Here is a 72,089-nt window from a genome sequence, read left to right on the forward strand (position 1 = left end):
AGTTGAACTCATCCTCTGTTCCTCTCCAGTAGCATTTTGACCATCTTCTGACCTGGGGGTCTCACCTTCCGATGGTATACCGACATATCTCTGGTTGTACTGAACCATTTAGTTTTCACGGCAAGAATACTGGGGTGGGTTCCCCAGGGATCACATTTAGTCTGACCTCTCTGTTATGACCTTCTCGTCTTGGGTGGCCCTTCACGGTTTAGCTCATGGCATCATTGAGGTGCTCAAGCTCCAGCACCACAACAAGGTAACAATCCTTTGCTGAAGACATCTTTATGACCCTCCTACAAGTTCTAGGCATGCAATGCCTTGGGATGGAAAGTCATGCCCATCTTTGGTTCTCACCTACTAAACATTGTATGGGGAAAGCCTGAGGGTCTTATCAGGGCCCCCCAGCACACGCACGCATGCACGCACACCTATACATACACCAATATCTAGAGAACTGCAACATATGCAGTTCAGTCTGAGATGGGATATTTAGGCTTGGGAAAAGAAGGATTTAGTTTTCCATTTCTGTCACAATTTGACATAGAAGGGTGCTATAAAATTAACTGACATAAGAAAAACCTAAATATCTAAGAAGTGTGATCTGAACAGTAACATTCTATTTATTTGTTTTATTAGATTTGTATGACAGCTTTTGTTCAGGAGGTGACAGCAGTTTTTGTAGGGCTCGCTCTTATTTTCCCCACTGCTACAATTTGTGAGGTAGGTCTGGCTGAAACTGACTGGTCGAGAGTCATCCGATAAGTTGGATAAACATATTTAAAAATGGGAGGGGCATTGGAAGAACATCGACTCTTATTTAACTCATCCATTTTCAGTGTCGTTTATTTATTTATCTTTCGAATTTCATCACTGCTCATCTCACTCAAAGACTGTCCAGTAATTGAAAAAATATATAATTTCTAAAAAAAAAAATCTGTATTTTATTTTTTTAAAATGACATGGTAACAGCTTCGCCTCTGGTCCTGCTGACAAAGTGGTTCTGCAACATTATACGTTGTAGTCAGCTCTGTGTACTCTGTAATTTTCTCAAAACTAAGGGATATTTTTAAAACATCCTGATGATAACTTTTTCAAGTACTTGAGGGAACTCTGAAAACCACAAAAGTCCAAGATTGCTTAATGGTGTCTTTATGTGGGCTGAATCTTTAAAGTCTGTTGAAACAAACATGGTCTCAGAAATGCTTGCTTTTAAACAGACATAAAAGGATTTGCTAAACATCCTCTAATCAATATTTCGTATTTCAGTTCATGCACTTGTTTATATGAGATTCAAACAGATATTTCAGAGGAGGCCACTTTGTTCTCAGCAGTGATAAAGGTTTCATACATGGTGGTAAAGAAATACAAACATTCTTCAGGGTACAGTACTAGAAACACAGATAAGCTGGAAGTGTTGTTCTATCTACATGAATTAGGTAGTTTTTAGAAATCAGACTGTGTTACTATGTATTCTCTAAAACCTGGGTAATTTTTATTCATCTAACAATGGTTGTCAATTCCTAACCTACTGTAAAACAAATGTATGGTCTCTAAGGAAGCAGAGATAATTGCATTTTTCTGATGTTTTCAAATGCCTGCAATTGTTTGCAATATTTGTCAACTAAAACAATAATATTAAGCTATTTCAATTAATGTATTTAAAAATGAGAGATATGGCAACACAAACTAAGCAAATTGTTTTGAAGGTCCACTTCATTTGCTGCTGAAGTAAATGGAAAAATGAATTCCCATTTATTAAGCACAGGTGCTGAAATAATCTTTTAAGCACCTTTTTCAAGTCCTCCTTTGCATTCAAAATGTTGGTTCAAAGCTTGGCTCAGGTGACTGGGGTGGGGTGTAAAGATGAACAGGATTTCTTTCTTTTGCTTTAAATAAAAAGAGTCTGTGCATCTTGGTACCTTGCTGTTTTTAAAAAAAGTTCAGTGAGAGAAATTAACATTGGAAAAGTGCAGGAACAGTGTGGTAAGCGTACAGCAAGCAAAAACCAACTCAAACCTATTTGTTAAACTTGTAGAAGGCAGCTTAGATTTACAGGTAGCCCTTGTTTAGCAACTACCTCAGACAGCGACCATTCACAGTTACAACAGTGATGAAAAAGTAACTTTGCAACCAGTCCTCGCATTTATAACCTTCACAGGTCTGTAAAGCAAAGGAAAGCTGAAGCAAGATCATAAGCAGAGTCATGGTTTCACTTAGTGACAGCTTTGCTTAATGACCAGTTGCTAGTCCCAACTGTGGTTGCTAAACTAGGACTACCTGTACTTTGATGAAAAACTTCGTGATACTGAGGCAATGTGATTCTTATCATGGGGTGAAGAGGCAACATGCTTTGTAACAATGAGGATTTTCTTTTATCTCACAGAGACAGCCTGGCAATAGCCAGTTGAAACAACCAGATCAGGCAAAATAATCAGCCTGGCCATTTGGCTTTTACAAGTGAAAGGGCCAGGTTATTTTGCAAAGCCCCTTGGAGAAGTTGCTTCTCTCAAGGGTTTCTTAAAGCCTAGCCCAAGATTTGCACAGCTCAAATACTTGAACAGTAAGTTATACAGTAGGTATTTTGAGTCTTTAACAATTGCATTAATTTCAAAACCTGGATTCCTTAAAGCATCATCATCTTATTTTTCAGGCTCACATAGAAACTGAGGTGTTGCTGCATTTGGACCACTTCCAAAACATTTATTCCAAAGAGTGCACAGCCCCAGTAACATTTTACCAGCAAAAGGGAACCTGTTGCCATCAAGATATTGACCATAACTCCCAGCATGCCTCAGTAGTGGCTAGACTGGATGTGGCTCTGGGAATTGTAGTTGTTCAGCATCTGGAAGTCTGGAAGTCCATATCCCTGATAAAATGTAATGGGGAAGAGGAGCTGAAGAAGCAGAATAGCCACCTGAGGCTATAGATTGGGCCAAAGAGAATGTTTGCCAAAGGAAAAAGTTGTAGAAGATGCTTTGCCAGCCAGACTTGAAGAAGCACTGAGGTAGGCCTACACACAGGGACAATTTTGTGATCTCCATATCTTGGCTACAAAAATGCTGTCATCCATGTGATGGCAGCAAAGACTCCAAGCTTTCTGTACCTCTTTGCTGCTATCTAATTGTCATCCATATTTTTGCAACCAAGATCTGAGAGCCTTTGTCAAGTCTGAAGCAATTATTAACTTAATAATTTTACAATTGTATCAAATAAATACTTTTTTAACAACAACAACAAAAATGAACAGTTTTATTTCAGCTGTTAGCAAAAGATTTCTTTTTCTTTTTCTTTATATTTCAAATTTCATCACCGCCCATCTCTCTCAAAAGAGGGAGTTTATTTGCTTCCATTAAAGTGTGTTTTTTACAAGTAAAGGCATTAGATTGGGTTGAAAACCTTGATATCTGCTAGAGGGCAGCAATGTGACATACAAAAGAATTTCTCTTTGTTGCCATCTCAGGGTAATCCAGATTTTTGCAGCCCAGATACAGAAGTCCTGAAAAATAAGGAGATATATGATTATGTAGTGATAAAATGAAACAGGATGTGTTTATATCACGGAAAAAGGAGGCTTGCTTTGTAAAAGATAATGTTAGTCTTAAGAAAACAACTCTAATGATAAATACATCCAAACTTGAAGTGCTCTCTTAATATAAGAATCACGCCCCACTTCCAGCAAGGAAGACCGTAGCCTTTCCCGTTTCTGTTGATGTACAGCTGTACAAGCAAACCCCATAAATTCCTAGTAGGATGTAATAATGTGACACATGCATGGGAGTAAAAACATTAATACTTGGAGAAATACTAATTTCATCTTCAAAAAATAAACATGCAAATTATGGTAATTGTCCTCTAGAAGTTTATGGGTGGCAGGAAAGTATCAGATACATGCTATTGCACCAAGGAGACCATCTACCTGTGCAGAAGACAGGATTGACTCTAACTCTGCATCTACCATTCTCTCCCACCAGCCCCCACAAATCTTAATGAGTATAGAAAATACTATTTTCAGAAACTGAAGTTTCAAACATAGATAAAGTAGCAAAAGTCTGAGGGACAAAATCCAGATGTAGGGCCAAATGACATCAAATAACTCTAAATCCACATGTACATATTTATAGCTGATTCTTCTGGAATCATTCAGTGGGTAAATTATCCCAGCTTGATTTATTATCAAATTAATATTTATAATTCTCAGCAAGAATGCTTCCAGGTAAGACCTCATTCAAGGAATTTCCACACTACTAATGTTATCAGTTTCTGCCATTCCCACCTCTTCTTCTCTTCCTTCTCCTCATTTTATTTTAAATTTAAGTACCTAGTACAATTAGCTAATTTTGTTACAATAATTACAATAATTATTGCAATTAATTACATAGAACTTCCTATTACATTAAATATAATACACATTAGCACAGAATAATACATTCTCCAGTTGTTTTTTTAAAAACTAATAATTATCTGTCCATTGATTACTATGTGTATTAGGAGTGTATATATGTGTGTATGTATACACACGTGTGTGTGTGTATATATGTGTGTGTGTGTGTGTAAACACACACAGACACCCCACCATGTGCATACTCAATAAAGCTTTATCAAATCTTTAAAAGGTCATCTTCAGCTATACCAGGCCTTTATCTATTTTTCTCTCCCCTTCCAGCTTCTCATTAAGGCAATTTCCTATTACTGTTGCATCCAAACTCACATTGAAATATTACATTAGTTATACATTATCTAGCAGTCACTAATAAAAATATGATCAATTCTTCATGCAGCATTTTTTCATTTGCTTCCTCAAATGCCAATAAGGTTAACTTTGAGTCTATTGCAATACCTTGATTAGTTTTTGCCAAAATCTTTGACTTTTTGAACAATCTTAAACTTTTTACACAAGGGATCTGTCTTGGGTTCAGTATTTTTCAACTTTTTATTAATGACCTGAGTAACAGCACTGATGGGCTGCTTATCCGATTTGCAGATGACACAAAATTGGGAGGCCTGGCTAACATCCAGGATGACAGAATGAAACTGCAATTTGATTTGGACAGGTTGGAAGATTGGGCTAAGAGGTGCAAGTCGTCCTTTAACAGGGAGAAATATACATTATTCCATTTAGGGAAGATAAATATAGAGCCCATACACAAGATGGAGAATTTGTGGTTCAGAAGCACTAGGAGAAGACCTTGAGTATGATAACTGACAACAAGGTGAACGTGAGCCAGCATTGTGACCCAGCTGCTAGAAGGATTGACAGAGTTCTGTGCTACATCAGAAGAAGCCCTATATCAAAGACATATGAAGTCCTTATTCCTCCTTACTCTACACTGGTGAAACCAGACCTGGAATACTATGTATGATTCTACGGTAGATACATTTCTAGGATATTGTCAGGTTTGAATAGGTTCAAAGGTTGACAAAGATAATTCAAGGACTCGAAAACATGCCATTTGTGAACAGGCTAAAGGAATTTGGAATGTTCAGTTGGATAAAGGAAGATTAGGTATAGATAGGAATTCAGAATTCATATATCTTGCAACAGAAACTAGAACCAGAAATTATGGATGTAAATGTCATAAAAATCACAGAATCATAGAACTGTGGATTTGAAAAGGACCACAAAGATAATATTTTAGTCCAACCCTCTGCAATAAGCTGCTTCATGGAAATCATTTTAAAGAAGTAAATGTGAAATTAATATTAAATAAAATTTAAAAATGCAAGCAACAGCAGTGAATCTATTTTCATCAGTGATATACAAAAGGCAAATGTAGCCCACAACAATGTTCCCTTTGAGAGAATATGCTTCTGCTTTTAATTGAGTCAGCTTCACAGTGAAAGGAACTGTGGCATTCTTATACTATGGGGACTATGCAGCAGGCACGTGTTTCTTCTGCATGATTCTGTATGATCAGCCCTTGGGTAACATTTGAAGGACAGGCATTGAGATAAGAAAGAAAAAAACAAAACACCCCATCAACTTGTGACAGTTTTTGCATATCTTTTTTTTCACTTGGTGACATTTACCCTTCCTGAACAAATAAATGACTTGTATACCTTGCAGTCCTTTGAGGATTATAAATGTATGTTGAATAAGTAAATAAGGCTTCCATTTAGGGTTATGAGCTAAAATATTAAATATAATTATAATTCATTGAATAATTTAACATTAGAAGATAATGATTAAGCAGACAGCCAAGATAGTTTCTTCACTGCAAAATGCATGTCAATAACATAGATCAGTGAAGCTTCCAGTGAAGGCTAGTTACCAATAGCAGCATCCACAAGATCTCACTGCAGAGTTGAAGTGCTGTGCCACAAGCTCTGCCCCTTCTGGCTTGGCATGCAAGTTGCAATACAGGTGGAAAAGGAGGGGGCTCATACTGCAATGCTGTTTAATGGAGCTTTTGCCAAGAGTACAATGGAGGGCAAGTATGCGCAACCCAGAGAGTTGAAGTAGAATTGGGAAATGAATAAAACTGGTATAAGCTGTAGGGGTGTGCCACAGAAAAAAAGGAAGTTAATTGGGTGCTGAGACTTGTTGAGCAGGTATGAAATTAGGAGTCAAAAGTAGAGGAAACAGGATCCTCAAATATTAAGGTAAATAAGAAGAAATGAAGGTGTATGGATCACCAGAAGAGGTGAGGGGCTTCTTAGGAGATTGCATGGAGCCTGCAGGGAAATCTGAACTGGGAACTTCCAGAAGGGAAGGGGCAGGAGATTGCCCTAAAGAACTGAGAGAGAAGAAACAAAACCTCGAATTTGAGGGAAAAGTATAAAAGCTGTGCAGCCTCCGCTAAAAATTGGCAGAGCCACAGGGAGACAAAAGAGAGAAGCAGAAGTTAGCCTGGAAGCAATGCGTGGGAAAAGGAGAGAGGAGGACATGGTTAGCCTATAAGAAGAGGCAATCTGAGCAGATAAAAGGGAATCAGGACTTTCCAGTAGGACAGGCAGAAAAAAAGAGCTAGGGAGATAAGAGGCAAAGGTCAAATTAAGGAAGATACTTCGGAGCAAGAGGCAGCTAATAAAAATAAACGCAGGTAAGAGACAAGGCTTCAAAGTAAAGGAGAGACAAAAAGACTGTACTGTATCTGAGAATAAGAAGTAAAGGAGAGACAGCATGAGGTTCTGGCTAGTTCATTTGGGCAATATGGAGTATGAGGAGCTGACTGTTTCTCCCATGAGGGACATCGACAGGCGTTGGCTAGGGGAGGATAGAAGCCCAGAGGGGTGTCTACTTGTGTCAGCTGCAGGTAGATCGTGGCTGAGAGCAGATGGGCCAAGGGGAATGTTCAAGAATGGCCAAGTGCAAGAGAGAGAGAGACTGTTCCATGAGCCTTTTGCAAGGCAGCTGTGCTTAACAGAGAAGTGTGGGTGGGAAAATTTAATTGCTTGAATATATACCATGCTTTTAAACTGTACTACCCCTTTAACAAGAGAGAAGGAAGCTGTGATCATAGGGCATCCCCTCAGGACTGAGGGATTCATTCTCACTGAGTACACTTGCTACGATTGCTTAGTCTTTTATCTATGGATTTGTAGGTTGGAAGGAGTTATTGGTTCAGAATGCAAATAGTAAAGCAAACATTATTGTCTGTTCATCACTAGAGGCTTATACTGAATTTGATGGAGGTGGAAGGAGTTGCCCCTAGAAGCTGGTACTGGTGAAAGGACTGGTAGCAGACTCAGTTACAATGCTATTTGAAGATAAGCTAAAGGGACTTTGCTTTGGGAAACTCTCAGCGGGATCACCTTCTGGAACTCAGGACTAGCCAAGGTGTCAGAGCCAGGGCTATCTAGAAGTTACACATGCTTCGGAACTAATCCAGAGGCAGTCTTGCAAATCCGCTGGTAGGAATGCTAAAAATGTTACTTTACAACATGGGATTCTTGAACATTCATTTAATGTGTGGTATCACAATTTCTAGTTTGAACTATTTGTTAACTGCACTGATAATAGAATTGCCAGTTTGTGTCATTCCAGAATCTACGTTTAGTAAAATAAGGTAAAATAAAATAAAATAAAGCTAACTGGCAGCATGCATTGGGATTACAATTTATATGTTTGTTGAATTTATATCCTGCTTTGCCTCCAGGTGCTCATAGCAGCCCATATCTTTCTTGTAGCAATTACTCCAGGTCTCACTTTATGTACAAGCAGATCTTTACATCTAAAGACTTGTAGACCAGGCATGGGATCCAGATAATTGGAGCCCACCCTTATTTAACCTGGGTTGTATGAACACCGCTATAGTATAATCAGGTGCTGTTATTACCTTTTGTGTGTGTACCTTTGAGTCTGTGTTGACTCCTGGTGACTGCCTGGACAAGTCATGGCAGTTTTCTTGGCCAGATTTCAGAAGTGGTTTGCATTGCCTGCTTCCAAGGACTGAAGGAGAGTGACTGGCCTGAGGTCACCCAGCTGGCTTTGTGTCTAAGGCAGGACTAGAACTTACAGTCTCCTTAACCTCTACCAAACTGACTCTCTTGCTGTTATAGAGTGTAGTTTATTTTGATGCTTGATTTTATTATAGTTTTTATAAACTGCAGACCCATAGAAGATACAGAACATTTACCTGTACCTGCCAGTTTCCTATTATCCTTTTGCTCATTCCCAGGCAAAAAAGACATTACTTCCTCCAACACACCAGGCATTTGCATCTATGTAAAACTCTTGCATTATAAAAAGGTGGGAGCACTTATCAGGAATTTGTTTACTCACTGAGTACACCAATCTCTGACTACAGTAATTTCTAGCTCTGTATCTCCAAAGGACCTATGTTTGTGTTTCTGAAAAAAAATATGTTTTTTAATTTAAAAAAATCAGAAATGCCAGAAAGTTTAGCCAATTAAATATTTGAAAAATTACCCCCAAAATGACCCCTCTTTTGGGGGAGATGGGCGGTGGCTAAAGTTGATTAATAAATAAATAAAAATAAAATATGTCAATTTTAAGCATACCTGACAGTAATTAAAATACTCTATATTTGGAATTTAGCTGAATAAATTAAATAGCAATCATAGAGCTTTACCATTTTCAATGGCAAACATTTAAAAATAATTGTGTTAAGCAACTAACTTAAAAGGACTCCTTACCAAAATCCAAACAACTGATTTATACAGTTACTTTTCTTAAAAATATGCTTTAACTTTTATTCCACCTTTTAAAAAGCTAATTAAAATCTTGTTATCCTTGTTTATGCCACTTTAGACACTGAATTTCGGCCCCTCCATGAAAACAGATGAATAATTTACAACAACTACTGACATTTTATTGACCGAATGAAAACAATTGTTTCCTTAGTGAGATCTGCTTTCCAAAGTGAATTCTTTATAATTTACTTTACTGGAGTAGAAGAAAAAAAAACAGCATCCAAATTACATACTGTACAAGTAATGAAAAACACCCTACACATATTACACTGTGCACATCTGCTGCCTTTAAATGAGCTTCCTCCCCGGCAAATTGGTTTAAAGCCTACAACTTAAAAGGGTATTTTAAATGAATTTGTCTATGTGTACACATGTTGGGAAGAGCCAGCATTCATGCAGCATTTCTACATTATGTACAGCTATGCATTTATTATTCCTGGATGACTTTATGTTTTTATTTACAAAATGTGAGAAATAAATATTTTCTTTAAAAAAATACATGACATTTCACTGAAAGGCTGCAAGAAACCATACTTCAGTTCATATAGCCATAATCAATCACCTTTATCCTTAGGTAAGAATGATTTTTCTAATGTGTTAATAAATTTTTGTCTCATTTGTGCTTTGAATTGCTGATACCATTCCATAAGCATTTTCCTCCTTTGAATCTTTTGTTGTAGAGTCATATTTTGCTCTTTTTCCAAAACAGCAGGAAGCTCTTTCCAGTTTTTAATAAAGATAAAGGGAGCTCCCATGGTCTTCAGTAATTGCAGTGGTGCTCTGTGGTGTACAGATGAATTTCCACAACTGCCTGGTGTCATTACATCTTCTACCACAGGAACAGAGCCAAATGAACAAGCCTCATAGATTCTATAGCATTCGGTATTTACTCCCACTGGACATAACGTGAGATCACTCTCTAACAAAGCATCTTGATAGATTCGCAAACTCTCATTAGTTTCTTGAGGAATCCACCTAAAACAAGACAACAGAGGCTGAAAATGTATTGTTGTTCATAGGTAAATAAAATGCATAATAAAATATAAACATTCACAATCTATTTTCAGTATAATACTTCAGTGTGGTAGCTGCAGCAGTAGAAATGCCTAAGATTAGGGATTGGACACTGCAAATCACTGCAATCTATTCAAGTATTACTACTATTTTACTTAGTAACTAGATTATATTTTTGTAAGTTACCTTGGATCTAAGTAAAGCAAGTTTCCTTTGACTTGAAATGGACTCCTAGTGATTTCTTGCACATATTTTTGGCACCACAACAGCAAAAGTAATGTGCCATGCCTTATGGATGTCTTTTTGACTTCCGACTCTAGCCTACAGTCCTAGCCTTCCTTGAAGGTCTCAAACTAAGTGCTTATTAAGCCCAGCTTTGTTTAGCTTCTGAGCCCATGCTAACTTGGCCAGATGCTGCCACTTGCTAGGGGATTCTAATGGTAAGTTAAAAGACATTTTCAGAAGGAAATTCATAGAAACAAAGATTCTGATCCTCTTAGACTCTGATCCTCTAGCAAAACTTCATTCTATTCCACACATCTAAATTTCACATGTAAACACAATGCCTACAGCATTTTAAACAGGTATCACAGCTAGAACCCTTAACATCTTTCTTATTCCCAACACTGTTGGCTATTTTCCTCCATTACTATAAAGGAGATTGCATTATATTGCTACTGTAGTCAAGACAAACATCAATACAGTACAGTATTTTAATCTCTTAAAGGCTTTATGGTTACAAATGATATTTCTTACTGTTCTCGGGTTGAAATCCAACAGAGCTTGTGAAGCCCACTTTGCATCAATACCTCCAATACGATTTCTCTACTTGAATTCTTATAAACAGTTCCTAAGAAGTTACACTGATATGATCTTGGTCTTTGGAGCATTGACCAACTTGGTTCAACCACAGGAAAATGTCTATAACTATAAACAAAGGGTTGCATAAGTACACTAATTAAACTGAAAATTATACTTTATTAGGCTGTTAAAGAGTACAATCCTATATATATGATCTGGGAATAACTGAACTCAGTTGCATTTATTTTTTAGTTGGGCAACACAGGATTGCACTGTCTGTCATCTACTTTTTTCTCAGTTTGCATGAGCTCTGTATCCCAAACTTCCTTATTCTTCTCCACTGGTAGGAATCATACCAACTGGGAACGGTGTATTCCACAGGGTAGGGTTCCTACAGAGAATGCCATTTTATGGAAGCCTGTCCCCACTATGGTGGGAACCCATAGTACCCCCTCCTGGCTAGATATCACTGGGTGGGCAGATTTCACCTGCAGCAGAGGGTCTTGAAGGTAATCAACACCTGAGCAATAAGGGGTTTATAGATAATCACCAACACCTTGAATTGGGTCCAGAAGCCTACTGGCAATCAGCAAAACTCCTGCAAGATAGATGCTATTCTATTAAAGTAGTTAGTACCAGTTAATGGAAAGTCACATTCTGTGACAGTTGCAGCTCCCAGGTTTTCAAGGGCACTCCATGGAGAACAAATTGCAGTAGTCTAACTGTGAGATGGCAAGGTATGAATTACTATCTTCAGTGCTCCAGGGAAGTTCATAGTTGGTGGCCAGCCAAAGCTAGTCAAAGGCTCTCCTATCCACATCCTCCACTTGCAGGAACACTGAGTTCAGAATAACCCCAAGCTTGTGTACTTGCTCTATTGGACAGTGCTACTCCACATCTGTGGAGATTAACAGCAATATGTGAACCTCCATAGATCCAGAAGACCTTTGTACCAACAGTTTCTCAGTCTATTCTACTCCATCTTGTCCCTCACAGCAATATTAGTTGAAATAACATGACCTTTAAATGTATCTTATCTCCAGTACATAAGTATATTAACTAGACATGTCAACACACTTATTTCTTAACAGATATTTAGGGGAGCAGCTCCATACATTTAAACTTGTTTCTGGTTCTTAAGTATTCTAATTCTAACACAAAAGTATAGTACTCAATTGTTGTTTATAAAACAGCAATTTTACAAAGATTTAAATATTCAAACTATTTTCATGTTAATTTTATATACATGAATCTGGAGGAAAACTCCAGAAAATCGCACGCAAGTTTTAAAACTGTCCTTTGATTGCATTCAATACTTACGTTGCTACTCCTAGAGGCCACTGAAAAATATCTTCTTCATTCACTATGGGACTGTCATAAACTAGAAATAATTGCTCCACAAACCCTCCATAGGATTTTAAATAAGGATAAATCCATTCATTTTTGCACTCTTCATTCCCAAGCAACACAACAGCAATCTGCTGCAGCTTGTGTGTTTGCACTAATGTTTGTGCATAATGTAGCCACTGAGTGGCGTAGGAGATCTTTCCTTCTTCTCTGCCATTCAGTATTAAGACAACAGTTTCAGCTTCTACAGAGAAGTAACCAGGGACTACAGCTGGGCCTGTGATGAAACTGTGAACAACAAAGCACAAACACAAAAAGTGCACAGGTGTGTGTGTGTGTACACAAATATACACACAAACAGAGACACACAGATAGCCACTTTAAGTAACAGTTGCCACTTGTGTCTCACTGATGCTCAAAGTAATTATACTCTACTCTTTTTATATCATGTATAAAAACACTGTACGACTTCTCCAACAACAAAAGGGAATTACAAGGCTCCCTTTACTCTATCAATGTCAACCTTAATGCAAAGTCTTAAAGCTCCCCATGCTGACAATACAGATGCGAAGTGAAATGCAACTGTGCAGGTATGTTATCACACAAATACTGTGACTACTACATGCTGAGGGCTGCTGAGATTTCTGTTAGAAGAGCAGCGTCTTTTTGCCCTGTTAGGTAGCAGCACTTAGCCAATCTTGGCTGGACCTGATTAGCTGAATGGGAGACTACTAGGAATTTCCAGAGCTATAAGAACAGTTCCTGCACTGAGGAACTGAAGAAATATCCTGCCTTTAATTTCAGTATGCTTTGAACCAAATAGAGATTGAGCATCAACGCTTTCAAAATGAAATGTGGTGATTGTGGTGATAAAAACAATTTAATACATTTAAAATAATAAACAAGGTATGCTGGATTTGCCAATATTCGTATAATGCATTTCAGTTTGCTCAAAATACATTGTATTAGTTTAATCTGAATTCAGTTCTGTGCATCTCTCATGGATCATATTTCTGAAAGCAAACTACTAAGATAGAAACAAAAGAAGTGTTTTGGTTTTAAATTTAAACAATACTACAATTTAAAGAGAATCTAATTAGTGCTATCAAAGCTGAAATAGCCAATGTTTTTCAGGAAGGAGAGCTGACTGATCAAGGGATTGTACCCACCGGCTACCCAGCAGCTCATCTTTCACAGAAACACATCCCTTCCCTTAGAGCTATGGTACTAGATGCTCTAATCCCTAGGTAGGTTCATTTGGTAGAGGCTGAAAAAATTACACTGTTTGAAGGTGGCACCTCATTGACCCTATTATTGAAATCCAGTCTAGATGCAAGTATTATAGGTAAAAAGGCTGCTTTTCCAAATCAAGCAAAGTACAAAAAAAAAAAAAGGCACAGTGACCTTTCCTCCATTGATCGTGCTGAATCCAGAATCCCCAAGCTGCATACCTTATGGTTAAGGGAGTGCAAAACCATTCAACATTCTGTTATGTCGTAACTCCATTTTATCTGGATTAAGCTTTGGTTTATTAGTCCTCATCCAATCCAAATCTATCTCCAGATACCTGTGCAAGATTTCCTGAATCTTCCTAGGATGTGGAAATGCGAAATAAAGCTATATATCAGCCACATACTGATGATACCTTAAAAAGTGTAAGGAAATGCTGGCCTCTTGTGCTGGTTGACATTTTAGTAATCATACGCCTTATGGCTACTATACTCTAATGCAGGGATGGGTAACCCCAGTTTTAAGAAATCCATTTGTTTCCCTCACTGGCAACAGAAAATATTCTTTAGTACTAAATAGGGCAAGAAGGTTAGATATTGTTGAGTAAACATTCATATTGAAAATTTCCATTATTTAATGTGCAGAATTATACTAAGCATTATACTAGGCTATGAAAATACTATCACTACACTGAAAAGACACATCATACATATGGTACCTGAAATATGATCTTCCTATTTTCATGCTTCCTTCTCTCCACTGAGCTGATATATCTGCAGGCTCAAGTAAACCTTCAAAGATATGCTGCCATAAATAAAGGCCTATAAAATACAATTTATAATGTAATGATTAAGGAAATATTCAATCTTCAAAAAAATAGTAAGATAAAAGAAATATGTAGAAAAATAAAACAACAAAGCAGGATAATTTCAAGAAAGCAATACAAATGAGCAAGATAGATTTATGATAAAGCATAGCTATTAAATTAAATCAATGGAATATAAATATAAACATTAAGGAATAAAAATAAGGTGCCTCCAGGCATGCTGGTGGGCAGATAGTAGAGCCTTTACAAGACCAAGGTTTGATTCCAGGAGAATGATGTTTCAAAACAGAAATGGCAGCTTCTTCAGGTAGGAATACTTAATCTGCTCCATCCAAGGTATTTGTCAACAGCTGGAAACTCATATTTATTCAGTCATTATTCTTCCCAACACTAGCTGCATAGGGAGTGGGGGATACCTGAGGTAAAGAATTACCTCATCCATAAATAGAATGGACACATTCAGATTTGCCCAGTTATGCTCTTTCTCTAGCAAATCCTAGAAAGCAGTGCTTTCATATTTTTCTTTGTTACCTTACAATGATCTAAGACATTTTGTAAAACTAACAAAATACAGTTGCCTTTACAGCTTCAGCCTAAGTTGAAAATAAGTGTAGGTAACTGCTTTTGGCTGTATTTATAAGCTATGTATTGCTTCTGAGGGCACTCTCCATCAGTGTATTGCATGGTTTTGGGATTTCTACAATAATGTAGAGACCATTAAGGGATCTGTCAGTGTTGTTAAAAACCAAGGAGATTAGCTAGGTTTAGTAGTATACCAACATGCAAGGTACCACCTCTAATTTGACAGCTACTGGGCAAAACCAGATTGGAAAGGAAGATGTGGATGGTTTCCATATTTCCTATGCATATACCTATTGCACTACAGGTAGTCCTCGAGTTACAAAGGAAATTAGCACTGGAATTTCTGTCACTAAGCTATGTGGTCATAAAGTGCAACCACATCACTTAGTGATGGCAATCCCTGCAGTCCTGTTTGCTGTTGTTAACTGAATTAACAATCCTACGGTTGTTAGGTAAGGCAACTTCCTGCTGGCTCCCCACAATCAAAGTCAGTGGGGAAGCTGGCAGGAAGTTGCAAGTCCCAGGCAGGTAAGTGGCTGCTGCTGAGTGGGGGAGGGAGTGAGGAGGTACGCAGGAGTGTGGAGGAGGGTCAGGGAGGGTGCGCAAGAGGTGCAGTACAGGGAGGGTGGGAGAGGGAACACGAGAGGCGCAGGTCAAGGAGGGTGTGCAAGAGTGTGAGGGGTGCACAAGAGGCATGGTGCAGGTTAGGGATGGTGCGCAAGGGTGTGCACAAGAGGTGTGACGTGGGTCGGTGTCAGTGTGCAAGGGTGCGAGGGGGTATGAGAGGTGCTGCGTGGGTTGGGGAGGGTATAGCGCAGGTCAGCTAGGGCACACAGCGGTGTGCGATGTGAGCACAGAGGGGCTGGGGGAAGGTGTGCGTATGGGGGAGACTTTCCCAGAGACTTTCTGGGGAAGCTGGCAGGGAAGGTTGCAAATGGTGATCACATGATTGTGGGGCACATGACAATCAGTTGTAGCTACAAACAGGTTGCCAAGTGCCCAGACAGCAATCACATGACTGTGGGGATGCTGGGACAGCTGGAGCTCTGAGGACTGGTTGTAACCACCATTCATTCAGCGCCATCGTAACTTGGAACAGTCACTGACTGAATGGTCGTAGGTCAAGGACTACCCGAACTAGCTTCTATGTGAAAATAAGTGAATGAAAAAACTCCTCTGTAAACCCACTTTAAAAGAGCAAATCTATAAAATCCACAGGAAAGTTAGGTTTTCTTATTCATGAAATTTAAAAATGTAGACCATACTAGCTTAGTGTACGTATTAACCAAAACATATATTTCAGTTTTAAATCTGTAACCTGCCTTTTCTGCTCCTAAGAAGTCAAATCTGGAAGGGAATAAAAAAGAAAAGTCTATCAGTAAGGTGATCTTCACTTTTCTCCAGGATGTGCATGGAGATAACTGCTGCTTCTTTCTTGAATATTTGGAGAATGGCAGGTGCACCCCTTTCTTGTGATGCCTTGGAAGGCCTCAGAATCTTTCCAAAGGATTTCTGAAGTAGAGGATGTGCGGGCGTGTTATTTGGAAAACAACATGAACGGCCTTGGGAAGAAGAGCTGGCGTGGCCAACAGCTACCTCGCATAAGGCAGGCTGGGCACATCTCATCAGCAGTGGGAAGAAAATGGTGAAGATGAGCTGGGCGCAGCAGGGCCTGCAAAGTGCAGGATGGTGGGGCGGCTGGGGCTTTTTGCTCTGGCACTGGGGTGGCTGGCCATGGTATGGGGCTTGAGGCGGTACTCCTCAGCAGTTGTGCTGGCTGCATTGGGACTGAAGTAGAGGCCTGGGGGTGATGGTGATTGGCTGAGATAGCTGAAGGCCTGGGGCCTCTAATTCAGCCCCAAAGCTGCCGCTGCCGCCAAGGAATACCGCTATGCAGGGTGGCCAAAAGGGCAGAGATGAGGGGGAGATAGGCAGGTGGGGGAAGTTGAAGCAAAGGTGAGCATGGCAGGGCAGGAGAAACATGAGGTACTCGCCTCTCCTGGCCTAATGACTGCAACTGGGACTACTGGAACTGTTGTAGCTAAGCGGTGTGGTCATGTGATGTTTCGCCTAACGACTGCATTGCTTAGCGACAGAAGTTCCAGTTCCAATTGTGGTAATAAGTTGAGGACTACCTGTATTTTCTAAGGTATATATCCACTGAATATAATAGAAGTTTAAAATATAACCGTTTACAATTAAATTAAAAGAGTAAGTACAGTAATAATATTTAAAAACAGCAGTTATTTTGTTAATTACAAATGCTTACCAACAGCAGCTTTCCCCCAAATTTGTACCCTGAAGTCTGTGGGTTCCTGTGGCAATGACATCTTTTTCAGCAATTGAAGGCTACTTGCAGTTTTCTGCTGCAAATAATTTTTCTCGTCAACTTCCCAAGGATTCCATTCTTCGGCTCCCAAAACAGCATGTTCTAGGAATCAAAAACAAAAAACCATATGAACATCTCATATGAATTGTCTCAAAGAGAGACATTTACTCCAATATGTCCTTGAAATAATACATTGTTAGAAACCCATTTACTACACATACTAAAAATGAAATATCAGAAATGTGTAAATCGTTTTCCAAATCACAAAAGCATCTACATTAACCATTAATGGTTATCTCCAGATAGGGACCTATCTGAAATCTTGAAAAGTTTTGCCATTCAGGGTGAACAGTATAGATGGTCCTCATTTAGCAACCAGAATTGGGACCAGCAATTTGGTTGTTAAGCAAAGTGGTTGCTAAATGAACCTGTGACTGTTCTTATGATCTTACTTCAGCTTTCCTTTCCTTTCCTGACCTGCAAAGGTTGTAAATGCGAGGACTGGTTGCAAAGCTACTTTTTCATCACTGATATAACTGCAAATGGTCACTACACAAGGCAGTCACTAAATGAGGACTACCTGTACTGAACTAGACAGACCAATGGCTTGATTCTGTCCCAAAGTGAAAGCTTCCTTTTGCTCCCCTCTCCCACCTATCAGATATCCTCAATAATTGGGCTGGCTCAGTAGAGTTCATCCAGAATGTAATATATTTCTGACTGATGAATTGTAACTCCCTTCAGCTCCCAACACTGTTTAAATGGTTATTACATTACTACTGATATGCAGTCTACATTCAACCCTCAAGGCACCTCTGCTCTGCTGGGAATGTGTGTTTGCTAAATTAGTAAAAAGACTAACAAGGTCCAGGTTTAAGTCCCACAATATTTATTAAACAAATTTAGTGCAACTTACTCATTTCCCCCTAATTTTTGCCAGTTACAGGTAGTCCTTGACTTACGAACATTTGTTCAGCAACGATGATGCTGAGCAAATGGTGGTTACAACTGGTCCTCGGTGTTCCGGTTGTCCCACCACCCCCACGGTCATGTGATCGTGATCTAGGTGCTTGGCAACCAGCTCGCACTTACGATCAGTTGTGGCACCCTGTGATCACGATTGCCATTTGTGAAAATCAATGGGGAAGCCGGCAGGGAAGGTTGCAAGTCACTGGGGTAAGTCTCCCCCACCCACGAACTCTCCCCCAGCCCCTCTGTGTTCAGGCCACGCTGGCCACTTGTGCACTCCCCCTGAGCCTCACTGTGTCTCCCTCACCACTCATGCACCCCCGCGTACCCTCTCTGAGCCTTGCCATGCCTCCCTTGCACCCTCCCTGAGCATCACTGCGCCTCCCTCGCACACTCCCTCAAACCCTCCCCAACCCTTGCTGCACCTCACTCTCACCAAGCCTCACTGCATCTCCCTCGCACCCTCGCTGTGATGGTTGCCTTATTCAGAAAAAACACAGACTCACCAGCCAGGGCTAAGGATATCTGGTTTATTAAGAATAGAATGCAGACACGGAGAAAGACTGGAATGAGCACATGGTGTGCGAGGTAGCCGGTAAATACCCGCGGTGCGGACCTGGTCCTTCCCCACCCCCCATTGTCCCAAAGTCCTGACCGATGGTGAACCCGGAGTCTCGATGGGCCATCAGGGGGCGATTCCGGAGTTTCAATGGGCGATCAGGGGGATTAGCGCTGATTACCTCTGTCCTCTTCCTGTGTCCGGAGCAGGTGTGTCCCCCGTGGTAACGCAGAGATGTCAGGGAGATAGGATGATGGCTTCCTGGGTCAGGGCAAAGGTATGGCTCCTTTGTCCTTTATCTGTATTGTCTTTCAGCGCTTATGGGATTAGCACTGATTCTTTCCTCCCCGCTCCCCTTCACCGGAAAGGCATGTTCCCTGTTGTGATGTATGTATACATCGCAACGGGGGACATGACACTCGCACAGCCCTGCACACCCTCCCCAATCCTCGCCCTGTCTCCCTCGCACCCTCACTCATCCTCTCGTGCCCTCCCCCACCCGGCAGCCAGCCTGCTTCTGAGCTGCCTGGTACTTGCAACTTCCTGCTAACTTCTCCACTGACTTGGCTGTGGGAAGCTGGCAGGAACTTGCCTCATCTAACAACTGTGGGATTCGGTTAATGACGGCAACTAGGACTACAAGAATTGCTGTTGCTAAGCAATGCGATGCGGTTATGTTTTATGTATTATCACAGAAACCAAATTCAAACTTACCATCAAACAATGTATGTGTATGTGTTTCCCTTTAGCATGCATGAGCTAACATTATACATAGAAACAGTAAACAAAAGAACTGTTATCTCCTCAGCTTTCTAATGTTAAGGCCTACAGACTAAACAATAACTATGTAGGTGCACTTTCAAGAACAGCATTAACCTCGCAGCACATCTCATTACACAACATAAAATATAGTTCAACAAAAAGAACAGATCAGCAAAACATTTAAAGACTGAATGTTGTGAATATTACTCTTTGACATTACCACTTTTTAATGGCAGGTTATTGTGATGTTAATGCCTTTTCTTGACCATATTTGGCTTTTAGGATAAGACGATTTATTTAATTTCTATAGCCACCTATCTCAACCAAGTGACTGAGAAAATAGTTTAACAAAAGTTATTTTTGACCCTTTCAAAGCAAGTGTATGAATGCCCCTGAGTTCTTAGTGCTTGTTTCCAATGCTCAGAAAAAGTGAATTGTTATTACCACTGCCTAGATGAATTCCTTTGCCTGATCCAACTAAACAGAAATACAGTACAGGTACTTCTCAGCTTATGACCATTAGTTTAGCAGCTGTTCAAAGTTACGGCGGTGCTGGAAAAAGTGACTTACGGCCAGTCCTCGCTCTTGCGACCGTTGCAGCATCCCCACAGTCATACAATCAAATTTTGGCCCTTGGCAACCAGCATGTATTTATGAGAGCTGCAGCATCCTGGGGTCATGTGATCACCATTTGCCACTTTCCCAGCCACCTTCTGACAAGCAAAATCAAGGGGGCATCTGAATTTGCTTAACCACCACAGCAAAAAAGACTGAAAAATTGCATGCAGTCATGTGATGCCTCACTTAATGACTGCATTGCTTAGCACCCAAAGTTCCAGTCCCAATTGTGTACTATCTGTACATAAATAGTTTTTTGTCAATAGAAATCTTTGCTGAAGCAGAAGTATAAATCCAAATTGGGTATGACAGATTTCAGTTTATATTTAGACATCCAGATCAAATATCCATTAATTTGTTCCTTCTTTTCTAGTTTTTTTTTAAAATTAGAATTTACTTTTAAATGTTGGGCGGCTTTTCACTTATGCTAGCTTTGTGTCTCTGGATACTGGATATCTGCTTTGCACACAGGCTGAAGTTAGCGCAACAGCATGGAGAAAGTGAAGAAAAGTTTTACTTTAATTTTAAAGCAAAATTTATAAGTAACTTTCAACCGTTCCCACACAATACAAAATAATTATCATTATCCCTTATACGAATTAGGAGATAATTCCATTATTTGGGGTTAGATAACAGATTGGAAGTATACCAGAACACTGAAAGCTGGTGATGATTCAGTATTAAACTGTCAATCAAAGCCTGGTAACTGAAGTTACTCCTGGTATATATTCTGGAGACAGGGGAGAACTGAGGAGAGAGGGGTTTGGGAAAGGTAGGTAAAAAGATGGATCTGATGGAAAGTCAGCATTCTAGCCCTATAAAAAACTCCATCTATCAGAAAGACAGGGTCATAAGAGAGAGAAGGCAAGGACTGACAGCCTGTGGAAATGCTGTAATATTAAGGACACCTGTTTATAACCCATTTCACCTTATTTAATAAAAGTTAATCTGATTCCTTATTTAAACAAAGTGACTCTGCTGTTCTATAACTTCTCCATATTCTACCTCATGCCGTTATCTCATAGAGAAGAAAAGTACGAGTTTCCAAAGCAGGAAAGGATTTGCTGGTGGTAGCAAAACGAATCTCACAGAGGTACTCCTGGGTTAATCAGACTATGTTTTATAAAATCCACATGACGATGATAGATATAAAACCGCACATGTATGTCTAAAGGGCCATTTTAAGGCACCAGCCATCTCCAAGAGTGTTTATTGTTTAATAAACAATAGAGTTAAGAAAGAAAGAAAGAAAGAAAGAAAGAAAGAAAGAAAGAAAGAAAGAAAGAAAGAAAGAAAGAAAGAAAGATCCGACAATGACAGAAGCTTATTCCAACTGATCAGATCATGTTCCACTGAGCTCAGTATGTCATACAATCTACAATATGAAGCAATCACTGTAGAGTACCACTTCAATTTTTATTTTTATTTTTTTTCGGATGCTGAGTCAGTCTTGGCTTCTGGTGACTGCCTGGACAAGTCCCTGCAGTTTTCTTGGCAAGATTTAAGAAGTGGTTTGCCATTGCCTGCTTTCTAGGGCTGAGAGATAGTGACTGGCCCAAGATCACCCAGATGGCTTTGTGCCTAAGGCTGGACTAGAACTCATGGTTCCTGGTTTTTAGCCTGGTGCCTTAATCACTACACAAAACTGGCTCTCTTTATAAGAATATAATTGAGGGAAACCAAACTGGCTGTACCACTTCAATTACAAGCTGTTAATGGTTAAACTGAAAAGAAGATATAACTCCAAATATGCAAATGGCCCCGTTCTGCTATTTTTCCATCATTTTAAACAGTACCATTATAGAATAAATCTAATATATAACCTAAGCAGGATGAAAATGAAAAAATAAATAAATATAACTAAACCCTCTTACTAAAAGACATTTCATTAAAAAAATAAAGACTTCAGAGATACTCCAGAGTGGTCCGGACGGTAATGCTGTAGCACCCAGATCCTGAGATGTGAAAGCTACAACGTAACACAGTTCACTAGCAAAGGATATGCAAGTCCCCTCGATGGATTACTTGAAGCTATAGAACATAAACCTTCAGCAAAGGATCATTACCTTGTCGTGGTGCTGGAGCCTGAGCACCTCAATGATGCCATGAGCTAAACCGTGAAGGGCCACCCAAGACGGGAAGGTCATGACAGAGAGGTCAGACTAAATGCGATCCCTGGGGAAGGTAATGGCAACCCACCTCAGTATTCTTGCCGTGAAAACTAAATGGATCAGTACAACCAGAGATATGTCGGTATACCATCGGAAGATGAGACCCCCAGGTCGGAAGATGGTCAAAATGCTACTGGGGAGGAACAGAGGATGAGTTCAACTAGCTCCAGACGTGATGACGCAGCTAGCTCAAAGCCGAAAGGACGGCTAGCAGCCGACGGTGCTGGTGGTGAACGGCAAATCTGATGTTCTAAGGATCAACACATCATTGGAACCTGGAATGTAAGATCTATGAGCCAGGGCAAATTGGATGTGGTTATTGGTGAGATGTCAAGATTAAAGATAGACATTTTGGGTGTCAGTGAACTGAAATGGATTGGAATGGGCCACTTCACATCAAATGACCACCAGATCTACTACTGTGGACAAGAGGACCAGAGAAGAAAGGGAGTAGCCTTCATAATTAATAGTAAAGTGGCTAAAGCAGTGCTTGGATACAATCCAAAAAACGATAGAATGATCTCAATTCGAATTCAGGGCAAGCCATCTAACATCACAGTGATCCAAATATACGCCCCAACCACAGATGCTGAAGAAGCTGAAGTAGAGCAGTTCTATGAGGATCTGCAGCACCTACTGGACGACACGCCTAAAAGAGATGTTATTTTCATCACAGGAGACTGGAATGCTAAGGTGGGCAGTCAAATGACACCTGGAATTACAGGTAAGTATGGCCTGGGAGAACAAAACGAAGCAGGACATAGGCTGATAGAATTTTGCCAAGACAATTCACTCTGCATAACAAACACTCTCTTCCAACAACCTAAGAGACGGCTTTATACATGGACTTCACCAGATGGACAACACCGAAATCAGATTGACTACATCCTTTGCAGCCAAAGGTGGCGGACATCTATACAGTCGGTAAAAACAACACCTGGAGCTGACTGTAGTTCAGATCACGAACTTCTTGCACAATTTAGGATCAGACTAAAGAGATTAGGGAAGACCCACAGTTCAGCTAGATATCAGCTCACTAATTTTCCTAAGGAATATGCAGTGGAGGTGAAGAATAGATTTAAGGGACCGGACTTAGTAGATAGGGTCCCGGAAGAACTCTGGACAGAAGTTCGCAGCATTGTTCAGGAGGCAGCAACAAAATACATCCCAAAGAAAGAGAAAACCAAGAAGGCAAAATGGCTGTCTGCTGAGACACTAGAAGTAGTCCAAGAAAGAAGGAAAGCAAAAGGCAACAGTGATAGGGGGAGATATGCCCAATTAAATGCAAAATTCCAGAGGTTAGCCAGAAGAGATAAGGAATTATTTTTAAACAAGCAATGCGCAGAAGTGGAAGAAGACAATAGAATAGGAAGGACAAGAGACCTCTTCCAGAAAATTAGAAACATTGGAGGTAAATTCCAGGCAAAAATGGATATGATCAAAAACAAAGATGGCAAGGACCTAACAGAAGAAGAAGAGATCAAGTAAAGGTGGCAAGAATATACAGAAGACCTGTATAGGAAGGATAACAATATCAGGGATAGCTTTGATGGTGTGGTCAGTAAGCTAGAGCCAGACATCCTGAAGAGTGAAGTTGAGTGGGCCTTAAGAAGCATTGCTAATAACAAGGCAGCAGGAGACGACGGCATCCGAGCTGAACTGTTCAAAATCTTGCAAGATGATGCTGTCAAGGTAATGCATGCTATATGCCAGCAAATTTGGAAAACACAAGAATGGCCATCAGATTGGAAAAAATCAACTTATATCCCCATACCAAAAAAGGGGAACACTAAAGAATGTTCAAACTATCGAACAGTGGCACTCATTTCACATGCCAGTAAGGTAATGCTCAAGATCCTGCAAGGTAGACTTCAGCAGTTCATGGAGCGAGAATTGCCAGATGTACAAGCTGGGTTTAGAAAAGGCAGAGGAACTAGAGACCAAATTGCCAATATCCGCTGGATAATGGAAAAAGCCAGGGAGTTTCAGAAAAAACATCTATTTCTGTTTTATTGACTATTCTAAAGCCTTTGACAGTGTGGACCAAAACAAATTGTGGCAAGTTCTTAGTGGTATGGGGATACCAAGTCATCTTGTATGCCTCCTGAAGAATCTGTATAACGACCAAGTAGCAACAGTAAGAACAGACCACGGAACAACGGACTGGTTTAAGATTGGGAAAGGAGTACGGCAGGGCTGTATACTCTCACCCTACCTATTCAACTTCTATGCAGAACACATCATGCGACATGCTGGGCTTGAGGAATCCAAGGCTGGAGTTAAAATCGCTGGAAGAAAGATTAACAATCTCAGATATGCAGATGATACCACTTTGATGGCTGAAAGCGAAGAGGAACTGAGGAGCCTTATGATGAAGATGAAAGAAGAAAGTGCAAAAGCTGGCTTGCAGCTAAACCTCAAAAAAACCAAGATTATGGCAACCAGCTTGATTGATAACTGGCAAATAGAGGGAGAAAATGTAGAAGCAGTGAAAGACTTTGTATTCCTAGGTGCGAAGATTACTGCAGATGCTGACTGCAGTCAGGAAATCAGAAGATGCTTAATCCTTGGGAGAAGAGCAATGACAAATCTCGATAAAATAGTTAAGAGCAGAGACATCACACTGACAACAAAGGCCCACATAGTTAAAGCAATGGTGTTCCCCGTAGTAACATATGGCTGTGAGAGCTGGACCATAAGGAAGGCTGAGAGAAGGAAGATCGATGCTTTGGAACTGTGGTGTTGGAGGAAAATTCTGAGAGTGCCTTGGACTGCAAGAAGATCAAACCAGTCCATTCTCCAGGAAATAAAGCCAGACTGCTCACTTGAGGGAACGATATTAAAGGCAAAACTGAAATACTTTGGCCACATAATGAGAAGACAGGACACCCTGGAGAAGATGCTGATGCTAGGGAGAGTGGAGGGCAAAAGGAAGAGGGGCCGACCAAGGGCAAGGTGGATGGATGATATTCTAGAGGTGACGGACTTGTCCCTGGGGGAGCTGGGGGTGCTGACGATCGACAGGAAGCTCTGGCGTGGGCTGGTCCATGAAGTCACGAAGAGTCGGAAGCGACTAAACGAATAAACAACAACAACATAGAACATATACAGCAGAGAGGCCGGGATCACGTTTTGCCGTGCTCTGTGCTTCTTAATGCGTAAAAAGAGAAGGCACGTCTAAGCAGATAAGCCCTCGGCCGATGCGGATCTATCGAGTTCAGCCAGCCTTGAAGCCGAAGCCTGAAAGGCAGAAAAGGAGTCTATCCCCATCTGAAAACAAGGGCGCTGGGAGGAAGGGCGGAGCGCCCACGTTTCCTTACCTCGCCCCTGCTTCTCCCGGTGGCCCGCCCGTGAGGCAGCAGGCCGGCGAGGCTTTAGGAAGACGCTGTAAGCCGCGTATAAGGAAAAGACCAAGTAGGCGATCAACAACGCGGAGCAGAACCGCTTCCGAGTCAGTCGCATCCTTCACAGCCCACTGGGAGCAGCCATCTTGCACAGGAGGAGAAGGGCCTCGCGTCGTGACGCCGCGCTTAGTCGGCCGCTGCTTTTGCCTGGCGCGATTTGAAGTTGGGTTTGCTTAATCCAGCGTTTTTCCAAATTGGCCGCTTTAGGATGTGCGGACTTCAACTCCCAGCATGCTGACTAGGGAATTCTGGAAGTTGAAATCTACACATCTTAAAGCGGCCGAGTTGGAACAACGTTGGCTTACTCTCCTTCAGTAATTCCAAAAAGACCTTCAGAACCTCCCTGTTCTCTCTTTAAAAAGGCAAGAGAAACAGAGCTGAGTATCCTACCAGTTAAATCAACCTTGATGTTACTAAGTTCTACTTCCCACGCTACAACAGAGCACGCTTGTTCATTACGGGACTCATAGAGCTCAAAGGTCAACTGACTTTTCCGTGCACGCACTGAGTTTGCTAATAGTGTTAAATAAGTAATATTGATACTGTATTTTCGTAGGGAAAAAATATTTGTAATTCTCTTGCCCTAAAGTTACAGCTGAACCAGAGTTTGCATCCACAGCTATTTTAGCTTTTGGCAGGGAAGTTTTAATGGATAATTAATTGTCATGCCATATTTCTTCCAATTTACTGGATGCACATCTTTTATGCATATGCTATCAATTAATTAATTAACCCATGAGTCTTTTATTGAGGTCTGTTAAAATATAAATTTAAAATAAATGAGTATTAACAATTTCTTTGAATGATATTATTGTTCTGAATTAAACATGGAATCATTTTTATGCATGATTGAAGTGTTTCCAGAAATTTTTAGCACTTGCTTTAATTTTGAATAGAAAGATCTTTAGAAATATATTTTCTTAAATAGTACAGTTTAAGTTGCCTGTTGGTATTTTGTTTGTAATGTAATATTTTTTTCCTAAACAGAGAAAGTAAAAGATTTTGTTTGTCAGCAAAAACAAATTCCTTCTACAGTTGCCTGCATGATTCGCTAAACCTACTTCAGAGAATTGAGTGACCCTTTGGACAGATTGGGACCAGTAATCCACTTGCATGATGTCACATGTTGCCCTGAAAGATATTAGAATCATGTTCAATATTTACAGTTAAGATATAATTTATTTCAAGTTTTACTGCTGGTGAGTACTGTAATGTTAAAGATTATTACATTTTAAGTATCTAAAAACAGAGAACAAAATGCAAAATACATTGTAATATTTGCCTTGATGGCTGAATTATTAAAATAATGAATAATCAAGATTATTCATTTTAAGTTCAGCTTGACCACTGCACTTACTGTCAAAGAAGCTTGAAAAGTCATACATCACTATAAAGCAGTAAGAATTCACAAAGAAACTTAAGAGATTGCTATTGGTTTTGACCTGTGAATGTAACCATCTGTCAGAACTCATGCTCACCTTCATATGCCACCTCTCCTAACGTGGGAATCAGCTGCCTGGGTTGGCAGAAGTGACAAGCTGAGGACGAAAGTCTGTTTAACCACCAGATCTCTGAGCTGATCCATTGGAGACCTTGATCAGCCCAAATAGATGACAGCCTGAACATCAACTGAAGGGCAAGATAAGGAGAGAACTGTGTGACATGGCTCCCTCTCTGCTGTTTTGTCATGCAATCCCACTGCATCTGTCAGCTATTTTTCAGGCTGCTTTGGAGTGTGGATTTAGCACTCTTCTAGGAAAGCATTAAGCCCAAATTGGAAATAGTCTGAACAACAGCTGACAGACACCAGGGTGGGAGGTATTATGTGAGCTGACTGTCTCCACCTCACAATGCAGCTGTCAGGGTCAGCCTCGCTCCAAATAAGTCATGGACTCACTAGGGATTAAGGATTTCCGGTTTATTGGAGCGGAATGCTTGACAGAACGAAAAACGGGAATGGAGGCGTGGTGGCATGGTGTCCTGTTTATACCCCCTTGCCGGACCCCGTGCTCCTCCACCCTCTATTGTCCCCATTCCCCTGACCGGACGGGAGATTTAGATGTTGATGGGATTTGTGATGGTTGTTTGGGCGTTTTCCCGGCTGCCGTCTTTGTCCTAATGGTGCAGGTGCGTCCTCCGGGGCACAAGGCGTGAGTCCTTCTGTGTCTTCGATGCTTATCTGAATTACCTTGTGATGTTCTTCTATGAAGCTGTAGATCAGTTCATGGGTGTGGGTGCTTGGGTGATTAGTTGAGCATTGATTTGATTATATCCTTCCTCTTTTTCCTGATGATCATGATCCACGTTGTGAGGCTCTTGTGTGCCTTGCAACGGGGTCATGACAGCAGCTCCCTCAACGACCACTGATCAGACACTATTTGGGCTGATCCATGTCTCCATGGATGATCCATGATCCATGACATTTTTCTATGTCAACTGTTGCAGCATCCAGGACTTTTACATGTACATATATGTACATACATATGAAGATAAACAAATATGCAGAACATTCATAATGCTTTGTATATGGCTATTTGAATGGACAGGAACTACCACTCCCTGAAGAACTTGTAATTTTCATTTTTGCCAAAGAAGTATATCCATTTTACAGAATCCTCCACTCTTTTAAGACACAAACCAAGCTGACAGTGTTGAGTAATAAAGTCATATGGTTGCCTTCCTTACTGTGATGTTGTTAGATATAACAATTAGTATAGCTGCATATTGAAGTCCCAGTATTTGGAAGACACTAGATCAGAGGAACCTGCCATTATGGCTTAGTTTCCTGAGCTAATTTGGAAACTGCCTTCCTCTCTGTATCTAATTGTGATCCTCATGTTGAATGACAGTCCCATATCTTATACCAGGTATAAGAAATGGTACAGAAATATTTGTAAAAGGCATTCTCAGAATTACTTCTTGATTAAAAAAATTATTTTCTTTGGAGACTGGTTTAAGCGTAATAATAACTCATCTGATAGTATTGCAAGTACAATACCTAGGGCTAAAAAAGCCAGATATTAATTTTAATTAATACATTGCAATCCTATATATTCTACTGAAACATAAAATGTCGTGGTTTCTTTCCAAATACGTTATTTACTGCTGAATAGCTACGTCATCTTGTTTATTGTTGCAAGTTACAGTAGCTGAAGTCAAAGTAATTTGTCTTCTGCTGATAAATTGTTTCGATTTCAACAAGAATTTATTGTTTTCTGACAGAATTTCAAGTTACGATATCTCTGATCAAAATTCATTGGAAATCCTTTTTTAGCCTGGTGGAATACCAAGTACTTAAATCTCCTGATGATTGTTGGTTATAAGGGGAGTGGGATAAAATTCATTAACATAACAAAATATTATTTCTATTTTAAATGATCAGTGGGAAGAATGATAGAAGAAATATTTTCTATAGTGAGTGACCTAAAAATAAAATTAGGAAGTATGATGAGAGCACATATTTGTTATATCATCTGTTTATTTTCTTTGAAATGTGAGTCAGATTTTTAAAAGACATAGTAATTCATTCTTGATTAACATGTCAGGTTTTAGAATTACCAAGTTGGAAAGGGCATTTAGGCCATTAAATTCAAACTCCTTGCTTTGTGTAGGAATCCAGATTAAAATACCATGTCAGGTAGCTCTCCAACCTCTGTCTGAACACAACCAGTGAAAGTGTGCTTGCTATTTACTTCCCTAAATAATTATATTGAACTCTTGTTACTGTAATTTTTTTCCTTTTAACTGGAATCTTTATTCTTGTATGCTAAATCCAATATTCCCTGCCCTTCTTTCTGAAATGATAGAGACAAGTCTTGGTTTTCTTCTCTGTGACATCCTTTTAAGCACTTAAAGCTATGAACAGATACTACACTTGATCTTAGCCAAAAGGCCGAGAAGCGATTAAAGCTATGACTTCCCTCCTGGTCTTCTCTCATCAAAGAGGTGCCCATTGAATCATTAAGGTCTATGAAGTGAGACTGATGGATCTAGAAATGCTTAGTTCTGAGAAGGGAAGGCTGAGAAGGGATATGATAGCTTTAGGTTAAAGCCAAATCTGCACTAAATCTGAAGGGGATTTTTGAAGCCCCCAAACATATTTGAGATCATCTATTTCCAATCCAATCTGCCCAGTCCAACCTCTATTGATCTGCCTCTGCCCCTGCCCTCCCTGGTGCACATAACAGACTCAATTTCTTAATAATAACATCAACAACACTAACAACAACAATAAATAAAATTTATATGGTACCCAACTCCCAGTAATTCTAGGCGGTTTATGAATTGTTAAAAGGGGAGAGAGGATAGAAGCATGCGCCCTCAGAGGAGTGGCCTGGGAAACAATCTCTCCCGGCCTACCAACACCAACTGAAAGTGGCCTCAGGGAAAGGAAGAGAACCACTGTAAAATGGTGCCCCCAATCCCTAACCCACAGGGTCTATTCAGGAGGATACCGTGGTTGACTGTATTGAAAGCCACCGAGAGATCAAAGAGCACAACTATGGATGCACCACTGCTGTAGGTCATCTACAAGTGCAACCAAAGCTGTCTCAGTACTAAATCCCAGCCTGAAACCTGACTGAAATAGGTCTAGGTAATCCATTTCCTCCAGGGTTCTCATCAGCTGCAGACCAACCACCTTCTTAACAAACTTCCTCAGAAAGGGAAGGTGTGAGGTTTGAGCCTGCTTCTGACTCTGAAAACAAAACTTATTCGGCGTCAGAATGGGGAAACGAAACCTATCAGCAAGGTCCTGAAGAATCTAAACCAGGAAGTGACTCAGCAGAGTGGGAGAAATTGCAGGAGATGATTGGACAAACTCTGGAGGGAGATTTGAAGCCTCCAATCAGTGCTCAAGAGAGGACAGCAGAGAAGCGCGTGAAAGAGAAAGAAGCTCAATTGGCTGATTAGGGAAAATGGCACGAAAAGAAGCAAATAAAAGGTAGGCATGCCAAGAGCAAGCTGCCGGAGACAATAGCTCCTTTGAGCTCATAGCACCTGCGGAAAAATCCTTACCAGCGTCGGAAGCCTTGCCTGTAGCTGATGCGGAACCAGCACCAGCGCCTTTTGCCCTCATGGAACAGCCTTCTGCTTGGGTTGCTCCAGTAGAGCCTCTCTCCACTGTCCCTGTTGAGCACAGTCTTGCGTCCAGCTCCAAGCCTCATCGCTTCGCTTCAATGCGATCCGGTGTGCCTCCAGATCTCAGCCTTGCCTGAACGCTCCAGTCCAGTCCAGCCTTGCCTCCAGCTCTCAGTCTTGCCTAAACGCTCCAGTCCAGTCCAGCCTTGCCTCCAGCTCTCAGTCTTGCCTAAATGCTCCAGCCCAGTCCAGCCTTGTCTCCAGAACTGAGCCTTGCCTAGATGCTCCAGTCCAGTCCTCCTTGTCTCCAGATTCCAGTCTTGTCTAAGTGCTCCAGTCCAGTCCAGCCTCATCTCCAGATCCAAGTCTTGCCTAGGCATCACAGCCAAGTCCAGTCCTGCCTTCAGAACCCAGCCTTGCCCAGATACTCCAGTCCAGTCTTGTCTAGCCTCAGTGTGCCAGCCTGATCCAGCCTGCATGCCAGGACATCAATCCAAGTGTTCAGCCTCTCCTTTGTCCTGCACCCTAGCTCCTTCCAGCCTTGCAGCTTCGATCAGAGAATTGGCCAAGTTCTGCCTTGCTGCCTTGCCACAGTCTGACTCTGCAGTACTGCCTGGGTGTCCTTTGTCACCTGGGTGGACTTGATTGAATTACTGTAATGATTTCCTATTCAAAATCACTATCAGACTCACACAAGGCTTTCATGGATATCTGATTTAATAATGAATAGTATGCAGGATCACAAGCAAAGCTGAGAATAGTAAAAGTGCGGGATGTCTCCCAATAAAACCTCAAGCAACTCCCAGTCCTCCCCCAAAGTCAGCACAATTCCATGCCCACAGGTGCCCCTAACGGTTCCTGCCGGTCTGTGGGAAACATCCTTGACAGGGCGAGATAACCCAAACATGCATTCCTCATTCTTCACTCCTCACATCGCAGCCTGGTACAAGGAACATGAGAAGCCCCCTCCCGTGCAGCAACTCATGTCAGCCCCATGGCATGGGAACCCGCTATGATGTTTTCCAGGAACATTGGAACAGGAACCATGACAATTACATGCTCTAATCTATTGCAAGGACTTGCTATTGTAAATAGTTTATTCAATAAAGAATTTTATTAGTAACTCTGCCTGGCCATCTCATAGTCTGAACAGGACAGAAGGTTAGAGACTGGTTGATAGTTATCAAAGGCTGTTGGGTTCAAGGATGGCCTCTTGAGGAGGAGGCACACCACCAACACCTCTTTCAAGTCTGGGGGCACCACCCACTCCATCAAAGAGGCTGACACTGCAGCATAGACCCAACTGCAGGTCACCTTCCTGGCAGCTTTCATGACCCAGGAGTGCCCCAGTTCCAGTAAACAGGTGGCCAAGCTGAGAGCAGAAACAGCCCTGTCTACTTCTTCAGGAGTAACTGGCTCAAACTATCCCAGATCATGCTCCAGGCACCTCAGCCTGCCCTGCCCAGTCAGAGTCCAAGGCAGAGTGAATTTCTTCTTTCTGCATTTATACTCTTCCAGGAAGGGAAGATACCAGTGAGGTAAAGGAAAGGAAAGAAAGAAGTTACACATTAGCTGAAACTTTTCTACAAGCATTATGTATTGGGGACACTAATGAGAGGGAGTTCTGGGGTAATTCCAAGGCGGTGTGGGAATCTGGGTGTTGGAGAGGATGGTTAGCCAAGTAAGTGGTATGGTTTGGATAGCTGAATGAAAGGGAGAATTGGTAGAAAGGAGAATGTGGTAGTGGTGGCCTGAAATCAAAATGCATAAGGGAGTTTTCAAATGTAATAGATGGCATTCATGCAACTTTCCTACAACTACATTAACATTTCTGAGGCAAGTGTCCACACAGACACATGCATACACACTCTCCATTCCTGCAAATGAATTCCATGCAACTTCTGTAGTGAAGACTAGTGCGCCATGCACTTCTGTGACCCCCTATGGTTTGGCACCAAAGTATCTGCATGACTGTCTTCTCCAGCCAAATTCATCCCATCCATGAAAAATTAATTGAGTTTTACTACTTTCACAACGTTCACAGCCACTTTCTCAGTGGGGCCACCTGCAATTCTGGATCTGACATTCATTATACCCCCACCCCCACCCCATTGCTGAATGTTCCTCTTCCTCTTCCCACTTACTGCTGATCCACATCTTCTTGACTGATATAATAATATTGCTGTTATATGTTCCTCTCCTTATGTTAACCCTGATGCCATCTACAGTATCACCAAGTTCATTCGCTTGGATTTCTGAGCAGATATAGACACTTTTAACATATACATTGCAACTTCTCCATTCCTATTGATGTTGTTTCTTTGGAACAAACTGATATTTCAGTTATTATATTCCAATCATGGAACTCATTCCACCAGGTCTCCATTATACATATTAAACATATTTGCCTTTTTGTACTAAGAGCTCATGCTCATTTTGTTAATTTCCTATATTTCAAGCTATATTAGTGTATAGACTATGAAAGCCAGGAACTTTATGAACCAACATTCTTTTTTATTTTTCACAGAATTTGATCTCACCAACACTCTCAGTTCTTTCTACAGTATGCAAGTATTTATCTGAAGTCTTTACTTCAATATATTTTTATTTCCAGATCCCACAGGATCAATTTCAGGCTCTCCTGATCAAGCTCACTCTGCTTTTGCCAAATATTTTTACCAGCCTTTATGAGGTGCAATCTGTTCTGCACTATGGTCTGGTCCCAGAAACCAGATTTCTCCAGTTAACACCATTTGCACAGCTAGGCATTTATTTTCAACATTCTAATTTTCCTTTACAGTCTGTTCCTTGCTGTATATTTTTCTCCATATGGGTTAGCAAGAAGGAATTATTGTCAGTGGACTTGATAAGTCTTGAAAGCTGTTCTGGCACATCCCCGATTCTTGTTCCTGGCAGACTTACAAGGTGATGGGTCTGGTAGTGTACTTCATCTTTCTGTGCTTCAGAATCCATAATTATATCTTATAATTATATCTTATGTTCTACAGTGTCTTTTTCCTCCTGTCACCTGGCATTTGCTTTTGAGTGCCAATTCTGCAAAATATCTTCTGTAACTTTGTTTCTGGTTGTCAACTGTCCACCGAGCCTACTGCTTTCTTTAATTCTCTTTCTGATGGACAGTCAGCTCCTGTGGCCAGCTCCTCTTTATTTTGTTTAATAAATATTCTTCCTCTTTACAAGCTGAAGTATGGCCACCCATTGCTCCTGTCCTCATACTTTTTTTTTCAAGTACAACTTCAAGCATGCACTTGCTAAAACATATGTGCCAGATTACTTTCAGACAAGAATACAAACATGTCACAAATATTACAGGTGACACTATATATATAACACTCTTGTGATTTTAGTTTTTTTAAGAAAAATATTGTGATTTTAAGTTTTTCAGGAAAAATATTGTTGGGCTCTTGCAGAAACTGTTTAAGTAAATGCATAATCAATTATTTCACTGAAATCTGTTGCTTGTGCAATGAGATATTATTTTTTTCTTCCTTCTCCAGCAGGCTGGGGAAATAGATTTTGAGGGCACATAGGTGGCTGCAAGAGAATAGTTTCTGCCAGTGGTAACATACAACTGGATTTTATTATAAATTGGCTTTACGTTGGTTTATTATAAATATAGAGAAATCAGGCAAAATTATTGTAAATTGAGTAGACTTTAAAATGTAGAAATGATCATGGAATTTATCAAATACATTTCAGGGAATGCCAGCCTGGAAAAAAAACAGTCATAGTGATCTTTTTGTTGGTGTTAAATTAAATAATTTAATTTTACAGAAATTTTTAACAATGAAGAATAAGAACTATACAGATAGTACAATGTGGGCTCCATATATCAAGCTTATATATGTAGAAGTATAAAATTATATAAAACTATATACTTAACATGCTACACTTATGCATCATTTTATTTTGTTTGCACAGGAAAAATATAGAATCCAGTTATATAGAATCCCACATGGGAAAATAGATTTAATTTTCCTCTCCAATTTAGTTGCAAGAGTTAAATAGCACTTCTTAACAAGTTAATGTTTTGCTAGATTGATGTCAGTCCTTCGAGGCAAACCAGACCCGGATGCTGGAGTTATGAACATTAATACTACTTTATTATAAGGTTACAGTAACAAAATTTTGCAAGTCTGAATATGCTGCTCCTCTCCCTCCCTTTTTCATGAGAACTAGGGAGGGTCATGTCTGAGATGCTTACTCAAATTATATTTCTGCCCCAAACTCAGATTTCTTTTATCAAACTGCTGCCTTGGTTGCAGCTTTTCCTCCTGTTCCTCAAGGTTATTCCTACTTCCCATTATATCAAGAGATGTAGAAAAGGTTTAATATCTGGGGACAAAATGGTTGTGATCAGCCCAAGCTAAACATGTTATTAATTACCTGGGTACTACTGATGTGTCTCATTTTAAAAATTGTAATTGGACCTGAGGGGTGCCATGAACATAATTGGAACTGTGACATATGGAAAGCATGTGCAACTCTTTCCCCCATGCTTTGGTGCTAATGAAAATTAAAGGAAAACTTCCATTGGCACTAATGGCAGCTTTCCCCTTAGGGTGAAAACCAGCTGGAGATACTGCAGAAAGCACTTTTTCAGAGACTGAGGAAAGAGCAATACATGGTCCTTGATCTTACTTGAATTTTAAGATCCAAGCTGCCATTTGTTTTAAGTTCTGAATCTTGAAAACTAGGCAAATCAGTTTCAATTATATAATTAACATTCTGTTCAGACAGACAGACAGACAGACAGATAGATGATAGACAGAATGACTGACTTGCTCTTTTTGGCAGTTTTGTTCCACCATTGATGTTCTATTGTGCTTTATTTCTATGGATTTTTGGTGTGTGTTGCTTCAGAAAAACAATGACAAAACACAAAAGAAGATTCTATGCACAAGCCAAGACCTCTGTCTGAAAGAGCCTGCAAAAATTAAGAGAGGTTACTTAGCACACTGGAGCCACAGAGGACTAAGCTATAATATGGAAAAAATTCCCTTCATTTTTATAGTCTCTCAGAATCTGATAATTGCCAATTATTAATCTTTCATGTTAAATGAAACCAAACTTAGGTAAGAGCTGTAGAGAGTTGGAATGTGCATAATCATGCAACCAATTTGATCTGGAAATATGTCACGCAGATATGATACGTCTTGACAGAGGTACCTGCTATGTACAGTCTACCATTTCTTTGTATACCATCCTTTTTCCAAGGAGCTCACAGAGCTTCTTCAACTTGAACATTCTTAGATTTTATCTTTACTATGTTCCTGTGAGGGAAGTTAGGCTGACAGTGAGTTGGATGGTGTACATGTTGGAAGACAGGTTTCCCAGTGAACAACCCTATAAGGAAATACATTGACTGATTGATGGATGGATTGATTGACTGATTGATTTTGACACTGGAATTGGTGGGGAAAATGTCCCTTCCTTCGTGATCTTGAGACTCATTTCCCACCAATAACCACAGCACTTTGTTGGCTGATAGGAAAGAAGATATCCTGCACATCCAACCTACTATATTTTTATTGTAGCTGAAGGCCTCTATGGTCTGCAGGCTTTTGGTTGCCCATCCATGATCCAGTTTTTATCACAAACTAGTTGCCCTTTCTCACCATCTTCCTTCTAAAAAAAAAAAGAAAGAGAACCACCCCAGTGATTTTTCTCCATTCTATCTTTTTTGCATTAAGTACACTTGTGATTAAAAATGTTTAATTAATAGAATATAATGGTAGGAAACCTATAGATCTCCACATGTTGCTGCCTTATAGTTCTCAGTATTTCTCTCAATTGGCCAAGCTGTGAAGAACTGCTGAGAGTTGAGTTTCAGCAATATTGGAAAGGCCATAGATGTCAATATAATTCTAACCCTAATCTTAACTTTCATTAATATTAATTGGATAGCATAAATCTAATTATATTTATACTAACATATATACATAGACCTACTAATATGGTATGTTTATACCAGTCCCTCTGATGGGAGCTGACGTAAGATTTAGAACAGCAACTTTCTGTTTCTTAAGTCCTACTGAAGAACCTGTTAGGTATATTTTTGGAAAATACTTTCAGTGTCTTTTGGATGAGATGAGTAATGCACAATCTGTCTATTCCATTTGACCTGAAAAGAACCAAAAATGGCCAGACCATAATGGCAAATTGCAGAAGCAGAGATATGAGATGTCAACGTCTTATTTCAGGTATCATTTATCAATACATGAAGTCATTTCAATGGCATAGATAATGCAACTGATTTAGAAATAGATAGAAAATCTATTTCACTCATAGAAACACATGGATTTCAACCTACAGGAGAAGCAGCTGAGTCATAAAGTATATAACATCACCCTGCATCATAAAGAAAATTTTATAAAAAGACCCAATTTTGATTTCATTTTTCATTTGGATTTATATATGTTCTTATATTTCTGACTACCTCAGTCTTTTGGCAGTTTAGATAACATTAAATAAATACAATTTTCAATTATATGTTGCTTTTCCTTCTAAGGAGTCATTATTATGTGCATGGTTTTTTCATTACTTTTTATTCTTATAACCTTATAAGGTAGATGAGTCTGAAAGGCAATGACTGACCCAAGGTCACCTAAATGGATCATCGCATAAAATAGTTTCATAATGGACTTTTCAACTAAATTTGATTTAAGTTTAGGAAAACTAGGAACTATGAAACTCACTCTGAATATATCCAATCTATTTTTTAGATATATATTTATTTCTTCCAGTCATTCCTTGAGTTAAAAATAATGAAAAGAAAGCTGTGCTCTACTATCCGTGTATATTTCTGACATAGATATATGGACTGAATATATTAGGAATGAATATGCCTCATTCCAGGGGCACTTATATAGCTCTAGAAAGTCTTCCAAGCTTCCTCTTGTAATATTTTTATTATTGTAGTCATATAACTGCAGAAAAGCTTAAGTAAGAATGTGAATCTCCCCATAGAATACTTGCTACACAGGAAGTAGCAATGGAAGTGCATATTTCTGAGTTCTGACCCTAGGCCATCCTGGAGTTTTCAGGATTTCTAATTCCCAAGAGGCCCCTCCTTAAATATACAACAGAATGCAAAACATGTCTGAGATGATTTATATCTAGGCATAGCATTTCCTGAATAGCAATGGAATATCCCAATGTTTGGTGAAGTTTGGTTAATATTATATGTCATATTCTTTCACTGAAGAAAGTTTTCACTAGCTGGATTGAAAAGAAAGCCTACTCCTTGTCTTAGGTGTATTCATATTGGTGCTAAATTCAGTACACCTGTTTTTTGTGTTTTTTTTTGCCCATGGCTAATTCATAAACCTTGTCAATTTAATCCAAGAAACACTTATTATTAAGGAATAGGATATTTCACCTATTTTCATAACAGTTAGATTAAAGAAAGCTTTGTCAATTTGGATTTAAGTTTAAGCTGGTTCATAGAGTCCAAAATTTTGTAAGACAATTATTTCATTGTTTTAAAATTAAATTAATGATCTCATGGAGGCATTTATGAACTTCCACAGAAACATGAGTACAATCTGCCTTGGAGAAAGGGCTGAGCCAAGGTTAGGGTTGGAGAAAACAATGATGGGATGGAGAGTTAATTTTCACATGACCAGACCATAAAAGGTGGCCAAAGAGTATTTAGAAAGTTGCTAGATATATGTAACTTCTGAAACAGTGCACACAGACATGCCTAAAGTAGATATTGTTGACCATATGGATTACTTATGGATCAACTTGGTCAAACACAGAAAAGTAGGGGAAAGCCTGGGAAGTTTTTTATATGGGATGATGAACCACGTGGAGGAAGTGAATATTTTGCCTGTTTCCCCATTCTTTCCTCCAGGGGGATTCCACTGTCCTTTGTTTGCTGATGAAAACAAATGCATTTTCCACACTGATTTTAACAGTTTGATCTTGTAGATTCTGGAGATCATAAAAAGAACCTTGAAGATTGCAAGTAACCTGAAAGATAGCCTTCATTTAGTCTTCCACAATTTAAACCACAGAAATAAATCAATTCAGAGACATAGAAGATTGTGCAGAAAGCTGAACCCCAGATCTGCTGTACCCCAAACATTCAGATTTTGAAGCTGCTTTTTTCCAGTGTGTATTGCAGAGTGGAAGGACTGCCAATTTTTGAAAACTGAGTAGAAGAGGTGATACAGAGATGTAGCCAACAATTCCTTGAACACTAAACTCAATTATTCATCACTGATCATTATTGCAAATCTGAGCATTTCCTCAAGGACACTTTTCACAATTGCAGAAAGGAAGAGCACAGAGCTGCAATTAATGTTTGACTGCCAGACCTGCATTTTACCCCATGGTTTAATAGGAAAAAGTGGAATTGTGGCTCTCAACATTCTGCTCTATTAACTTTAGTCAATTGTTCTAAGGATTCAGGCATTTTATTTAAATTGCTATCTAAAATTGTGCTTTCAAAGTTCAGTTTTTAAAGTAGCAATTTAACTAAATCATACTGGCAAAGTCCATGGTTGGATGAAAATTCTAGGCAATTAAAAAGGTATTTCATTTTGCTTTGGGCAATATATAGAGTTTCAGTCTGGCTAGTAGCCCCATGTTGTTTCTTCACTAGTTGAAAGAGTTTTGCAAATTAAGCAGAGCTTGAATCCTGAAGGTAAAACATTGCTTCTTGGAAAACTGCTCTAAGTGTTTCATTGGAACTTCAATTTTACACTACGATAAACCTATAATAACAGTTTAGACAGCAAGCAAGAAAATCAGTCATAACAAACCCTGTACAACTTCTTCCTATGAAAGGCAAATCTAATAAAAATGACAAGACACAAAATTACTACTGTGAATAAGGTATAACTTTAATCCTGATGTACTGATGGATAACTAATCAGTACATATGGAAGGCCAGCTTTCAGTTCTAGAATTGTGCCATTGCTATGTTGTCTGTTGAATCTTTGACAAACTGATTGAAGCACACGGCCTTTTTAATACCAACACCTTAATTGTCACATTCTATCTTGAGAAAAATGAAATTAGCTATTGTAGTATAGATTGTTCTATATTATTGAGATTTTAAAATAATTATTTGGACTCTTACTGTAATTATTAGTACAATTATTGTACTCTCTTTTTTGTGGGTTCCTTTTATAATGATTTGTTTTATTTGTTTTATTAATTTAATATTTTTAATATTTTATATTATTTAATATTTTTTGCAAGTGCCCAGTATTTTAGAACAAACAAATAATCCCTCTTTGAAAAAAATATACTAAATTCTTTGTGTTTTCCTTAGGTTCAGCCAAAGGAAGTGGAGGAGGGACAAGAAAAGTTTTGAATCTGGATTGTGTTATGCTCCCAACCTTAAACTCAGAGGAGGATGAACCAGCTGAATCTAGGCAACCTATACCTCTAATCAAGGTACTGGACTCAGAATCTGATATGAAACTTAATTGTAGTGGAGTTACATTACACATTTGCCTAATGACTCAGAAAGCACATCAGTCAGTAGACCACAGAAAAGGGAAGACATGGCATCTTCAGGGAGGTCAATGGCCCATTCAGGATTTACAGTCCAAGAGAAATAGAATTTAGCAGGTTGGGCTGAGTGGAAGCACTCATAGGCTGGTTTACCACTCGCCTTTCTTGGGCAGGTTGAATACTTGGGGCTTTCTCTGGAGGCATGTTGCCTTGGGGTTATCTGCTGGTTGCTCAGAAAATATATTCTTAAAGAGAGTGTTAATTTGCCAAGCTTGGCTACAAGCCCTATCCATTTAAGAGGGCTTCTTCCATTGTTTTTACTATAGATCTTTTTAGAAGATATCAAATGGTCAGTTTTATCATATGTACTACAGTATGTGTGGATGGCTACAAAGTGAAATCTCCTGAATGGGTGTACCATTTATAACAATCAGAACAGATTTCATTGCAATTGCAATGTCAAGCTGTTTAATCTGGGATCAGGTTGTTTAAAAGATGATATTTCGCATGGGAGTCCACCTTTTTAAAAAAAATCCTGAGAAATCCGCTTTCCCTTTGTCACCATCAGTCAGATATTTTTTGAGGACTTGTAGGCATTCTCAGTAGCTGCATCCTGGCTCTAGAACCTCTTGCTAAGAAAGTTAAGGTAGTTCCATCTCTGATATCTTGGCAAATATGTGACTGAGTTTATTTTTGATGAAATCAGTTTGACTGATGGGTGAAGTTAGTTTTTTTAGTTGGTGTCACTTACAATTACTTGCTGTTAAAATTGGTTTAATTTTATTAAACATTTATACATGTTTAATTATAATTTTATGTTTTATTTTGTATTTTATTCTTATCTATTTAGAACACTGTGAAATACGAGTTTTATAAAATAAATGAATAAATATAATGTGTCACTGAACTCAAGAATTAGTTATGAAACCTTGTGGAGAAACTAAATAACTTTCTTTAAAAAAAAGATTATGAGATCTTTATCATATGGCTCAGCTTGTTTTGAACTCTATTATCTCCAATTCATTGCCTTATCCAAACTCAAAATCAACAGGAACAAAGGAGAAAGGTTGATGCTGGCTAGGGAATTCTGGGAGTTGGAATCCATACATCTTAAAGGTGCCAAGTTTCAAATACACTGCTCTACTACATCTGAAGGCAGCAGACCAAGAGCAGAAGATGCAAGAGAAGTTCTATGCTACAAATATTCTCTTCCCTATTTTTGCTGTCATCTAAGGCAGCTGCCGAATTATGCCTAATATTAAGGGCAGTGCCATTATCTGTTGGTAAGATTTCAGACTACATTTTAATATATTTTAATTCTTTTTTAAAAAAAAATCAAGAGCTAAGGAAGACATTAATATTTGCATTTATAGCACTTTCCTACATGTCTTTCCTCAGTGGCTTGGAATTTATGTATGTCAGCCGTTTGTCAGTTTTCAGGTTAATGCTAATTACCATGTTGTTTTGCACCATCATTTCAGAAGCTGACTTCCAATGATTAGTTATCTCCCTTTGTATGTTGCATAATTATAAATTATATAATTATATTTGTATAATATAATACACAACACAAAGGGGGATAACTAACTTTATACCAATTATATAATTATGACCATTATAATTTAGCAGCAATTGTTGAAAGGGCTCTGTGTACCAAGTATAACGGTTTGGGTGAGGCATGTGCAGTCTCAGGGTAACAAGTTATGCAACATGATAGAAACTGTGCCCAAAGCAACTTACAACATTGGAGGGATTGCCGTAATCAAAAGTAACATTTCAAAAGGACTATTAAGTTCAAAACACAATTTTATTAATTGTAGATTAATATTATTATATATTTTTATCCATAAATACTTACCAAATTTTCTTCACAAGCTACCCGTAACATAAGTGATTAATATATTTTATATATAAAATCATTCTTTAGTGAGAAAAGAAAAAAGAAACCACTAAATGTTTTGGCAATTTCGTGAGAACTTTCTGAATAAATGGAAAATTGCCTGAAGTGCCCAGTAATGTCTCTACTCATCAAACTTCAGGGTGTTAGGAAAGAAAATAAAAGGATAGAAAAGTACACAGCAAAAGGAGAATAAGAGGTCTTTCTGAAAATCATCCATATTTTATCAATATAATTTTTACTAGATGTCAAAATAACATGATGCATGGGTATCAGTGACTTCATTTAATAATGGAGAATAACTTATATTTCATTCAAATGGTCTATTTTTCTAGGGTCTGCCTAAAGGATATGGTAATATAGAACTATCTGTCTAAAATGTACTTGTAAATTCCTTTCATGTTAATGTCAGAAAGCTCATGGTGAACTCCTATAGGAACTGCACTAATTTGCAGTCAGAAAGAGAACATTTTAACTGTGATGATCCCCTCCTGGAAAAGGGAAATTAGATATGACTGACTTGAGTTTTTAAAGAGCAATAGCTTTATTTATGGGAACTACAGCAGCCAGCTAGCATAAGATGGGATCTACAGAGACTTTCAGAGCCTCTACCTTCAAGGACCAAAGAAAATGTGCCTCTTGTAGGTCTCATAATTTTGTATGGGTTAATCAGCCAAATCTTAAATGAAAAAAAAAAAACTGTTGCCAGTTTTTTTTAAATTTAAAATTTGCTTAAGATCTGCTCTACCCTTATAACAATCGCCTTTAGCTTAAAAAGGGTGACTGATGATGCTTACTAAATGGTTAATTTATAACAGTCTTTTCTAGTATTTACCCCCATATGCTGATATTCAGTGTTCAGTTGCTTCTGACACTTCATGAACCAAGGGACATCCTTGTGACTGCACCATCTGTCAGTAAAACTGTCTGGGTTTTTTTTTTCCAGTTCTTGTAAGTTCATATTTGTGTTGTCAGTGATAGTATCTAGTAATCTTGTTTTTTGTCAAGCTTTTTTGGCTGCATTTGTATTTACCAGGCTTCAGGATTTTCTCTACTTAGCCTTGTCTTTGCATTATGTGTCCAAAATAGTTAAGTGTTGGCTGGTGTTCCAAGTAAATAGTCTAGTTACTTTATGTACCGTAGTACTGAATTATTTGTTTTTGAAGTCAAAGGTATGGTCAACAATTACTTCTTCCTAGGACATTATTATTATTTTAACACATGCCCAGTTTATCAACATAATGACAAGATTAATCAATATTATTCCCTGTGGTTATAGTTTATTGCTGTGTTTAAAAACTGAGCTGTTTTCTGTATGAAGGGTAATATGGTTAATCCTTTGTTTCTTTTCCTTTTTTTGTTTTTCCTTTTTTGTATCCTTTGTTTCTTTTTTTAATTTATATTTATTAAAGTGCATAAAAAGAATGAAAAAAATAAAGAGGATGAAATGGTATCATTTCAAAATGAAATGAAGAAATGGTGGGAGGAGAAATAAAATTTGTCTAAGGCTGCTTGCACATTATATTTATTAACATTTGTTTGTTCATGCTATTGTTACAGAAGCTATAAGATAGGGCTATATTGTTTCTTCCATTAATGAAATGCTCATTTAAGAAGGTAAGCTGTACTGTAGTCCTTCATCTGACTAAATGTTATTAAAGCTGTGTTCTGATATGAACTTATTTGGTAAGAAGTCCTGAACTCTGCACAGAGTAATACATATTTTAATTGCATAAAATTGGATGAATTATTTGCTTTGCTCTTGGACAAGTAGCAATAATGGCAAGCTATTATCACAGCAAGTTGCTAAGTTCAACAGATGCAGTTGTATTTATTTGATCATTACGTTTGAAATGATAAATCCAGTCTTTTGAACTATACCAACGTAAAGCATGAATGAATAGGAATGTAAACATTATTTTTCTTATAGCTACTAGGAACTTTCGTGTCATTTAAAAAGTAGTACTTAGAATATTTATTGTACTCTAGAATGTTCAAACTGTTTCCATGTTTTGTCTCAGGGTAATTCAGAAATAAAGGCGGAATGCTCTCTATTTTAATTTGGCTAAATGCCAGATCTTCAAGCTGATTTTAGAAAAGGCCAAGGAATATGAGACATTATTGCTGATGAATGCTGGATAATTGAGGAAGCCAAAGAATACCATAAAGAACTCAACATGAACTTCAATAGAAAAAGTTTTGATTGTGTCTACCATGTCAAGCTGTGGAATATCGTTAGGAAAATGGGAATCCCAGAAAATGTCATTGTCCTCATGCAAAACCATACACAGGACAGGAAGCCACAATTCAGAGGGAACATGTTAAAACAGATTGGGTCCATGTCAGTAAAGGAGTGAGGCAAGGCCATATACTCTCCCCTTACTTATTTAACCTATATGCTGAATATATATTGAGGAGGCTGAATTGGAAGAATATGAGCATGGCTTTAAAACTGGAGGAAGAAACATTAATAATCCATGCTGTATTAATGACACTACTCTGATAACTGAAAATGCAAATGATTTGCAAGCCGTAGTAATGAAAGTAAGGAATACAGTGAAAAAGTGGGGTCACAAGAAAATATAATGAAGACCAAACTAAGGACAAGAGGTACAGTACAAAACCAGCCTTAGAAATGACAGTGAAGACACTGAAGAGGTGAACAGCTTCTGCGTTTTAGGGTCAAAATTCAAAAGTAAAAGATCCAGAAGTCAAGACATCTGCTAAAGAGTAGCACTTGGTAGGGTAGCAATGAAGGCTTTGGAAAAGTTATTTGTATCTTATGGCATGTCTATGTCATGAGTACTGATAGTGAGTCGGAGGGGGCCCCTATCCAGGGGGAAAAATGCATGCGTAGTTTAGAGGCTTTGAACTTTCCTTCGAAGAAACTCAGAGCAGACCCACCTTGAGTTTTGGGTTTATCTGTGAGGGTTTCCCATGGCCTTTCAGTTTGGCAGGATTTTCTGTCTAGTAGAGTAGGACAATAAACACTAGAGACTCAAGCTACTGTCTCAGCGTGGTTCTTCACTCTAAGATAGGACAGTCTATACCAACAAAGATCAGAATGGTGCAGAGAACTGTTTTCCCTGTGACGCTCTATGGAAGTTGGACTTTGAGGAAAGTTAGATACTTAGAAAGAGAATTGACACTTTTTAACTTTAGTATTGTAGAAGACTCCTAAGAATACCATGGACAGCCAGGAAAACTGTTTTTTGGATTGTGAGCTGCCCAAGTTTGGTTCAAGATAGGTGGCTATATGAATGTTTTTAATAAATAAAATAATAACAAAACAAAACAAAACATAAAATAAAATAAAATAAAATAAAATAAAATAAATAAAATGGATCATGGAAGCAATCCAGAATTCTCACTCAAGGCATAAATGACTAGGCTCACATTATGCTCTCTATGCATAGAGTCTATAAATCTGGGAAAGGTAAAAGGAAAGAAAAGAAGAGGATGACCAACAGCAAGATGGATGGATTCAATTAAAGTGGTGATAAGTGCACTGTTGGAAGTAGCGATAGGTCATCCTGGAAAAAGTGTATCTACGTAGTCGCTAACAGTTGACACTGACTTGATGTCACATAATCAATCAATGAGCCAGTAAATTCTTTTTCATAGTGACTGGTCAGTTTGTCCAGTGCAGGCATAAAGGAGCATTACTGATACTTGACAACTTGTGTCATAATGACAAATGAGTGGTGGAATGAACACGTAATATTGTGATGACATTAATAAGCTTGAGTTTTAATAACTTTGCCAGAATAAATATGGCTATGGATATTGGCAGCTACTTTCTTGTTTTGATATGTTTGGAGGTTCATCTACGTTAAAAGGAACTAGAAGAGCATCCTGACATAGGGCCTATCCACACTGCCAGATAGGTCTGCTGATAGCATGTTTTTGAAGGGCAGGAATGGGCGGTATCACCCTGCATGCACCACCAATGTTTTCCGGTTCCGCTTCTAAAGTAATGTTTTCCTGCTTCTGTCAGCAAAAGTCTTGCTTTCTGATTTGACTGCTGCATGTGGGGGTTTTTTTCTAGGCCAACCCCTGCATTCTGAACAGCTACAGTATTTCACAGAGGCAGGCATGCCCTTATCCCCTGTTCAGATCCCAGCAGGAATGCTTTTTTTTTTTAACCTACTGTTTTTCATTTTGCTGAGCTATCTACTTTTTTTTGCTGATCTGTCTGTTTTTTTAACAGTCCACCAGTGCATCATTTCATCATTACTCCAGTTATTTGGAAAATAGGATGGACTTATTAAAACACACATACGTACCCACACACATATATACTGTATGTATGTATGTATGTATGTATATATACACACACAAATACACACGCACACACACACACATACATACCCACACATACATTCACAGACACACAAACCGTTATACTAGTAAGGAAGACCGGGGCTGTCATGCAGGAAAAGCAGGGAAAATGGAAGAAAATAATTTTTATTTTAACACTGGTTGTTGTGCCTGCCTGTATGCTTAACTTTTTCCACTGGAAGGATGTGGCCACCTGTGGTCTGGACTGAATACCATGCAAGCTGTTGCCAACGCATCTCAGTCTGGACAGGATTTTTTTTAAAATGGCTTAGAGTCACAAAGCCTCGTGTGGCACAGACTGGTAGGCGGCAGTAATCAAAAGAGAACAAAACAAAATAACAGGGAACTGAATAACTTCCCTTCATCTTATATTATGTCATTTATCCTATCTTAGAGTGATGCTTTTTTATGCTGAATGTAAATCGATCTCCTTCTCCTTCTCATGATCATGCCTGCCATATGATAGAAGGCATAGCAATACTGATAGATTTAGAACTACTTTGCAGGAACATTCTTCATTAATGAGAAACTTACAATATCCTATCTCAACTTTGACTTGATAAATATTATCAAAAGCATCTATGATATCCCGATAAGAATTGTTCTTGCTATAAAAGAACTGTTTTGTAATATCATTCTAAGTATGTCATTACAATGGCTACACATACTGAAAGACCCTTTCTCTGCTGTTTCTAGAGTAGACAAGCATGCTGATGATTAATGTATTGTTAGGTCAATAGGACAGGCCTATCAAGTTGACCAAAAAAGGGGCCCTGAAACTCTCTGTGTGGCAGTATGATGCTATGAGACAGTCTTCCCTCACCTAGTGCCCTGAAAGGACTACAGTTCCCATCATACTTCACAGTGTTGAGTTGAAGTCCAACACATCTGGAGGGTACCAGATTGGAAAACCTGGTTGCAGGCTATGCCTCCTCCAGTTTTGTTTTTGTTTTTAACTTAACACCATTTAAGTTTTCTCTTGTATGCACAGAAGATTCTAAACTATTTTACAGAAGCTATAAAATAGCTATGTAACTATAACACGCTCTTTAAATTTTTAAAGAGCCATTTGGCTGACAGCTATGGCTTATAATTAAAATAATATAGTCTCTTATGACAGTGGTGGTTTTTATACCCCTTTCCCTGTTAAGAAGGTGGTTGTTTTAAATTGTCCGCTTTATGTTTTGGGAATATTATTTTTAAAGAAACCAGGATTTTCATACTGCCTGCAATCAATATAAAGCATGGAATGCATGAGAGAAAGGAGACACTAAACAGAGGATGTTTTCTTCTCCAAACCAAGGCAAAATAATCATTAATCTTTCACTTGCTATCCTAGTTTGAAACCTAGACAGCATTGTTCCAAAAGAATATAATATATTGAAAGTGAAGACTAGTCTGCATTGTCTCTATTATGTCTCTAGATACTTCAAAAATGATTTGGAAGAGGTACTTCAAACATGTAAGACTGCAAGTGCAGAATCTCCTGAAAGCAACCAGATTCTGAAAAAAGTTTCAGGAAGTCCTTGACTTATGACAACTCATTCAGCGATTGCTCAAGGTTATGACAGCACTGAATGAAGAGGACTTACTACAGGTCCTTGGAGTTCTGGCTGTCACAGTGTCCCCAGGGTCATGTGATTGTGATCTGGTGCTCAGCACCTGGCTCATGATTGCGATGTCGCAGCAAGCCATGATTCCCAGCATTCCCTGCTGGCTTCCCACAAGCAAAGTAGCCCTAAGCAAACTTGCTATAAGAAACTAGAGCTGGCAAACAAAATAAATGTTCCTGTCCAGCGTTCTTGTTGGGATAATCAGCATTAGAAATCTCCAAACAACAGCTTAATATGCTTTTCCATTTTCTTATCCCACAGTGGGAGTACAGACAAGGGAGCTCTGCAGATGTGAGGGAAGTCAGCTCATTTGGAGATGAAACTCCAAAACCAAATTCAGAAAAAGGCAGTGCAAACCATTTCTGTATTGTTGCCTGGAAAACTGTATGGACATGGCTGAAACATTTAGACAAAGGTTTTCACTAAACGATCAGGAAGAACTTGGATGCAGAACCTGGAGAAGGATATCAAACTTTCTTAAGTAGGTTTGGAACTTAAAACAAAGGACAAAGCTTCAAAAAAAATGTCACTGATGGCACTAGTACTGAAAGAGTTCTTCATTTTATAAGACACATAGAACCAGAACATAGAATATGAGTAGCATGAATCCATGTGGAAAAAGACAGTAGCAGTTAAAATCTCATCCTTGGGCCTCTCTCCAGGTCTTCTACTCAGTATGGGTTATAACTAGGCCAAAACACTTATCAGTGTGTAACAGATATAGAGTGCTAGTCTGACCTAGCCAGAGCCGCAAACTTCCTTGCCAGCCAATCTAACAGATACTCCGTCTCCTCCATGGCATATCTAACTAAGCTGGAAATCCCTAAACATTATGTCATGCTCCTCCTTCAGTTGTCCTTGAAGGCTGAAGCAGGAAGACTCCCTACCTGGAACAGCAACACTTTTGTGACTCAAGACATATAGAATCAACAGAGCATGTGCTTCTCAACTGCTTGTACCTCAGAGACATTTGCAGTAATCTCATCCTACCATTAACATATAAATATCAAGAGCACTATAGGTAAAGGAAGAAGAACTTATGAGTATACTGTGTTAGTTGCCTCTCTGTTGTACAGTCCTCTAAACTGTTAATCCGTCCTGAAGTCAAACTGTCACTAGCAGTCAGTTCAGCTTTTGTTCATGAGTCCCCTCTTATCTTTCATTTCTGCGGTCAAATGCCCTGGCTCCTGCATCTTCATAAAAGTTCAGCAGGCAAACATATTCTGATCCTGCCATCTCGGTATATCATTAAAAGGTTCAGTACTATTGATGCTAAAAATATACAGTACTTTCATTGACTATTGAGAGATCCATGCAGTAAGCTCAGAAAACAAATACATTTTATAATTAGGACTATCCAATAGAAGAGAATATATGTAGCTCAGGGTTGAACTCTGGAGTCCTTAGTGCTCTCTGAGTTTGGTTGTTTGCTTGCAGATGTGTCATTACACAACTAGGTAACACATGTGGGTGAGTGTGGGGTTTGCTCCCTGTTTACTGTATATGCAGTAGCTTTCCCTGCCAGTTTTGGTGGGGGTGTGGTTTTCTCCTTGATTAGAGTATCGTTTTCTGCTTGATTGTTTGCCTGGCATTAATCCCTGCTTATCTGCATGTTGGCTGCTGGAGGGGATGTGTTCTGGTCCTTTCATTTTCTTCTTAGCTTTTTTATTGTATCTTTTGAATGGTGTGTAAATATGGTTTATTTCAGTGTGTCTATTGATGGCTGATTTGTCTGAATGTCAAGCTTTCAGGAATTCCCTAGCATTTTTGGATTTTGGTCTAGGATGCTCACCGTTTCTCAGTTGAAACTGTGGTTGAGTCTGTCCATGTGTTGTGAGATTAAGGAGTTTTCATCGTGTCTTCTGACTGTGAGTTGGTGTTTGTGGATGTGCTCTGCTAGTCTTCTGCCTGTCTGTCCTACATAGTGGCTGTTACATTCTTTGCACTGTATGTTGTAAATAACTCCTGTTTTTTCTTCTTGGGCTACTGGGTCTTTTGGTTTACTTAAGATGTTTTGGAGGGCTTTAGTTGGTTTGTGTGCTATGGTGATGCCGTGTGGTTGTAAGAGTCTGTTGGTTGTTTCTGAGATGTTTTTGATATATGGTAGTGTTATCCTTTTCATAGCTTGTGTTGTGCTATAGTGGGTTGAATGGTCAGGCACTTTTTGATAAAGTTGCGTGGGTATCCATAAATAGCTTGTCATGGGAACCAGAATTATTTTGCCTATCTTGGCTCATAACAAAGATAAGTGACTTTATGATTTTAGAAACTGGACACTAGAGGGGACTAAAGATTCTAAGTAGAGGGGAAAAATACAAGCCTGCTTTTGGTGTCAGTTAACTTGGACTTACAAAATGACACAAAATGTCATAACATTGGAAATATTACAGGAGATCTTTGAAGAATGAAGCCAGAAATTAGCAGCTACAATATCAACAATGTCAGTATTGATGTCTGATTCTATCGATAGATTATGTCCAAAAGATGTTAATGAGAGAATGACAGATGTGGAGCAAATTTTGTCTGACAAGATAAAGTACTGAAAATGAAACTACAAATGAATGGCTAAGAGAATGATTTGGAAAAGGATGCTTTATTGTATATACAAAAGAAACTGGCTGAAGTTTTAAAAATTACAGGGGAAATACAAATGACAAAGCAAGAGAATGATCTGGAAAATGTTTTCTTATTGGATCTACAAAAAAAGCTTCTTAAACTCTTGAAGAAGTCTGTGCGATGGGATAAAGAAGAATTGAAGAGAAATCAAATCCTACAACAATATTTGAATGAACTAAAGATTAAGACTGTTAGAAGTAAAAGGAAGGAATATAAAGTTGGCTTATTTGATCAAGGTTAAAATAAGACATTTATTTGCAAAGTTCTGGTAACCCTTCATGGACTTTTTGCTGACACCAGGATTGAAAAGTTGATGGATATGCTTATAGATAAGGGATTGGGTATGGGATGAAGAGATATCTGTTTGTAACCTTATAGGGGGTGAAGAGTTACTAAATTTATCTATACTTGTTGTAATGAAGGTTGGAGGCCACTTCTTTATGCATTTCTTTTCTTTTTATCATATTTTCTTTTCTCTTTTCTCTTTTTTCTTGCACTTTTTATTATTTCTTACTATTTTTTCTTTAAGTTTAGTTTGTATTAGTTTTTACTATTGTAATCAAAAGCCTTAAGAAAATTACTTACAGACAAGCATACCTTTTTCCTCCAATAAATGGATTATGGGATCAGCATGTCAGGACAGTTTCCTTAAAGATACAAGGCATAACTGTTCATCAACAGAAAGCCATCGTGTTTGAGTTCCTCTATAAGTACAGGAGGCTGTTCACTAAATTAAGCCTGATGGGCAGTTTGTGTGATTGCAGATATGGAGCTCTTAATCAGTTATATTGCTGACAGGCTAAATATACTTGGGCTGGAAAAAAATGATGTGATTGATCCTTTCAAAAAGCCTTTTTACTCCTGCCAGTAAAGCCAGGAGCAATAAACTAAGTTATAACTTATTAATCAACAGTCTTTTGTTTCTCTCCATATGACTAACTGTGGTTTGATTAAAAAATAAATATAAATCACATTATTCTTTCTAAATGGATTGAGCTTGATATATATCAACATAGTTTCTGGATTTCCTTAGGTGATTATCTGTAACAGCATAAACTCTACAACTCTTTTGTATATAGAGAGTCATCATGCTAACACAGAGCTGGTTTTTTCTTTTGGCAAGAGTCTACTGTAAGGATGCCACTTTGGGTGACATATTATGTGAAGACTTGGCTCTCTTAAGAAGTCTATAATGCTAGGAGAAGTGGGAAAAAGAAGAGGATGGCCATCAGCAAGGCGATGGAAGCACCTTTGGCAAACCTGAATGGCCAGGTTGGAGACAGATCATCCAGGAAGATCAGTGTAATTACTAAGAGTCAACACCAAGTTGATGGCACATAATCAATCCAGGATACCACTCATAAAAATATTTATGGTGTGGTTGTATAACTACTTGATTTGTCTCTTTGACTGATGAGCAATGCTTCCAGTTGATGGCTGGTGTTACAGAGGCAAAGCCAGTGCTATCATTAGGCAATAGGAGACAGTAGCTGTGAGGTGACAGCAAGGAGTTTATTTATTTATTTATCAAATTTGTCACCACCCATCTCCTCCCACTGGAAGCACTCTGGGTGGTTTACAACAAAATCCTCAATAGAACAATAAATATATAAAACACATTATAACATTACATATTATTAATAATATAAATAAAAATAAAGTCCATATGGCTATATCTCATTCAGTCTTCACGTGGAAGGGGTACTTCAAGGCACTAGCCAACCCCAGGCATGACTCCTCTCCTCCCTGCCCCAGGCCAGCTGGCAGAGCCAGGTCTTCAAGTTTCTCCGAAAGGCCAGGAGCAATGGGACTAGCCTCACCTCCGGCGGCAAGATGTTCCACAGGGTGGGAGCTACTGCAGAGAAGGCCCGCCTCCTGGACCCCGCCAGATGGAATTCTCTTACCGGGGGGGTCCTCGCATGCCCTCTCTGCCAGATCGGGTGGGGTGGGTAGATGTAATGGGGAAGAGGCAGTCCATCAGGTAACCTGGCCCCATGCCATGTAGGGCTTCAAAGGTGATAACCAACACCTTGAATTGGATCCAGAAGCAAACTGCAGCTTGTGTAGCAAAGGTGTTATATGCGCCCTTCTAGGGGTGCCACAAATAGCCCACGCGGCTGCATTTTGGACCAGCTGAAGCTTCCAGATACTCTTCAAGGGTAGCCCCATGTAGAGCGCATTGCAGTAGTCAATATGGGAGATAACAAGGGCATGAGTGACCGTTCGAAGGGCCTGCCGATCCAGGAAGGGGCATAACTGGTGCACAACATGAAGCTGCACAAAGGCCCTCCTGGCCATGGCTGCCACCTGCTCTTTGAGCAGGAGTCATGAGTCCAAGAGGACCTCCAAGTTACACACTGGGTCTGTCTGGGGCAGTGCAGCCCCATCCAGAATCAAAGATGACAAAGTCCCGGATATGGAAGAGCCCTTAACCCACAGCCACTCCGTCTTACCAGGGTTCAGCTGAAGCCTGTTGTTACCCATCCAGGCCCCCACAGCCTCCAGGCACCTGGAGAGGGCAGTCACAGCATCACTTACTTCACCTGGGATGGAGATATACAGTTGAGTATCATCAGCATACTGATGATATCTCATCCCATGGTTAGAGAAGAAAGTTTCATGTGTCCTAACTTAGGCCATTTTTGCACTGCTACTGCATACCGCAATACTTCAAAAGCAGTTTAGAGATTATCTATGATCACCGCTGTTTAATCAGCCTCACAATCCTGAGAACAAAAATAAAAGAAAATTTATGGGAATCCAGGAGAAACCAAAAATATTCCCCTATCGCACCCCACTTTAAAAAAAAATAAAATTAATTGCTTTCACCTCCTTTACACCCTTATCCTTACCTCATGTTGTATACATTTTTATGATAGTATGTAAAAAAAAAAGTCCATGGCATTGCAGTGAAAAGAGAAAAAGCTACTTTTCTCCTTGAAAAACATGCTAGAGTGGCAAACTGAGTCAAGAGTTTCTGAAAACGGGAAAATGCTGCCACTAATTTCCCAGAACCACAGTATTTCAAAGAGCAGACTATTTGTATTGCAGTTCTAAATACATCATGGCTGAGCCAGTCACATAGAAATATAGAAAAAAGAAATAATATATTTATAACTTAATTTTAAAAAAATAAAAAAGTAACTCAGAAGACAAAACTTCCTCTCTCTCTTCTTTTTTCTTTTTTTCAGGTGATATTTTGTGGTATCTCATGAAAGGCATAAATTCTCTGAATCTGATTTAGAGCAAGAATCCATCATTCTGATGTATGAAAATCTGAGTAAAAGCAAAGAAGCCATTTATATAAAAGACTGTGGCAGCATAAAAATTATTTTGTACAGTATTGTTGCCTCATTAGTAGTTGTTCTACTCTGTTTTTATTGCTGTAAGAAAAAAATGATTGCTTTGGGGACTAGATTTAACAATTCTGAGAGATAAAAAGAAATGATTTAATCACATCTTATTATGAAATGACAAAAATCAGCAGAGTATCTACAGTATAAGTCTGTCTTTAGAATGAACTCATTTTGTATTTGGGGCCCAAGAGAATACCACATACTTTCATCCTAGAATATATAGTATAGGAACCTATTGAAAATAAAATAAAATAATTTTCAGGATGCTTTTAAATTAGGAGTCTACTGCTGTTGAAGAATTGCTGTCCCTCAGTTAGCAGGACACGGAATTAAGAGACAGAGGTCTTCCAGCTAACTGGCCTTTTTGTCTCCCGTTTTTGTGAATGCAGTTTAAAATTCATCCCAAACTGATGTGGGCTGTTTTTTTTACTATTTGCACAACTTTGTCTATAGGACTGAGGGTTCAGAGGTCACCCAAAATCAAAAGTTAATCAGTGTTTGCCTTTTTTTGGCTAGTCACTAGGCACAGACAACTTCACCACTACACCACCACCATATCTTATTGAGCTTTAACAACAACTCTGGGCAGCCTGCATGACGTTGAAGAACAATTGAAGTACTGCTGATCATTCAGGAGCCTGGTGTTCAGTGAGAACATGCAGGATTAATGAAGCTGTTTGTGCAGCCAATACATGAGTAGTCTGATTTAAAGAAAGTGATTTAAAGAAACTTACAAACCCACAAAAGAAACCACACTTTCTTTTGTGGGTTTGTAAGTCAATCCTCTACTAATTGGGGGGTGTTTACTCATGCCTTGTTATCCCAGGGACAGTTTGGTCTAGTGGTTAATGTTCTGGGCTAGAAACCAGGAGTCTGTGAGTTCTAGTCCCGACTTAGGCACGAAAGCTGGCTGGGTGACCCTGGGTCAATCACTTCCTCTCAGCCCAACTTGGTGCAATGTAGACTAGCCTCCTCGTGGTGCACCCCGGTTAACGTGACTTGTCACGGCTAAATAGTCTGCACATCTGGCTGCTGGACCTCACAAGTATTTCCCAGCAAGAAAAAGCAGCATGAACACCAAACTGCTATGCCATACAATTAAAAAAAAAAAGATCCCAGGGACAGAGCTATTCCTGCACATTTCTATTGCCTGTTTCATGCACTCAGTAACCCATGCCTGAACAGAACTACAGAGCTATGTGAGCATCTGGCACTGCATGCATTTGTTTTGTGTTCACTAGAGAATATAGTAGATGCCTGTGTCAAATGTCACAAATGCTATTGTGTAAATCATGTAATGATTTAATGATAAGCTGAGAGTGGTTATAATGCATGGACTGTAACATGAGTTGTCATTGATAACAGGCATTAGCATACAGCATGTTTCTGCACAAAGTTATAAAAGAACAGGTGGTACACCTCTTTTATGACATTGCCAAACACTTTATAATATAATATCTTCTAAAAGGCATTCCAAGGAACAGTAAGAGTACTGCTGAGTGCCTATCATACAATAAAGCCACATTGTGATCCAGTATCAATTTAGAAATACAATTCAAGATTATCTCAACTGAACTGAAAACGCACTACTGTAGTCAACATTTTTTCTTGCATTAGTGAAATTGTAGGAACCAGCCTCTTAGGCAGCTATAAAGACTTCCGTACTTCTTCTTTGAGACTCCCTGTGACTGGTTTTAATTCTATGAAATATTCCAGTGATATTGCATTGTTCTGATTACTTCTGCATATTCAAAGAAACCAAATTACTTTTTTGATTCTGGGCTTCATTGGCTGTTCTAATTTGCCTGATATGGTTTCTTCTAACTTTCACTTTTTAAGGAAGGCCCTTTGCTTAGGAAAGATTTGCTCTCCGAAAAGATGGTTTGTCCAAGGCCATTCATGGGTCATGCTTAACTGAATCAGTGTAAAACTCAGCAGCTGCACTCATGCAACATGCTAAGCTCGTTTATTGTTAATCTAAGCTGTTAGTGGCTTAACATATTGCTCCATTCGTATCATTTGCTTAGTTTATGCTTCAATGTCTTTTGTGAACCTAGGGCAATGAATACATTCATGATGCAAATGAAGTGTATTATGTAAACCTAGCCAGTGAATTCCTTACAGAGCATAAATCTGATCTAGGTTTTCTTTCCCCTCCAGCTTATATTCAGAGAGAAAATATTGGCATATTTAAAAGTCCCCATACATTCTACTATTAACTTAAATAAAGTAAAATAATATTACCTTAAAGCTTCAGCTCTTAAATAGTAAAATTAGAGGAATGTTTTTGGTAACGTTTATTTTTGTAGAACACTAAGAAATCTAAGATATGTGAAGAGCAAAACAGATAACATTATCTCATCTAGGAGACATGATGCAATAAAGAGAAAATTATTAAGTGGGAAGAAATATGATTAGAGAAATAGGAACTTTACAACAGGTCCTTCAGTTGTTCACCTTTTCTATTTCTAGCTTTGTTTAATCATGACTTACCTGAAATACAAATAATATTTATTTGGAAGACAAAAGTTGTTTTGGAAATAAACCAGAGAATCATGTGAGTAATCATGTGACTCATCAGAGAATCATGTGACTCATCATGTGACTCATCATGTGACTCATTAATTATGTGGCTAATGGAGAGCCAGTTGGTCTAGTGGCTAAGGCAACGGACTAGAAATCAGGAGATTGAGAGTTCTAGTCCCACCTTACGCATGAAAGCTGGCCGGGTGACCTTGGGCCAGTCACTCTCTCTCAGCCCAACTCACCTCACAGGGTTGCTGTTGTGGAGAAAATAGGAGGAGGAAGGAGTATTAAGTATGTTCGCCACCTTGAATTATTTATAAAAATAATAAAGGTGGGATAGTAAATAAACAAAATAATCATAAAATCAAAGTTGAAAGACATATCAATCACTAACTGGGCCACCCTTCAAGCAAAATCAAATAATAGCAGCAATTTAACATTTCTGTTTTGTTTTAAAAGTTTTTGTTTTACTTGTTACATATTGATGTCCTTAATGTGTTTTATGGTAACATGCGGTACTTTCAAAAGTTGGGTCTTTTGGTGAACCTATGTTTTTATTTGTTGATTTGTTTCATTCATAATACAATTGTTTTTAATTTTTTGTTTTTACTTTCACTAATGTTGATTACAGTGTTTTCAGTTATTTGAAAAGTGATATGAAAATATTTTAATAAATAATTAGCAGTCAGATCAGGACAAATTTGTGTTTTCACACAAGGCAGTTACTCTGTAATGAAATATATGAAGAACTTATTTTTACAATGATTACTTTGAACCTAACAATCTCCTCTTTCTAAATCAGGTAACCTGGATATTTCTGAGAAATTTCTGAAAAGCCAGTGACTTAATGGCTAATAGGTTAAGTTTCATTTCAGTGAAACTGGAACTTAAGTTTCACAATTTTCACTCAGATTTTTTAAAATTAAAAAGACATATTACTTTTAAATTTTTTATTTAGTATTTAATTTTGCTGAACTTTGATTTAGTCATGAGCATAACTAGAACTAGCTATATCAAATTTTGTATATAAACTTGGATGTTCTTTCAAATCTGATAAAAAATTTTAAGCCAGTGGCTTAGTTTTGAAAGCTCAACAAAGCTCAACACTGAGCATAATTAGTTATAGGAGTATGGTCCCATCAAGTGAAGTTTTTATCTGTGCACATTTAAATACAAAGGAGCTGACTGAAAGTTTCATTGGGCTTTATTTCATTTTCATTGTGACTACTAGTATTTTATATAATCAATCAACAACTTATTTGAATCTAGATACTTATGGAATGCTAACAAAATTGAAATGTTAGATGTCTATGCACTTTTTCCTTTTCTGTAAGGATATCACACTTATAATGTACAGTATGCTTATATTCAAAAAGGTGCTCAAATAATAATGTCCAAAATTCCTCATTTCCCTCCTTCACACCCCTGTGATGCAACATTTTCCTATTTATAAATACTAATTAAAATAATACAGTGAAAATAACATGTCAGCCTTACTGAGGAAGGAAAGTCCAGTCATAAGAGCATCTATAGGATGCAAACAAGTCAAAGGACCCACAAAATGTATGACCATGTTATTAAGTTAGCAGGTGACTGTGATTAACTGGTTTCCTTTTTTGGAGAGAGAGAGAGAGAGAGAGATAGAAAATAGACAGATAATAATCCAGAAAAGCAAACAAATTAATTAGGTTTTTAAACTTCAGACAGCAAGACTTTGGGTGGGAACTAAACAAAAACTTTTGCAGCTGAGCAGTAGACTAACTGGCACTGTTATTGTTATAAATCACTTCTGCATTTTTTTTCTGCAGCGCATAGGCCAGCACTCTTTACATCATGGAATACTAATAGAATTAGCATAAAGGAGTAGCTTTTGGAAACTGAAACCAGCTGTGTTCTGATAAATATCTGTTACAATATACTAGAAGTCACTCTATATTATGTAATGTAGAATAAAGAGAGAGACTCTACTTTTAAAACTTACACAATTAATGTGAGATTGCTAGTATTCATTCCTCTAACTTCCAAATAAGTTAAAAGATCCCACAGCATGCTAGCTCAGGAATGTGTGACCTCTGTCAGCTTAAAGGCCACCATGTGAAGATATAATTTCTTGCTTGGAAGAATCTTTGTGATATGAAGTAGCCAGACTGATAAAAATCTGTGACAAAGCTATAAAATAAAAATGGAATTTCAAATACAAGAATTTTAGGACATGTAGCTTAATAATAGATGATACGTTGGCTTTGGACTAAAGAATAGTTGATTTAACTTAGGAAGGGATATAGTTCAGTAGAGAATATTATAGGTATGCTTTGCTACTTTGTACTACCACAGTTTTTGGAGTGCAGTTCCTATTGGTATATTGTTTTCTGCTACAGATTAAGGTTACTATGGTAACTAATCATTTTGGCTGGGTGAAGAGGTTGAATTTAATTGTCCTCTTTTTAGGTGTTAATAGTTGCATAGCCTGAAGCGAGGGCAGTTTGCTTGTTACTTAGTTCCTTCTTTTTAGGCTTGCAGAGAGTATGCAGCTGAGAGAGATCTCTCCTCTCAGCAAAAAGCCTGTAAATATGTTTTTGTGCTTTCTGTAAATAAATTTATTTTTATAGAAATGCCTGGTGTGTGACTTTTCTGATCTCTCCTGGGCCAAATGCTTTCTAGCACTCTGCCAACAGTTCCTAGCATGCCACCGCAAAGGCCAAGTACAGATCTTGGTCTAGACCAGAGTTTTTCAACTTGATGGGGTTCATATCAGAGACTAAGGGGGAAGGAAGTTAACTCGAGCATAGCCAGTTTTCTACCACCAGCGTTTTGCCTCTTGATCAGGGATTCCAGGAAATATTTTTTTCAACCAACAAGGTCTGAAAAGGTTAAAAAAAAACCTGGTTGAGGCAAAGTTGACTTCATTCAGTAGATAGCAAGATAGTAGAAGGATTAGAGGCCACTCTAAATAGAGCTGATATTTGTCCCAGGACTGAACCAACAGAACAGGGTTGTTGACTTCATGCCCTACCCCTGGTTTCTCAGAAACATCCTGTTGGCAGCAGCTGATATAGCAATGGTTTGGCCAACTCTCTAAGGTTTTTGTTTACCATTCATCATCCTAACTGTCAGTGTCAATTAAGGTGGGCCGAACAATAAACTCTACGAAGAAAATTATATGTATATAAAAAGTAGCGTACAGCAAAACAGGTACAGCACACAAAATGTCTCTATAATATAATTTTTGAAACATGCACTTTATTGTTTGTAGTAGGGTAGCTATTAAGGTTTAACTCTCTTTTTATTGATTTTATTAAAGTGATAAACTACTTTAAATGTCTTCTGAAAGCCAGAACAACAGTTATAAACTAGATGAAAAAATTATGATGAAAACATTTAAAGGAGCTAGAACATCAATTGTAATGGTGCCAACCTTTTAAATTCTACACGGCTTAGGGCCCAAATTAGCTTCTTCCAATGGACATAGACTTTACTTCCAACATTTCACAATTATATGATTCTTTATCATCTATATAAAATGATAAACACTCCGAGTCAAAACAAAACCAATGAAACTTGTAAGAATGATGTTAATTATTTTTTTTAAAAATCCTCTTCTACTAACACCCCCTTTCCATGGTAAAATCTTCCCACCTTTTTCTTGTTGTCTTAAAACAATATTGCAGTTTGTTTTAAGCAGAAAGTATTTTTATAATTATTTTGGCACCAAGATGCTATGCTTTAAACACAATGTGGAAACATTTCTGAAGATGACAATTGTAAAAATTATACTAGTTACTACATATATGCCTCTATTTGTATTTGAACTACTCAGTAAATACTCAGGCCCATATTCTTCTATTACATATTTACCAGCATGATGTTAATACAAAAACAAAGCAAGCTTCCAAAAAATAACCAGTTATTAGGGATAATATAAGCAGGAATGATCTTAGAATGTTGATAATAGAATAAACATGTGATGATTCTCCCCTGCCCACACAAACCACATAAAATAATGAAAATTGCTTCTGAATGAAGAAATAGTCTGAAAGACATAGTACATTTTTCAATAAATATTTGTGATCCAGACATCCTAGGTGATTAATCTTTTTCCTTAACTGATTTAAAATCCAGTGACATGTTTTATAACAGGAGCCTTTATATTCCTTCTTTAATCGTTCAAAAATGGACAACCCATAGCACCTTAGTAACACATTGCCTTCTAACACCAACCTTGCTTCCCAAGAGCATCCCCAGGTGTTTGGCTATGTTATTTTCTCAGCTGTTTTGCTAAAATTAGATTTTGTGTGGTTTATTGCTATTGTTATTGACCGTTTTTACTGTTGCATTTTAATTTTATGTTTCCCAGCCAGAGTTACTGTTGCGAGATGGGCAGCCATGTAAATTGACTGAAATAAAATTAATTTTCCAAGGTAAATGGAAATAGAATTGGGCATATTGTGAAACTGCAAGTATTCGAAATATGGAAACTTTCTTGTCTATTGCTTTTAGCAGGACTTACATTTAAACTAATAGAACATTAGTCCTATACAGTACATACTTAAAATGTGGGTACATACGTCATCCATTCAGATTAGTGGGCTGCCTTCTGATAAATGAGCCTAGGATTACATTGTTACTCAGAAGCCATCCAAGAATATCAAATACTTCTAGATAAGCTTCTAACTAAACACAAAGGACCAGACTCCATACTATTATTCTCATACTATTATTTCATTTTCTTAAGCAAATTTTAAAATGGCATTTGTAATATAAAGATATTACAAATTTATATATTTTGCATCTTCCACTATATCATTTTAAAATGCAAATAATGCAACATGGTTACAAAAAACTTGCAGAAACACCATATAACTAGTTTTGGAAATAAAGTAAAAATTAAATCTGGGAATGAGTAGAAATAATTTGTTCTGAAACAGTGATTTAAAACTTATTTAATGGGAAATAGGGAACAAGCATTATAAATATGAATCAGACAGTATCACTATGTACTGTACTGCCTTACCCCAACTGATTGAAACTGAATCAGGCCGGAGCAAATGATTAAGAAATCACATAACATTGATTCTTTCCCTGGAACTTTAGTTTAGATGAGAAAATCTATAGCATGGAGTACTTCTTCATGTATGTTGTTTCTACTTTAAACGATGGAACTATGGCATCTTTTATGTTCGTTCCAGGCTCCCAATTCAATATAGACACATTTTTCCTCTTTGCTTCAGTAAGTAGAAATATGGAAAATGGAACAAGGAAGAAATATAGCAGAAAACACATGGCTGTGTTGTCCCTTCAAGCTGTAGTTCAGTTACAGAAAGAGATACAATCTCTAGGCTGTGTCTTAACAACCCTATCCACATGTCTAATGAAGTATTATTTATATCATATGACACAGTTTTAAGATAAACATCTCTGAAAACTAAGCAACCCTAGTTAGATAAATTTAAACCAATAATTAAACTGGCCAAAAAATCTTACATTACTCTTTGATTTGATTTGATTTTTTTTGAGAACTGTTTCTTTATATTAGGAGGATGTTTGGAAAATGGATGCCTTTTAAATGTCATTATTCTGACTTTTATAAAGAATATGGCATTTATTTGAATGGTGTGTTCTTCCTTGATAACCTTGTACCAAATATTGCCTTTATTACCTAATTTCCGAAGGGTTTCAGACATTGAACTGGTGCTTGAATTTGATGTCTTTATTAGACTTCTCACGTCAAGCTTCTGAAAAATCACTGATCTTGTGAAAAATTTCTCCAAAAGGTTCCATTCATGATTCAATATTCCATACTAAATGTGCTTAATGATCCATCTGTGTATTCTCCAATCTGTGCTTTTTATCAGTTTATTTGTCCCACTGAGAATTTCTTGAATAAAACTTTATGCAGTGTCTTGAGTTGACTTTAGATTCCTAAAAACATAACTGCGTACTGGGTATATTCTTATGCTGATACCAATTTTGTTCTTGTTTCTGAAAGAAAATGGAATCTTGCCAAACTGAATTGTTGTGTTCTGTTACAAAAATAAATATTTCTGGGCAGTTGGAGGTTGCTGCCAGAATCCAAATGACTTGCCTTAATTTGTAGCCTATCAAACTGTTGTGGAGAAACACTAATCACTTTATTTATTATTCACATATTCACTTTTATATATTGTTTTCCTCTTCCTACTGTGACTCTCAGTGGAATGCAATCTCCTTGGTTTCTTCCATGTGCTCTTGGCCCTGCATTAAAAGCCAATGACGTCATGTTCCTCACATCACATTATTTAAGTGTAAAAGATTCTTCCATGACAGTGAAGGAATCCATTCTCCTTACTCCTGCCATTTCCCCATTTCTCTTTCAGTTGACAAGGATGGTAATTTATCTTAGCTATGAAGATAAGATCCACTTGCTTGGAAGTAAGTCCCACTGAGTAAAATGGAACTTATATTTGACTAGGCATATATATGATGGAGTTGCAGATCATTCATTGTCCTGAACTTATGCTTCTTGCTGAAATAATTGCTAATACCAAATAAGCCATTTAATGTTATCGACTACATAATTCAAAGCAAACTAAAGTGTGCTTCACAAATAAAAACAAGCATGATGAAACAGCATTTAAATTGACATGCTTAAATAACTAATGTCATATTCAATAGTGCTATAGTACCATTAAGCCTATAATAAAAATGTAATTTGTATCATTTTGTTCTGCAGCAGGAACATTAAGAAAGAGCACACTTCTGAAGAACCTTAAGGAAGGTTTATACTTTAAGTAAAGGAAACCCAAGACCCAGCCCAGCCCCCAAACCAGAACTTTTTCTCTTTTGGAGAGTTTTGACCCTTAAAGAATTCATAGCCCAAAAAGCAAAAAAAGGAAAAAGCTATAGCCCCCTGTACCCAATTCAGCAATGCCATGATATCACAAATACACTTCTATGGATCCAGACAAAGTGTATCTTTTACATTAAAAAGCTGACTTGACCCACTTAAAAAAAAAAGGGAACTACTTCCCAGTAGTTTATAAACTTTGACCATTAGTTTGACTAAGCTTTAATAAGTTTACATATTGCATTAGCCACAATATAATACCCCCCCAAGTCCTGCTATGCTGCCTTATTGTGGGATGGGAGTGAAACACACTGCACTACACACAAAAACTATACTTCCAGCAGGATCACCCAAGACATGAAGGTCATCCAGCTGTCAGCTAAAGCAAGCATGCACTTATACTTTACATTAAATTTACTATATTATTAGTTAAAGGAGGTAGACAAACTCAATTATAACAGCAAATACATGGAACAGATCACAAACTTCTCATGTGCAAGTTCCAAGTCAAACTAAAGTGGAAGAACAAAGCGAACCAGTTTCCATGATATGATCTTGCACATATGGCCAGAAGTTTCAAGGAGAACATCAGGAATTTCCTTTGAAGTCCTCAACCTCATTGATAGAGAACCAGAGGAACTGTGGAATGAAGTTGTTAAGAATAAACGTAAAAAGAGACTGCCAAAGACAAGAAACAGAAGAAAGGATGTCAAAACAACGGTGGAAACTGGATGTCAAAACAACGGTGGAAATTGCCAAGAAAAGAAAGACCAAAGCCAAGAAAGAGGATCCTTTTATGAAGGAAGTTAACAAAGAATTTCAGAGAGCTGTTAGAAGAGGCAAGAAGCAGTATTACTATGGCATTTGTAAAGATACTGAAGATAGAAAAAGACACAGAAAAACAAAAGATTTCCAAACTCATAAGGAAGCTCCATCCTCCTTTTTGGTATGTTAAAGGATGCCAATGGATATATACTAAGAGGTTCAAAAAAGATGAAGCAAAGATGGAGAGAATCTATTGAAATTCTATACAGTAGAGATGTCAACATTCAAGATACTTTAGAAGGTATTTCCTACCTACAAGAACCTCTAGTACTTAGAGATGAAGTTAGATCAGCACTGTGGTTATCCAATTGCAAATTGAAAGCAGTGGTGAAACTAACAGTATATATAAATAACAGAAGCAAGAATGTCTTCCATATATATTACATATTATGCAGCAAGCTAAAAACAAAGAGAGCTAGTTTGGTGTGAGAGCCAGTTTGGTGCAGTGGCACCAGGCTAAAAACCAGGAGACCATGACTTCTGGTCCTGCCTTAGGCACAAACCCAGCTGGGTGACCTTGGCCAGCCAAGCCCTAGGAAGCAGGCAGTGGCAAACCACTTCCAAAATCTTGCCAAAAAAATTGCAGGAATTCACCCAGGCAGTTGCCAGGAGTCAACAATGACTCAAAGGCACACAAACACAAATGCTTAGAGTATGTTTTTTAAAGTTTATGCCAACAGGTACTGCGAATGATAGAGCCAGTTTGGTCTAGTGGTTAAGGCAACAGGCTAGAAACCAGGAGACTGACAGTTCTAGTCCCGCCTTAGGCATGAAAGCCGGCTGGGTGACCTTGGGCCAGTCACTCTCTCAGCCCAACTCACTTCACAGGGTTGCTGTTGTGGGGAAACTAGGAGGAGGAAGGACTATTAGGTATGTTAGCTGCCTTGAGTTATTTATAAAAATAATAAAGGGGGAATAGTAAATAAATAAATAAATAAATAGGTTAGAGTACAAAGAAGGGGAGTGTCAGAAATTAACTATTTATCTATATTATTTTTAGGTGCATTTTTCTTTTTCTTCTTTAACATTAGTAAATTATAATATAGTAGAGATTTTGGCATTAAACTCAAACTCATTAAACTCATTTATACTTCTTTTTTATATCATAAAAACAACTCAATGTACTCTGCTTGGTATCTTTTATTAATGATACATTGAGCATTAGCATTCATTGTATAACTTCAATAATTATCTGTCCATATGTTTATAGATTTTATCTTTTTTGTAAATACACCTTTGTTTTAAATATTTTTTTTAAAAAGGGTGTATGCCATAAATAGTCAAGAAAACAAATGGATTCTTATAACAAATCAATCTAGATTTTCACTCAAGGCTCAATGACCAGGCTCAAATTATCATATTTTGGAGACATTATGCAAAGACTCAGCTTACTTGAGAAGTCCATATTGCTGGAAAAATGGAAGGAAAGAGAAGACAAGGACAACCACCACAAGGTGGATGGACTTGATTACAGCAGCACTGATTGCACCATTGGGAAACCTGAAGGACCAGGTTGGAACAGATCATTCTGAGAAGATCTCTTTGTGTGGCTGCTAAGAGTTGGCACTGACTTGATGGCATGTAAAAAAACCCACCACATCATAAGGCTGCTGTGACCACATTGGCTAGGCATTTGTGTAGGCTTTCTCAGGGTTCCATAAGAGGTCGCTAGGGTTCTGCGAGAGATCGTGATTGAAAAAAATAAATACTGTTATTTGAACTTCATGAATCATGCAATGTTAGTGCTCGAAGTGGAGGAAATTTTTACAACTGCTATGCCTCAGTTTCCAGCCTGCCACTTTGCTATTGTTGCAAACATAAGATGTGGATTGTGTAGGTGGTAAGTGAATTATATTGTGATGTTTTTGCATTTTTTTTGCAATTTTTATGCAAGGGTTCCCTGAGAACTGAAAATTATTTCAAGGGTTCCTCCACGGTAAAACGGTTGAGCAAGACTGGTCTAGAGTGACTAACTGACCCTAATCTCTATAGCTTCACATGGATCCACAGTTCTAGAGGACTTCTTCCTATTGGAATCTTTCTCATGGAAGCAAAAAAGGGAAAAAAAAGTTTTTTTTCTTTTTTATATTTGGAGGAGGAAGGGGTTTATACCTTTATTATTATTGATAATGCTGTATTATTTGTTTTTATTGGGATAAAATTAGATAAACCTTCATGATGGGTTAGCACTGGATGACATTAATCCATGCTAGTACTGTTGAGACATACTTTTTGGTATTGCAAAAAACCTTGCTCTCCCTCTCTCCCTTTTTTATTAATATCAGGGCTTATTATGCTGACTGGGGCTGAGGTCCCATAAATGTTTTTTCAAGTCCATGGAAGGATTCAAAATAAGACCAAAGAAAAATTGTCTTTTGACACAGGTCAAGTTCATTCTACTCATTCCTCAATTATCTCAACCATTCCTCCTACATCTCAGCAATGAGACTTAAAGCCTTGAAAGCAGAAAATAAGGTTTCAACTGTTATTGTAATTAAAAATCATTGAATGCCCTTAAGAATATTAAACTCAGGTCAAGTGCATTTCATACTAATGTCAGGTGTCACCAAGGTAGAGGTGAAAGTCAAGATGAACACATTCAATGAATTTTTGCTCTGATTGTCTGTGAATGACAAACATTACGTTTGTCTTGTTCCTTATGTGATTGCAACTTACTGTATAACATAGATTAAAAAATTGAATATTTCGGTAAGTTTTATATTTCTACACAAATAAGATTCACATACTGCGATCAACAACAGTGTAGTTTGTTTGTTTTGGATAAGTGCAGTGTGTGAAGCCATCCAGGCATTCTGTAAATGGCTTAGTGATATAGCTATTATGGTTTGTTTAAGAAGCAGTTGCTAAAGACAAACATAGCTTAGCAGTATGTATAATCCCAATCAGCATCTTATTTATGGATAACCTATTGGAATGAATTCATTTACCTACTAGGAGCAACTCATGAAGTTGAATAAGTAAAAATATGCCTCCACTCTTCTTGTCTTGTTTCTTCGTACAAGAGTAAATCTGGATGTAAATGAATTCAGTGGATTTTATCCAATCTAACTCTGATAGAAATCTATAAAACATAGCATTTTTCTATTAATTATAGAAGCAGACCAATAGGTGCAACTAGCATAAGCAACATCATCATAGTAGATGACAGGTCAGTGAGCTGCAACTGTGAAATGGCTTGTGCAAATATTTGCAGTGGAAATGGAATCAAAGCACTGGATTTAATGCTTGAAAAAGGCTGAAAATGGCATTTATGTCACTGAAGTACTGTAGTTCTGTGCTAAAATAATACAATTGGATACAACCTTACATGATGCTGCTACTGATGCTGTTTAATGACATAGCACAGCGCTTAGTTGTTATGCAGATTTCAATTACACATTTTCAATACAGACTAAATTAATGGGCAGATTTACACTGAAAATTATGCACATTTCTGAAAAATCCCTTATTGATAAAATTTAGTTAATTTTCAGAGATTCTACCTTTTATTTAACTTCCTAAGAATAAAAACTATAATAGTATTCAAGCATAATATATTCCTTCAATTAACTTACACTGAGAAAATGAAATATTTTAGAATAAAATGATATTGATGACATATCACTCATGTCAATCTTCAGTAGTAATAATAAGATTATAGGAAAACTTAAATATTTGATTTAAACAGATTTTATATTATTTATTCGACTATTAAGCCACCCAAGTATCACAGCTACGTGAATGATCTACGAATTAATTTAAAACATATAAAAGATAAAATAATATGATAATAAATATAGCATTAAAATCAGAGTAAAAAAGTAACACTACTAGAGTGAAGTTCTAGATACACCAAAATGCTTATTGAAATGTCTGGGAAAATGAGACGGTGTTGGCCTGATGTTGAAAGGATTATAGTACAGACTTTAGGCAAACCTCTCTGCAGAGGCCAATCCACCAATGAGACAACACCATCAAAGCCTTTTCTCTTGTAGTCCTTGCCTTAAAGCTTACATAGATAGATATATGAGTGGCACTTCTCAGCTAGCTTAGCCCCACACCATTTAGAGCTACATAGATTAACAGGGGTATTCTGAACTGGGGTGTTTGAGGAAGAATTATATGATTATGATGATAGTAATGATGATGATGAATTTGCAATGCCGTTTTCTTTCAGTTGAGGCCAGTGATGTCAAAGATCAGAAAAAACAGCCATATAAAACAAACATGGTCAGTCAATATTATGTTGATTCTTGTACTTGATACTAAACTTACTTGACATGATTCCAGATTAAATCAAAGTACACCACTTTGTAACATAATATAATACATTGACTGATTGATTAAAAGATCTCACTGTTGACTCTTAGAGACCGCACAGATAGCCCTCCTCTAGGACGACATGTCCTCAACCTGGTCTCTTAGGTCTTTCATTGATGCTTCCATTGATGTTATAATTGAGTCAATGCACCGTGCTATTGATCATCCTCTTCTTCTCTTTCCTTCCACTTTTTCCATTATGGACTTTTAAAGGGAGCTGGATAGCAGCTAAGAAATGAGGCTTACAACACTCTAAGTTTACTACATTTTTGCACTATCTACGTGATTGTGCTCAGATCATAGCTGGCACACTCCCCATCATCTGTGTAATATTCATAATCTGAAGCAGCTTCGTGATAAATGAGTCACCCTTCCAGGTCTTATGTAGGTTCAGAGCATGGTTGGAATAGGACACAAGCATTTGTGTAGCATACAGCCATACAAGGAGCTGTATCACAGTTTGATGTGAGCAATAACATTAGGTTCTCTCAAGAACATATGTGACCAAGCACAGTTTATCTGAGAGAAAAATATCCTGATCTCAGTGTTCAGAAATCATTGGCAGTCAAGGAAAAGTCTATCTGCATAACCACTATATTTGGCCATGGTAAATTCTAATGTTGTACATGCTTTGGGAATTGTTCAGAAGTGCTTTGGCCATTGTGTAAGTGCAAGAAGAGCACTTATCTGCTATTTTTTTAAAAACAGCCTGATGTTTTCCAGTCTGAAAAAAAGATGCTGCTGCTTTTAAGAGTCATATTAATTTTAATTAGTTGATTCCTTAAAGAAGATATACCTTCTTTAAGGGTCATGTGAAAGCTTCAGAACAGATTTATTAAATAGTAATAGAGATGCTAGTGAAAGTCTAAATCTTTTTCTGAACAATTTTTGAAGCATGAATATCTGTGTGAATTAATGCTTGAAAGAACATGGCCAGTATTTTTTTTTCCTGGCGGCATAGAATCATTGGTCAACTTAGATTATTTACAGCTTTGAAAGCTCTTCCGTGATAAAAGGGAGAAAGCAGAAAGGGAGGATCATACCCTTTCATTCAAAATACTCCTCCACCAGTGGGGCTTTCATGTTCCTTGAAGAAATAAGAAACTGCAGCTTTCATGAGAAAGCACACAATTACTATTATCATGGAAAGAAAAGGGAGACATAAGCAAGTTCAAGGAACCCCAGGTTTATGGAAGCACAAAAATAAATAAATAAATAAATAACAAGCAACTTTTAGAATCATATATCCCAGTTTTAAATTTGTCTAGGAAAGAGGATTACCTGCAAAACTTTGTTCAACTTAATTAAAGGTCCACTTTTTAAAAATATATTGGCCAATCTATTGATGTCTGAATGAGAGCATCTTGTATGCATATAATTGCCAATGATGTACCACTACAAGTATGCACATACTACATATTGCTGCATTGTAAATCAAATGGAGAGGGAAACAAGATTGTAGCAAATGTAGTATGAGATAACAAAATGAAACCTATCAGACGATGGACAGGAAAGCTGTTGGGTGCTGCAAACTTGGCAATAGAAAGGATGCCTGTTCTGTTTACTGACTACAGAAAATATGTTAGCTATGCCATTAATCTGTCGCTAGTCGTTCAAGTCAGTGCAACCATCTGATTTACCTGACAGTTTGCTTTTTTCTTCCAGCAAACATTCTTGGCAGTATTGCAAAGATGCATTAGCATAAAACACCACTGCCATTTTTGGTGATATTAACAGCTGCACCGTTTTCAAAGCTTGAATAGGCAGTAAGTTCTCAAGGAAAAATGGAAAACTTGACATGAACTCAGACCAGTAGTTAAAACTATCAGAGGACAGTTCTTTGAATAACAGAGTTTAGAAAACATGTCATTAAAAGGCAGGCTGAAAGTGCAAAATTGTGTTAAATGAAAAAGATAAAGGAGGAGTTACCAACAGTTTTTTGGAAGTGGTGTTTTTCATTTAAGTTTCTTACTTGGATGATGATGATGATGATGATGATGACGTATTAAATTTCTCTACCACCCGACTCCCAGTGACTCTTTTATTTGTTCCAGGTGATTTTGTATGGGACTTTAGATGAATAGTCGGTATATTGCCTTTGAATGTGGTCTCCCTTAATTCTCATTATTGTTTTGTTTTATGTATCTATAGAGTAATTATAACATTACTCTATAAATTTCATCTGAAGTGTCATTTATGATTCTCTCACTGCTATCCTCACCCTACCCTCAGTTATCCTTATGAAAACTATTCTCTGTGTGTGTGTGTGTATGTATGTGTGCGCGTGCAAAATCATCACCTGTAACTCCAGATCTAGGAAATTTGTTTAAAGAACTCCAAAATTCTCTCCCTGGATTTAGGCCTCAGGTTTTCAGCTGTGGGAAAGCAAAATGGCAGCCAGCCTTGAGATGCAAGGGGTAGGAGACAGGGGTAGGTGAATCATCCAGAAAGGCCTTATCTGTCAAGCCACAGGCTGGCCTGTTTGCATGTGTGAAAACAGCATGCTATGACCTGCTTGATCAATGTTTCTACAGATACCCATCCTGACAACTCTGTCAGGTAATCTACCTACACATACATGAAGCCCCATAAAATATATATGGAAGTGTATTTCTACTCACTAAAGTCTAAGATGAAACGTTTGCTTTAAATTATAATTATATGAAGTATATTTATTGATTTATATTAGTTATTAATTCTAAGAGAACTAGTTTGGTGTAATGGATAAGGCACTGGGCTACAAACCAGGAGACTGAGTTCTAGTCCTGCCTTAGGCAGAAAGCCAGCTGGGTGACCTTGGGCCGGTCACTCTCTCTCAGCCCTAGGAAGGAGGCAATGGCAAACCACTTCTGAAAAACCTTGCCAAGAAAACGGCAGGGACTTGTCCAGGCAGTCTCCAAGAATCGGACACTACTGAATGGATTAAAAAAAATCTAAATTGTAATATATTAAATTGTAATTATATAAATATTGTACAGTATTTACTTGTTGATAATTTAATACTAAACTTTTAACGTTTGGTCTTTTCACATGGTAGAAAACTTTTTCCTTTAATTTTCTCTTTATGTTGTTCTTACAACTAGTACTACCTCTGTTACTAGTATTTAAAATATTGCTACTAACAAATAAAAATTAACTGCAGATACTCAAAATAGATGTCACCTTTTCCAGGAGCAGGAAATAATATTAAGAAGTAATTAGTAGAGGCTACTTAGGAGAGTATTAATAGCTGTTTATCAATATTATGCGGTTCAATGGGAAGAAAAGAAAGGAGATTAAAAACGTCATGCGTGGAACTTTTAGTCAAAATTGCAGGGGTCTTGGCCATATGAAAAGGAATTGCTAGATTTTAAAATGCTACAGATTGCTAAACTGTAGGACCATTTTCATCCTTCCTGATATGAATCAGCCTGATCACTCCCATTCAGAGAATAAA

At 38.1% G+C, this 72,089-nt stretch overlaps 1 protein-coding gene and 1 pseudogene across 1 annotated transcript; both read right to left on the reverse strand.

Annotated features, from left to right (window-relative positions):
- Positions 1-8,944: 8,944 nt before the first annotated feature.
- On the reverse strand, positions 8,945-25,914 carry RXYLT1 (ribitol xylosyltransferase 1). The gene is made up of 6 exons (XM_063309262.1): positions 25,682-25,914; positions 17,223-17,384; positions 14,264-14,366; positions 12,289-12,603; positions 10,924-11,094; positions 8,945-10,128 (listed from the first exon to the last, which is right to left on the reverse strand). Exons 1-6 carry the CDS (start codon positions 25,821-25,823, stop codon positions 9,708-9,710), a joined length of 1,314 nt encoding a protein of 437 aa, XP_063165332.1. The 5' UTR covers positions 25,824-25,914; the 3' UTR covers positions 8,945-9,707.
- A 3,612-nt stretch (positions 25,915-29,526) lies between these two features.
- LOC134501674 (U2 spliceosomal RNA) lies at positions 29,527-29,669 on the reverse strand (annotated as a pseudogene).
- Between the last annotated feature and the right edge of the window lie 42,420 nt (positions 29,670-72,089).

Source organism: Candoia aspera, chromosome 7, assembly GCF_035149785.1.
Source record: "Candoia aspera isolate rCanAsp1 chromosome 7, rCanAsp1.hap2, whole genome shotgun sequence".
Lineage (NCBI taxonomy): Eukaryota > Metazoa > Chordata > Lepidosauria > Squamata > Boidae > Candoia > Candoia aspera.

Coding starts and splice junctions, on each gene's coding strand:
- RXYLT1 (XM_063309262.1), bottom strand. CDS start 25,823: ATGCGACTGACTCGGAAGCGGTTCTGCTCCGCGTTGTTGATCGCCTAC. Junction 11,095..12,288: donor TGGCCTCTAGGAGTAGCAAC/GTAAGTATTGAA, acceptor CTTTGTTTATAG/TTATAGACATTTTCCTGTGG. Junction 10,129..10,923: donor TGGATTTCAACCCGAGAACA/GTAAGAAATATC, acceptor GTCTTGTTTTAG/GTGGATTCCTCAAGAAACTA.